The 71,845-nt window shown below is 37.3% G+C and overlaps 5 protein-coding genes across 6 annotated transcripts; 3 read left to right on the forward strand and 2 right to left on the reverse strand.

Moving 5' to 3' along the window:
- Positions 1-807: 807 nt before the first annotated feature.
- Positions 808-5,918, forward strand: LOC135671104 (peroxisomal adenine nucleotide carrier 1-like). The gene is made up of 5 exons (XM_065179042.1): positions 808-1,107; positions 2,722-2,953; positions 3,077-3,223; positions 5,058-5,224; positions 5,387-5,918. The coding sequence occupies exons 1-5, from the start codon at positions 959-961 to the stop codon at positions 5,664-5,666; spliced, it is 975 nt and encodes a 324-aa protein (XP_065035114.1). The 5' UTR covers positions 808-958; the 3' UTR covers positions 5,667-5,918.
- A 2,737-nt stretch (positions 5,919-8,655) lies between these two features.
- Positions 8,656-38,829, forward strand: LOC104000071 (potassium transporter 7). The gene is made up of 9 exons (XM_009422010.3): positions 8,656-8,849; positions 13,792-14,035; positions 14,103-14,345; positions 14,449-14,499; positions 27,925-28,185; positions 28,283-28,335; positions 36,650-36,764; positions 36,861-37,115; positions 37,449-38,829. Exons 1-9 carry the CDS (start codon positions 8,811-8,813, stop codon positions 38,534-38,536), a joined length of 2,349 nt encoding a protein of 782 aa, XP_009420285.2. The 5' UTR covers positions 8,656-8,810; the 3' UTR covers positions 38,537-38,829.
- A 2,012-nt stretch (positions 38,830-40,841) lies between these two features.
- Positions 40,842-45,477, forward strand: LOC104000072 (probable serine/threonine-protein kinase PBL7). The gene is made up of 5 exons (XM_009422011.3): positions 40,842-41,198; positions 41,730-41,920; positions 42,159-42,348; positions 43,753-44,144; positions 44,389-45,477. The coding sequence occupies exons 1-5, from the start codon at positions 41,039-41,041 to the stop codon at positions 44,977-44,979; spliced, it is 1,524 nt and encodes a 507-aa protein (XP_009420286.2). The 5' UTR covers positions 40,842-41,038; the 3' UTR covers positions 44,980-45,477.
- A 1,270-nt stretch (positions 45,478-46,747) lies between these two features.
- On the reverse strand, positions 46,748-57,838 carry LOC104000073 (sodium/hydrogen exchanger 1-like). The gene is made up of 14 exons (XM_009422012.3): positions 57,317-57,838; positions 57,086-57,204; positions 55,432-55,529; positions 54,320-54,379; positions 54,157-54,203; positions 53,877-54,071; positions 53,732-53,778; positions 53,586-53,652; positions 53,387-53,487; positions 53,156-53,257; positions 49,815-49,953; positions 49,678-49,740; positions 48,256-48,339; positions 46,748-47,619 (listed from the first exon to the last, which is right to left on the reverse strand). The coding sequence occupies exons 1-14, from the start codon at positions 57,494-57,496 to the stop codon at positions 47,290-47,292; spliced, it is 1,632 nt and encodes a 543-aa protein (XP_009420287.1). The 5' UTR covers positions 57,497-57,838; the 3' UTR covers positions 46,748-47,289.
- Positions 57,839-61,091: 3,253 nt separating this feature from the next.
- LOC135581896 (vesicle-associated protein 1-2-like) lies at positions 61,092-70,814 on the reverse strand. Of its 2 annotated transcripts, none has more exons than XM_065179348.1 (9): positions 70,687-70,814; positions 70,524-70,589; positions 69,428-69,498; positions 68,819-68,900; positions 64,297-64,412; positions 63,891-64,217; positions 63,515-63,577; positions 62,123-62,200; positions 61,092-61,505 (listed from the first exon to the last, which is right to left on the reverse strand). In XM_065179348.1, exons 2-9 carry the CDS (start codon positions 70,576-70,578, stop codon positions 61,395-61,397), a joined length of 903 nt encoding a protein of 300 aa, XP_065035420.1. In that variant the 5' UTR covers positions 70,579-70,589; positions 70,687-70,814; the 3' UTR covers positions 61,092-61,394. The 2 variants fall into 2 exon arrangements, with proteins under 2 accessions (XP_065035420.1, XP_065035419.1); XM_065179347.1 differs by having other exon boundaries at positions 70,524-70,582; positions 70,688-70,810.
- Positions 70,815-71,845: the final 1,031 nt, after the last annotated feature.

Here is a 71,845-nt window from a genome sequence, read left to right on the forward strand (position 1 = left end):
AAGGTTTTCTAACTCAATTCTTTCGATACTTAAGTTAATAAGAAAAGAAAGATAACTTGATGTGATCTGATTGAAAATCACTTTGCTATAGTATATGAGAGACGCGAATCATGTAGCTCAAGAAATCATGATGTGAGGCTGCCCTACTCGGACCCGAACCCGTTCTAAGATGGACCCGAATCCATCATTCCCTTCGTCAGCCACGTTGATGAAGATGTAGTCCGCACTTCCTTATCCGTCCGATTGATATCCCACATGACGTTATTACTACTTACTATTTTATTTAATTAATGGGATAATGATTTAAAATATTTTATTTATTATTAGATCATCCAATCAAATTTCTATTTTTCTCATCTATACATTCCCCTCTCGAAAATCGACCAAAATACAAAGCAAGTCACCCAAATCATTCTTTTTTTCCGAACAAATTAATTTCGTAATATATAAATTTTTATTCATAACACGATTAAATAATTGGTATGAAAACACAAAAGGAGGACAAAATGGGAGAGGTTTCGGGCACGTGACGTTTGTTTGGTAGGTTGACGTAGACTCATACGTATTATCATGGTGGACATAAGCTGGAGAATTCTTTCCGTCCTGACCGAATCACCCTATACTTTTAATTGGGTGACGTGGCTTAAAATATCAGTGATACACGTGACCACTCATCTCGGGAACGCGAGAGGCGGCGTCAGCCGCGAAGCCTTTTTTGGGTGATTCGGCATGGTTGGGTAGGGGTGTTTTAGGCTCCAGATCTGACGAGCCCCGTCGCGTGCTGGGGGTTTTATGGCCGTCGAGTGATCATGGGGCACAGCCGGCGGTCGACGACGCTCATTGCGGTGGAGCTACCCATCGCCTGCTCCTCTCGGGTTGGTTATTTCGTGCATCTGCTCATCGAGAGGGATAGCAGAAGAAAGAGGGCCGCTCGCGAGAGAGATCGGGAGAGGGGGAGATGGCGGATGGGTTGGACTGGGAGTCGCTCACGGAGGCGACGTCTGGGGCGGTGGGGGCACTGGTGAGCACCACCGTGCTCTACCCCCTCGACACCTGCAAGACCAAGTACCAGGCCGAAGTCCAATCCCACGGCCAGCGCAAGTACAGGTCAGTCCCTCCCTCCCTCTCACTCTCTCTCTCTCTCTCTCCCTATCCCTCTCACTCCCTCCCTCCCTTCGTCTTCTTGTTCTTTCGTTGTCTTTTCCTCGAAAATAAACAATATTTTTAGACAGACAAGGACGATCGCTTTTGGTCTTTAATAATCGATGTATAAATCTTGCGAATTGGTATGCTAATCGCTCGTTTTCTCCTCAAAAAAATAGACCATGACGATTTCTTTTTGGTTTTAAATAATTCTCATGCAAATCTCGCAAGCTGATCTGCTGATCATTCATTTGTTGTCTTTAGAACGATTTCTTTTCGGTTCATAATAATTCATTTAAATATTGCAACCTGATCCGCTTACTTGTTTTTTGTGATGTCACGATCTTAATCTGAAACCGTAGATGGATCGTGTAGTTGTGAGGATCGGCTCCCCTGATTGCTTTTTGGTTGTCGAAATCCTTTTTCTTTTGCTCGAGAAAAGGGTTATTGTTCCTTTCTAAATCCACAAACAATTAAGTAATACAAGTTCTTTCTAACCATTAAATTATTTCTTTTTTTTTTTTCATCTTCTTCTTCCATTTGTAATCGATCACGCGAGGGAGATGATGCTTAAGGTCTTATAGGCTATGATGCTGGTAGAAAGATTGTTGGGTGAATCTCTGGAAGTGATTTGTGTACTGCGTTGACTCACTTGCATCCTTCATCGCACTGAAACCCGTTAATGGAAACCATCACTCGTTTGAAATCTCATTTTCATTTTCATATCGAAACCCTTTTGCTCAGGTTGTTCTTTGCAGTCAAACATCCTTTGTTAAGAAATCGTGGGCCATTTTATCACTTTTTTCTCATCAAAATTAATCGGGGGTTAACGATTAGACAATTTCAATCTGGATAATCGGTTGGTATTGCCTTGTAACCATTCCCATTTTTCAAGGTTTTTTACTTTGAGGAATTGGGTTTGGTAGGATCACTTGGATCTGGTATTCCCGACTAGAACTTTTCTTTGGATAAACCAATTAATTCCGGTTGATCCAAACCCTTTGGGCGTTTCAAACTTTGGGACAAAATGATCAGGCTAACCTACCACGCCCCCGATTTGTCTTTGCTTTGATTCACATCATCTGATCCATCCCACAACCTTCAACCCACCCAACCTCCAAAAGAAAATTACTGCTGGAAAGTTTGGTCATTCATGATTTATTATAGAATAATGCAATGGGAGCATGGACAATTATGAGAACAAGGAGGGTGATTTGGTGCCCTGGCGCCCGGAGAATGCATATAAAGAACAGTAATGGCCTTCTCCTTGTATGACATTAACTGGACTTGTTAGCCCTTCCACTCTCTTTTCACTTTCTTTTTACCTTTAAATCAGTGACTCGATATGGTAGAGGCAGAAACTTAGTCCACCGACATTGAGTGAACGATGATCAACATAGTAAGTGACTGATTTATGTTTTCTTTATGACGCAACATCATCTTGCAAACTGCAGAGCACTTGTAAGTTTATTTTGAAAATCAAGGAATTTATTGATGGAGCTAACTTGTTTGCTACTGCATCAGATTACTAGTTTGTTATACAATTTATTAACTTAATTTCTTTTCTGGTTTGCTCAGAAACCTTTCCGATGTATTATGGGAGGCAATTTCTAAACGCCAGTTTCTTTCACTCTACCAAGGACTCGGCACCAAGAATTTGCAATCTTTCATCTCGCAATTTGTTTACTTCTATAGTTACAGCTATTTAAAACGATTGTATTTGCGAAAGAGTGGAGCTAGATCTGTTGGAACAAAAGCTAACTTGGTTGTTGCTGCTGCTGCTGGTGCTTGCACTGTTGTTGTAACTCAGGTAAGAGCTTTATCTGCTTTGAATTTAATGATGCCTTCATGGAGTCAAATTATTTCTTTCATGATCAAGTAGCTAAATGTTGCCTATTTCAATATTCACTGGTGTGATTTCTTATCTTTCCAGCCACTGGATACTGTGTCTTCCAAAATGCAAACTAGTGCATTTGGTAAATCCAAGGGATTATGGGAAACTCTATCAGAAGGATATTGGAGTGAAGCGTATGATGGTCTTGGCATCTCTCTCCTTTTGACAGCAAATCCTGCGATTCAGGTAACACATTTTCGTAGAGCTAAATTTGTGTATTAGTTGTTTTAAAATAGTGGTTTTTTATGCATAGTCAGTCAGCTGTTTTTATCACATCTCGGCTCTCATGCTTGTGTGTGATTCTTATGATCTAGACCTGTTTGGATGCATAACCTTAAGAAGTCCAATAAACAATGGCTTAATTATCGATTAGGTACAGGTTTTGAACTTATTTGCTGCTTTGTCTGATCTTTCCAACAGAGTGAGGATATTATATATGAAGTAAGAGATGCCACAATGGCCAATAAGGGATTCTGATAATGGCCCATAAAGTTGGTTTTACTCCCTACAGATATGAGACGGAATAAAACAAAAACTTTCTGGATGTCTAATAAGTTATAAGATCTTAGTGGGACTGAACACTTAAAAGAGTACAGCATCACTGGACAATTCTAGTCAAGTCACTGTGATCTGTTCTTGTGGATTTATTGCTTTTACCCAGATATCAATGAGCAAAAGACTTCAGATTGATATGTAAATAAATGATGAGAGTGGATTTTCTACCTATATCATATTTACAACAGCTTCGCATTGTGGGAATATCTTAAAACGAATCATGACAGACTGTGCCTGTGCATCTGATGTACCATGTTCACTCATGGCTAAATGCAAGCATAATAACTCAAGACAAATATGAACATGGTTTCTAATCTAGATTACTGGCAATGCAATTTGTGAATTTGTCAATGCAATGTTTGAAAGTCTATATACAACTAGTTCCATAATTGTAACTGATTTTAGGGCTTTGGACAAAGAAAATAAAATACTCGATTTGTTTAGTATTGGCTTTGCTAGATTCTTTTTGTTCTCTTTCCCATTTGGAATTTTGGATCTGAATCACTACTCACTGTATTGTTTCCTTTGACTAAAGCTGGAATACCTGGTAATTCATATGCATGAGAAACACACGTACAATAGTTTAAAAATGTTGTTTGATGATCGAATCACTCGTTAGCCTGTTTTGATAAATGTTATGTTCTTTTGACCTTACAGATCTGCCTTTGATCGTCAGAAGCTGGCAAATTAAGTTAACCATCATACTTTTCCAAGGAGTGATAGAAATTTATCCCAGGATATCCATTTTTTTATTATTTATATGCAGTCCACTTTGCATAACATATAGTTTTATAAGCTAACAGGGCTAACCCTTATGCTCCAGCACATTAACTTTTCACTGCTAAATTGTTGAAAGAATGTCTATCATGTTTTATTGGGTTAACCTAATGTTTGATAAAGAACTTCTTTCAACATATATTCAACTTTCTGCCTTGGCAAGAGTTTGAGAATGCCATTAAAATCACAGATTAGTATGACCATCTCATGTCACAGTGCATTGCAGAATGTTGATGTTTCTTTAACTTAGCTGATGTGGTTTTCCAAGTGTTGAACCTCAAGTTGCTTTTTTTTCTTAAGCATGTGTTAGGGTAGGTTCTTACATGTGGTGGTATTTGAATGACTAGCCATACTTCACATTTTGAAAATTGAACTTTTTGATTCTCATGAATTGCCTTTTATTCTGGTTAATGTTTAAATGATCTCGGACAACCTAACCTTCAAAGAAAGAAGTTAAACAGGGTCACATGGCAATTCATTTTGTTATCCTCTCTGACCTTTTGATGCTAGAAAGTGTAACTTTTGAAAATCCTTATAAAATATACACCTCTTCGACATGCAATGTGCATCCATTCGATGGTGTAATCGTTATGTTCTTACTCCTGAACAATTGCCAGAATTTATTTTATCAGGTGCCAATGAAAACTTGATTTTGATTTTGTTATTTTTGTCTTAACAAAACACACAGTATACAGTATTTGATCAGTTGAAACATAGACTTCTGAGGAGACAAAGTAGTAATGTATTGCCAGCGAACACTGAATCATCTCCAGCAGCTCTTTCTGCCTCCGCAGCCTTTGTACTCGGAGCCATCTCAAAGAGCCTGGCAACCATCTTGACCTACCCAGCTATTAGGTAGGTTGCAGAAAACATTAGCAAACTTACATCATCTGAGAAGCATCTGGTAATGATTTTTACTACTGAATGCTTCTTATGCATTTTCTTTTTATCATTCATTGGTTCTTTTGCATTTTGAAAGTTATGCATCAAAATGAGATCTAGTTGCACCCTGAACAGGTGTAAAGTCATGATTCAATCTGCTAATACAGAAGATGAGTCCAAGAGTGACACCCAACCGAAACACCCCAAGACGATGGTGGGTGCTTTATCTTCTGTATGGAGAAGAGAAGGGTTTCCTGGGTTCTTTAAAGGTTTGCAGGCTCAGATTCTGAAAACTGTTTTGAGCTCTGCCTTGCTGCTGATGATAAAGGAGAATATCTCAAAGTCTACATGGGTTGCAATGCTTGCTCTCCGGAGGTTTCTGTTGGTTTCACAGAAGAGAATCAAGAGCCACTAGATGCATATTTTTTCATAATAACATGGGTGATCAATATCGAACATAAACTTATTGGAGAAATCCAAATTGGTAGTGTGGCAGCAAAATTGATCTGACAATTCACTCGAGTTGTTATTATTATCATTTCTTCACCCAAATGGCACCTTTAATGGAGGTTCACATGCGAATAATCCTGAGGATGTCTGTTGGCTTGAATCATCCTGACTTTGCTGGCAACTTTTCAATAAATCAGGTGTGTGACATTGGATTCTATTTGCTTCTTTATTAGTTATTTGGCTCTTGAAATCTCATGTAATACTGTTTCGATTGCAAATATCCAATTGATGAGGGGATAGAACCAGGTATCAGCAGGTGTCTCTTTTAGGGCTTGCTCTCCCAATCTTTTATGGGTTTTCTGTCAGCAAATAGGGCAGCAGCAAGAGGTAATTTTGGAATCACATTAAGGTTAATAATACCCAAATCAGAATTAAATTATCTTCTAAGCACTTTGAATCTAAATCGGGTACTGTATCAACTTTCTTTTATCATTCATGTTCCATCATTGTGAGCAAATTAAATTTTGTTTAAATAGAATGGATAAAGCTGGACACTTAATTCAATGTGGGTTAAAGTTAATGCCTAAAATGCTTAATTTGTTATAATTATTCCTTAAGAAACAATATTACCATATTGTGAAAAGATCTTTGCAAAATAAAAAAAAAGTCATTACTCTCTCTAATAAAAAATAAAATCCTAACTGTCTTATATATATATTTTGATTAATCGATATGAATGTTGATTCAAAGCTAATTGAGATTTCTTTCACATTTGTTATAGTTCAATCTCGATTGATATCACATTCGTCTAACCCCGAAGGTTTAACTTCAAGTGCTTATGTATTGATCATATGATATTGAGGTGACTAGTGTTAGTCATGTGACACTAATATATCGTTCAGATGACATTGATATTGATACATTGGTCACTTGTGTTGATGTATTTGGCACACGATAATATAATACTCATGTGACATTGATATGTCCACGTTGCAATATCGTTCATATCATTATTTTTACATCATTGTCTATGTAAACTCATTAACTATCCATTATATGTCAAGCATTAAATTACATTAATATCCTCTCTTAAAATATCTAAAAATAAAAATGATCAAAAATTGGTGAAAATAATAAAGGGTGTTTGTTGGTACTTGAAATATTATTTTTTTTCTTCCAAATTTAATGATAACTCGAGTTTATTGTGGGAATATTAATGGTAGTGACATATATCGAAATTTAACCTCTAGAGAGATATATATATGTAAAATTTATATTTGGTGAGAGACATAAATGTAATATTAAAATTTAAAGTGGGGGCAAATAATAATTATTCAAAAGGCCTATATATTTAGGTTTCCCTCCTAACTTCTTATTCAACTTGCATCTTAAAAGAATTTCCTGTCCTCAACAATAATATTTTTTTTATTGCTTTGAACAGATGACTTGAGAGTATAAAATATCATACCATTGTGACAATAATTAGATCTCAATGAATAGGAGCTAAAAAAAATATTATCGTTATTATTTTGTAATGGGAGCATCTATGCTTGATGATGTTTCAGTGGGTTCCAAACATAATAATGCAGTAGTTAATTGATTTGACCACCCATGCAAATTATTATATAAACAATAAACTCATTATAATCTTAGTTATAGTCAATGACATAAAATAATATACTTGGAAGCATTTGCGTTTCTGAACATAAAATGATGATTGCCACTATTATCTAAGTATTAAAGTCTTGTTAAATTGGGCAAAAACTACAACTTGATTCAAGTAGAACTTGAGTGGGATTGGATAAGGATCATTATGCATGGAGATCTAAAATTCAAGTATAAATCTGATCTCTTTCAACATCTTAGGTAAATAAATAATTTCTTGGACACAAATGACTTCAACTCCCTTACAAAGAAAAAAATGAAATTATAGTTAAAATTATCAAAATGTTGGCTAATTAAGTTTGATCCTCTTTTACTGACATTGCATTGGTAAAATCAAACTTTAGACTTTAGCTCTTCTATGGTTAAACAAATAATAATGCTTATCATTCTCCCCCCATATATATATATATATATATATATATATATATATATATATATATATATTGGTGAGAAGATATCCTATTGGTCAAAAAATGTACTGTATTATTATTATTATTTAAGGATATATGGTGAAGAAGGAATTCTGTAATTATAACCACTACATAATTATGATTATTCCTTCTAAATAAAAAACAATAGGTTTTTTTTTATCTAAAAGAAATTAATAAATAAATTTCCTGAAGAGGGAGGAGAAACATCACATCACAAATCCAATTTCTTTTGTCCTCTCTCTCTCTCTCTTTGACGGTCAAAGAGAGAGGTACAGCCGTACAATCTTACTTTATTTTATTTAATATAGTATAATATAATGTGTATTTAATATGTATAATTAAAAATAATATTTTCATCTAACAATATGTTTATTTATTCTAGTTAATAAATTTTATAAGAAATAAAATTAATTATTCTCTTTATATATATAATATTATATTGTTCCATCTAACAATAAATAGCTAATTGAGATTAACTACAGTGATATATATATATATATATTAATATATTAATTAACTACAATAAATCAACTGAGTCAACGAGGATTGCTTTTATCCGAACCAACTCAACTCGCACACGCTTCCGACGCGGAGTGCGCCAACATCACAAAAAATGTAAAAATATGGACCGTCCATCTAAATCACGATGACATCAACGGTCCAGAAACAAATTGGCGATCTTAACATCTTATCTTCACCGTTATAACAGAGAACGAGCGCCCGCCACGCACTCGAAGAACGCTCGCGGGCGGTGACAGTTCGCTTATTTCGGTTGCGGTGACTAGATCCCTCTCTCTCTCTCTCTCTCTCTATCTCTAGACGAATCCGTCCCTCGTATAAATCATCCCCAGAAGTTTCGTGCTTTAGCAGCCCACTCATTCGATTCCCATATATCTCCCCCTCTCGCATTTGCTGCCGGAGCTAGCGGATTCGGAATGGCGGTGTCTCGGCGATCGAATCGGTCTCGGAGTTAGAGAAGCAGCGGCTGCGGTGGTGTCATCAATCCGTTACCAATGGATCGAGAGAGAGGGTCGACCTCCGACGACCGGCGGGTGGGTAACCGGATGATCGAGATTGGGTTTTGATGTCCATTTTTCTCTTTTTTCGTGTTTCGTTTCCTTCCTTCGTTCATTCCGTAAATTTGCTGTTATCGATGTTTGATAGCATAAAGTGTTTCTTTGTGAGGGTTGGCATGTTGTTTTGCTCGACGAGTAAATCGTGGCGAGATCGGCTATTTCGAACCCGAGCTTCGATTTGGGCTTCTTTTTCTCGTTTTTTGAAATTGTTGAGTAGTGGTGTCGAGAGTAACTTGTCTTCTCTAGGTGCAGTTGTTCTTTCTTTCACTTTCTTCTCTTTGATTCGGCTGGCAAGTAGTTAAGATTTGAGACGTATGGAGATTTAGGGTATTTCTTGGGATTTTGCCTTAGAAACGAAAGATAGTTCTAGGCAAGATTTGATCGATAATTTTAAGAGGACGATTTCGTAAAAGGTGATGCTTTCTGGCTGTTTTTCAGTATGAGATGTTTTGGGTTTGGGATCAAGTCAGGGTTTTCGTCCCAGATCAGAGAGAAACTTCTCAGGCTTTCATTACCCCTTGTTGAACTAAAAAAGGGCAAACTCAGTAGTTTCCTGTTAAAAATCTCGACTCTATAAACTTTTTGTAGATCATTGAATTCTCAGTTAATGTTTATGATATGTGTTCTTTAACTGGTATGCATATTTGTGAATGTTTTGTACCTCGTGCGTAAATTATTATAAACTTGCATATATTTCCAACTTCGAGTGGAATTTTAGTTGTTTTAACTTTTCATAATTATTAAGGATATCTTATGATTAGAAAACGTAGAAATACTTGGATTAGTTCGACTCCATTTTGCTTGTGATCCCAATAATTTCATATTTCTTTTGAAAGAAATGTTTTGGTACTCAATGAAAGAGCACAGGATCTTCCAGTTTCTTGTGCAGCAAAGCTAGTATCGATGGGTTTGGAATGGTGTATTGGAAAAGAAACCCAACATCATGTGATAATAATTTCTGATATCATTTTGACAAAAGATAAATCGAAGGGATTAGATCGTTGCATGTTGCAACGAGAGAATATTGGCTGTGCTCTTGTGTTTGTTGCTTGCGAAATGCAGGACTCTTTGGAAATGTTAGGTCGTCAGTTAATCAATGGATTAATTTTTATTATATAAGAAATAAGTAAAATTATTAATACATTATCATTTTAAAAATGATATGTACATGCGGTTTACCCCATATGCTGATTTTGATGGGTTAGCACTTGATGGTGTTTAGTTGCATAGACAATGCATAAAGACAGCTAGTGATGCTCCTCACTCATTATTAAGCTGAAGAATTTTCTTTTCCAATTTTCTCCAGGCCTCAAACTTCTTTTTCTTTAATCTTGTAGCGGCAACAACTGTTGCTGCTTTGATTGGAGTCGGCAAAGGCAGCAACCTATTGCTATTTGCTCCACCTTGGTCAGCTGCAGTGGCAATGACAACTACTGCTGCATTGGACGGCATTGGTTGTAGCCGTTGTTGCGACTATTGTGGACATTGGTTGTAGTGACTAGACACCCTTAATCATTGGGTAGATGTGTAACACCCTACTCTTAGTTCAACACATACCCTACATGCATGACTAAAGTAGGATGAGGCTTTTAGTTTAGTTACTGCTATTAATAGGATTGTAGCATAAAAGTAGGTAATCTTAAAAGTAAAACATGCTAGTTTATTGAATAAAATGACGGGGTTCCCCTTGTATACAATGTTAATTATAATCTCTAACCAAAATAAAAATACACACACTATATATCCAAAAGTTATACACATAAAAATGCTCACAAGTCATCATCTATATCTGTACTGACATAGGCTCGCACATGCTCACTTCCCAGCCTAAATAACTTGGTGGGCTACTATCTTTACCTGCAAAATAGGGTCTATAGTGAGTAATCACCTAGTAAGTATAAGCATTTATAGCTTTATTTAGGTGAGCATATATATGTTATGCATAAAATATTCTAAAATCATTGCCATAAGATATTTAACGATAATCACCTCATCCTATGACTTCTTTAACAATATAACCCTATAACATAGCATATGCATAATAAAGAGGTAAAACTCTACATCATAATAATTCAAAATGCTTATATGTATAGGTAGGAAACATAGCACATTCATGGATAACATATACGTACGCTCTCACACCGCACTGTCACGGACTTAGCTGGTTTTGCCTAAGTCATGCGGCACCCTTGTGTGTCCGTCCGCAAAGGTCAGCCTCCCCGAAGCCTTCCATGGTCTCTTAGGACCCACAAAAGAGAGAACGGGTTAGAGAAAACGCCTCATTCGGGATCCACAAGCAAACATTTTCGTAAACACTTCATAGATAATGCAAATTACAAACATACTTTACAAGCTCTGAACAATTCCACAACAAAGGTCAAAATGGTCCATTACAGACCGAAAATCTCTCACAAGTGTCCACATGACACAACCTTTATTTACAAGCCTAAAGCGGTCATCAACCTAACTAAAATGAGACTATTAAGCCTTCGGCCGTCCCTCTACATGCTGTGCAAAGCATGAACATACCAAAAGACACGGACATACATAAGCATTACATCAAACATCCTGTTTATAAGTTTGTCCGTGACAGCACGTCATTGTAATATATATATGGGCACTCCCACATCGTATACCATAGCATGTACGTATACTTCCACATCATAGGTCATGAAACATATGTGCACTTTCACACTGCACGTCATAGTATATATGTACATTGCACCTCGTAACATCTGTGCACTCCCATACTGTACGTCGTAGAAAACACATGCACTCTTACAACACACATCATCATATATGCATGTATACGATATATTTTCATTATAATTCATATATTTTTATGCTTATATAATATGTACATTAATATTGAGCTCATGCTTAGCTCATGACAAACATATCATTCGAAACATCCTTTTCAAAATGCATTATGAATATGATAATTTATACGACCACTATTTTACAGTGAATTAAACCTATACTTGATTTAACTCAAAAATAAAGATGCTAGTGAAAGACAATGTTCCTTAATAATTGTGTTAGGGAGCGGTACACCTATCAAATTGAGAGCATAGGGTTATGAGATGTCTTAATTAAGAACCCTATCTCTTGAATTGTTGATTTATAATAATTCATAGCAATAATTCATAGAAAAATTTTGATAAGATCCCTTATAAAATAGATTGCTCAATCTGAAAATTTATCTAAATTCCACCATCAATTTTTTAACAATTCATTCCATAATCAAATGAACTAGTCAGGATCAATCAAACTATTGCACAATTCTGCGAAGAAATTTTACTTCACTATTTTAGTTGACTAAATGATCTTGAATTATCATGAAATTTTATAAAAAACTAGGATACATATAAAACTAAATACATACCAAATTTTAATTTAAAACATAATCATTTGGAGGCTAAACTATTCTCCTAATTCAACTATCAACTCCTATTCTGTTATGTTTAAACTGGGTTGGGACTATATGAACTTATAAACCTCATATCTTGGTGCAAAGAGGTTTTATTTACTCAATTTCAAAACCCACAGAACCCTAAGGGAATCTTTTAAAACATATCAAAAGAGCATAGCCTAATTATAACCCTAAGGGGGTCAATTCAACTCGAATAGAATCCCTTATAAGAAAATAGAGGATTTTGAGTACTTCAGATTGGAACACTTTACTCTATGAACCAATCTCAGATTAAGCTCATACCAGAGGCTTTATAACCGTAAGAGATTCATGCAAAACTTATCCAAAAATTGAAGATTAATTTAAAGCCTAGGTTACTTAAAAATAGCTGAAACGATTAGTCTTTAATTTATAAAATTGACATCCTAGGAATAGCAATGGAAGAATTAGGTTTTTCTTACTTCAATCTTTCTTATAGCTAGGGTTTCCTGGCCTCCATGAAGACATGGTAAAAAGCTAAGAGAATGATTGAAGAAGGAGAGAAAAGGTTGTGGGTTATCAGGTGGGTGAGGAGAATAAGGCCAAAATAGTATAGAGGTGTTTAAGAGGTTACCTTAAGGTTTGGGGTTCAATCCCATTAGGTCTCATTTCAAGTTTTTTTTTCTTTTACTAATATAATTTTAATGTTGCAACAACTTCAATTGAGTCTAATTTGGTTTCATAAAGATGATATTTTAAGTCTAAGCTCATCATTCAATCTTATGTTTCTTAACAGTCTTCGTATTACACCTCTCTTTGATTTGCATCTTCATTTATTTTTTATTAATTCATCCATGCTTAAGTAGTTTATTATGCTCCACATATATGATGGTCAAACTTTCTTACTTTAATCATGGTCAAATTCATTCAAACCTTGAGATTCACTTAAGGTCGATTAAAATTCAATCTTACTTCTAGTCACTATATACATGCTTATTGTCATAACCTAACCTTATGTTCAAGTACGTTAGCACACTTTGGCTTATTGCGTAGCAGGACTGTGCCTGTTTGCTACAAAATTTGTTTACAATAAACATCGATGCTTATGTATGTTCAACCAACATTTGATAGCATATCGTGAATAACATTTTTGGAAAGCATGCTTCAACATTAAGAGTCGAAAACATGAGCATATCATTTATTATATTTATGAAGTATATACATCACAAATCATATCACTAAGGGTAATATATACATATTATTTGTGCTTCTATTGACATGTTAGTTGTAATTCAATATGTATAAGACTCGGACACTACAAGTTGCCTAGATAATCACTCAACACCTAGATGGTCAATAGCACCTTAGCGGCCTATTCAGCACCTATCATTTTATAAGAATTCATATTATGATAAAATTTTGGACATTGTGAGTGAATATATTCTAAGAATTATGTCGATATGTTCTTACTAAATTTGGGATATGTGAGATGTATCATAGTTTATAAGCCACTCATTGATCTTGCAGGTTAATTGGAAGAGTTATTACAAAAGCTTGTTTCTTTTGGCATATCAAAGTTTTGGTGTAGTGTATGGTGACTTGAGTACATCTCCTCTTTATGTTTACAAAAGTGCATTTTCTTGGAGGTTGTATCAATATCAAGATGAGCAGACAGTATTTGGTCTGTTTTCATTAATATTCTGGACATTTACTCTGATCCCATTGCTGAAGTATATTATCATTGTCTTGAGTGCTGATGATAATGGTGAAGGTATGACTTGAGAATATTTTGATTATATATTCTTTTCTTTCATTTATAATTTCTGAATTGCTTGCAGGGGGCACATTTGCTTTGTACTCTCTGCTATGCAGACATGCCAGATTTAGCTTGCTTCCAAATCAGCAAGCAGCCGATGAGGAGCTCTCAACTTACTATAGTAATGGGACCCGAACTGTGATTTCTTCTCCATTGAAAACGTTTCTTGAGAAGCATAAAAGGCTGAGAACTCTTTTGCTTCTTATTGTGCTGTTTGGTGCCAGCATGGTAATTGGTGATGGTGTCCTTACCCCAGCAATTTCAGGTACATTGTGTATCTGTTTCAATTGTTAGTTCATGATGAATTTTCTCTTTTACTTCTTCTATTGTAAGCAATGACATTTGATTTTCTGTGGATTACTCTGCAGTTTTGTCATCTATTTCTGGATTACAAGTTCGTGCCAAGAAATTGCATGATGGTATGTGTTGGTTGCTTATTGAGATTTCGACATAGCATTGATATGTTCTGCATTTGCAAGCTTTTTCCAGAAAACAGGTTTCTTTGCACTAGATTTGAATGTTTAGGTTCTGAGACCTTTTCTATCCATAGACTCATCAAATTTCATCCAAGTCATTGTTATGTGGAATATAGACTACAATATGTAGATCTAAAATGCTAAACTTCTGTGTGGCAGTGAAAACTATAACTTTAACTTAAGCTACATCTGGAAACCTGAAAATTTGATACTTAATAAAGCAATGTTGGTTACTTCTTCATATCATACATGAGACATACGAGGGCATAAGCATGGCAAAGAGATCTTCATAGTTGGTATGGATATTATTATTTTCAAGTTAGATTTTTTGGCGGAATTTAGGGAAAGTAACTATCAAATAACATGATAGTATGTGCTTACATATATTTATTGTTTTATTGGATTTCAAAGAAGTACTTGCATTGGCGACAAAGTTTCAAATAAGTACTTGCAGAAGGTATCTTGTAGGTATTGGATAATCGAAGAAAACATTGTTGGATGGTGGCTATCGAGTGTTGGAAGATTTACCATGCTTGTTTTTGAATTATTTATAGAAAGACCAAATGTTAATTAAATTGTAGGTTCAATCAGGGACCTAATCTTCCCCTGAATAAATTTTGTGGACCCACTCAAGCTGTTGTAGTGGAAACTAGATTTGGAATTTGAATCTCATTCCCTTTTCTAATAGCTTTGAGATTAAGATCTACCGTTCATCCTTTACTTTTATCTTCTGTATCCTTTCATCTTTGGACATTGCAATTTGCAAAATGGTAGTTGAGGCCTATTGTGATGGTCATAAGTAGCAAACAAAATAATTGCAATATATCCTCCATCTACTCTTATAAATAGTTTTTTTGTCCCTTCATCTCTCATATAAATAGTTTTTTTTGCTTCTCTCTTCTTTTTTTCCCTACTTTGAGGTTATCAAATCGTCTAGAATTGACCAAAATTGGTCAAAATCCAAATGGCTTTGATTGATTTTGACTGATTTAAGTTGACTTTTTATAATATGGCAGAGAAATAAGCAAATCCTTGGACAAAATCAATACACATTGGGTCAGTTGTATTATATATTTGACCAATACCATGAATTATGCTTGAAATCAGTGACAAATAAAGCTTTAGTTATTTTTTAAATTCTGAAATCACTCAATACAAAATGGTTTGTCCACAGTACCCCTTAATTTAGCAACTTGGACTAATCTTCCAAGATAATTAATCTAAACAGTGATAAGTATAATCAAATTATCATCATCCATTTAATACAATCCAATAAGTTTGAAATAGCTAAGCATCTAGATCATAAATTCAATTTTGTGAACTGTGTTGATCCCAGTACATTTCAGGTATGTACTGCTTTACCAACACTTGGTACACTTATATGTCCTGTGGTATAAAAAAGGTTTGAAAATTGTCAAAAGACAAAAATAAAACTAATTTAGGGTTCTTTTACACTATTCTTACAAAAATAAAACTAATTTAGGGTTCTTTTACACTATTCTTGATGAATATGAAAATTGTTGATGATAATAAAGTGATTTTAATCTAGAAAAGAATAAATACTAATCGAAATATATATCGGATAAGGAACACAATCAATATTTAAAAAATACATGCACATAAAAGGGAGTTATAACTAATATGTAGATATAATAAATTGGATATAAAACTATGTATCCATGATAGGTGGACCTGGTGTCCTTAATATGATGAATTTATTAATGAATAGGGTATATTAATAGGATCTATGCTTGAAACTTCTTGCATGGTATCTGTGAGTCCATGACAAGTGGATATGAGTCCTTGATTTAATGAAATTGTAAATCAATATGGTATATTAGTAGAATCCACATATAAAGCTACTCCCATGGTATTTGTGAGTTCACTACAGGTGGATCTGAGGTCCTCAATACAAGGTTTTTAATCTCGTACCGTACTGGTGTACTGAGCTTTGTTCGGTACGGTACGGTATGGGCGTACCGAGCGGTACGTGCCAGGGTGTACCGAGCGATACACCATGGTGTACCAAGCGACGTGCCCTTCTTTTAAGATGAAACGTGTGGAATTGACCTTCTCTTTGTCTAAATATCAAGGTTTGCAATACCGAATGATATCGCCCGTACCGGGCGGTACGTACCTATCCGTCAGTAGACCGATACACGGACCGCCCGCTATCGAGCGGTACCGTCGATTGAGGTGATATCGTTGACGATTGAGGTGTTATCATCGTTGATTGAGGCGTTATTGTCGACGGTGATCGAGGGAGAAGAAAGAAGAGGGAGAAGGGGAAGAAAGAAATAGGAAAAAAAAGGGAGAACCTAGAGATCGCTGCTCTCCTCCTTGTTTGTCGGCGACTTCTCATCCGCGCGTCGGAGAAGAGGCATCGGTGTCGCGGGGCGGAGGGAGGCGAAGATTTTTTTTTTTTAATCTGCGATGTTGCTGAGTTGCCCGAGAAGGGAGGCAACATTGTAATTTTTTTTTATATACTGCTTGATATATCGTATCGTACTAAATAAGTCTCGAAATTTCGGTATGGTACAAAATTTCAATCCTTGCTAAATATCGCATTTTGAGAGACGGAAAGGGGGTGATGGTGGAGCTCTTACCTCTGACAACGGGTGATGGTGGAGCAGCTGCGGGAGTAGGGGTTGGCCTGAGCGCCAGGGTAGCAGTTGTAGTAGGAGGCGCCGCTTCGGGAGTAGGAGACACTGTCACGCCTGAGGGCGTTGTAGTTGATGTAGTAGGAGCGAGCGAGGATGCGACGAGTCGCCTTTGTCCTTAGCTCAAAGTCATCCCCTGTGAGGCACTTTACAATGCTCTCGTGGCAGCTGGATCCAATGGGCCTAGGGCGAGCTCATCTCCCGCTCCCCCATCGCTGCCACCCTCAGCGATTGTGAGGAAGAAGACCAAGGTGATGGTGAGAGCATGAAGGGGACCCCTTCTTAAATATGCAGCACTCCAACCTGGGCCAGAACCCCTTCCTTCGTCGTTGACCGTGACCTCCTCGACCACAGCAGCCACGATCCCTCCGCCCGCTATCGCGTTCCGCTCGACGGAGCTCTTCTTTATGTCTTGTCACGTCCAACTCCCTTCTTTGTCCAACGAGTGGTGCAGCCTCATCTTCCTTGCCGTTGTGCTCCTCCTCCTATCCGCCAGCTGATACCGCCTGGTAGTGGGTAGTTCGCGTGCCGGTTAGCTGGTAGGCCGATACATATCGCCCGTACCGGGCAGTACGATATGATATTAAAAACCTTGCTTCAATATGATAAAACTAAAAATGGATAGGGTATTTTAGTAGGATCCATGCTTGAAACTACTTCCATAATATTTGTTATTGGTAAACACTGATGAAATGGTAGCAGTCATGGTCTCATCATCACGTATGATGAAATAATAGCAGTCATCATCATGAATGACCCATATGATAGGAAACCCCAGGATAAGTAGGATCACAAGTATGATTCTGTAAGATGGAGTGCAGCAGTGCTACAACCCTCATCATTATACTGTTGTTGCTTATAGTAAGATTTATTTGACTCAAAAGAAAATAATCAATTGTCGCTTTGTCGCAGTTGGTCATGAGATCCACTATAGTAGGAAGACTATGAATAAGATGAATTCCTAAACTAATTCTGTCTCATTTGGGGTATTTTAGGGGTATATTAATAAAGGATATCATAAAAAATACCCCTATATAGTAGGAAGACTATGCAAAAATACCCCTAAACTAATTAGGTTGATTCAGTAAGTAATAAAAGTAAATTGGTTCCGCATTAATGTCCTTCCTCTCCTTTGTTTATGCAGTATAAATCTATGTTTGTTTTGCACTCTGTGATGGGTAGGATCGATATTAGTTACATCAAAAGCTGACCTCCAACCAAATAAATTGTTAAAGCCTCGAAACCCAAACTATCTTATGCTGCCTATTATGCTTAACTGAGGAGTGGTCACCACTACCATTGCCCTTGCAGGGCTTATATCATCATTTGCTTCGTTGATGTTTCACTTGCCTTCTTGTGCATGTGCTATTGCTCCAATGTCATGGTCAACGTCATCATTGTTGTGACCCTTGTACTCATCATAGGCATGGGGCTCTATAGTACGCCTATCATATTCCTCCAGTTTTACCTTTTCTTGCAATAATATTGATTTTTCAGGTATTGAGTATTGCTCTGAAATTCTTTCTTATCTCTTGGGGCACCTTTGTGTATTTTTCTACATGGGAAATGTCTCAGCCAAATCATTCTTCAGATGAATTATTTTTCGTATCTGTTGACACAGTTGCAATAGATGGGTTGGCAATGAAGACATTATTCCATGCATAGATCTGTTTTAGCATACTGAATCCAAACTTTGCTATTTTTGGGCCATTTTCTCTCAAAAAAGTTGCCAATATATGGTCAGATCTGCCAATCATAAGATTTAATTTGTTGCATAATTAACCCTAAATTTGCGATGATCTAGTCTAGATCCGTTCACATCTAGCCAAGATCCATGCGGATCTAGGTTAGATTTGTGAAATTCTAGCTTAGTACCATGTGAATTGAAGATCTAGTGTAGATCTATACAGATCAAGCCTAAATCAATGTAGATCTAGGTTAGATCTTTGAAGATCAAGGCTAAATTTTCAAAGATCAAACTTGGATCTTCATAGATCAAGGCTAGATCCATAAGGATCAAGCCTTGATCCTCATGGTTCTAGATCTGATCTACAAGAATCAAGGATTACAATTGGATTTTGATTTGAAGAGAGTCACATCGGATCTTGGCTTGAATCTTCTTTCTCAGCAAATTGCCCTCCCTTAGATGCTCTTTAATGGTTTTGGAAGAGAGTTGAGGGAGTTATAAGAGAGATTTATGAGAGCAAGAGAGATGGTGTGTGAGTGGATGGTAAAGAAGGGTAAAGGAAGAGGAGAGGCTGCCTTTAAACCAGCCAAAGAAATCCATTGGAAACTTGAAATATGATAGTTATATAAGATGCTTAAATTGTAATGTTGTGGAAATTTGAAACATTGAAAGTTATGTTCACAAGAAGCCCTAAAATCACAATAAAATCCACTTCCATTATTGTTATAACGTGCCACACTAGAATAGTATAATTTAAGTATCACCATGTCGGGTACTGGACCCGTTTTAGTGATATGGTTGGACCAGTATATACTGGTCAATACCGTTGCATATCGGTATTTTTGAAAGGAAGAAAAAGGAGAAGAGGAAGGGTGGGTGGAGGAAGAGAAGGGAAGAAGGAGAGACATTGGAGGAAGGAGGAGGAAGAAGGAAGAAGAGGAGGAGAAGAGGTGGGTGTGTACCTAGGGAGATAGAAACTGATAGCAGTGGTGATGTTGAACGGCAATGGCAGTGGCAGCGGTGTCATGAGAAGATGGCAGCGGCAATAGAAACAGACGAGAAGAGGGCTTGCAAATGAGAAGATGGCAGCGGCAATAGCATCAGCACGAGAAGAGGGCTTGCAAATGAGAAGATGGCAGCAACATCGTGAAGCAGCTGTCACGGCCTTAGCTGGAATTGCCTAAGGCATGAGGCACCCTTGCGGCAAAGACGCGAACTTAGCTTGCGTTGCCTAAGTTGCGAGGCACCCTTGCGGTAAAGACGCGAACTTAGCTTACGTTGCCTAAGTCGCACTTCGCCCTTGCGATTTACGTCCGCAAAGATCAGCCCACTTGTAGCCTCTCGTAGGTCCCGAAGGACCTGTAAAAAGAGAAAGTTGATTAGTTCGAAGAACGAGTGATGGACAAGTCCCGACGTCTCGCGAAAAGGGGAAGCTTTACAAGCAATTCAGGCAGCACCTTGCATGCACAAGAGAAAAGAGGGAGAGGGGGAAAACAAGGACTTTAGAAGGTTGAACGAACAGTTGCAAGTCCACAAACAGCTGCTCATCGAGTGCCGGGCGCGACAACAAGTTTCCGTCAAGGTAACGTGCGAACTTGCGAAAGAATGTTCAACGCTCGACACTATACCGAAGTCCCATCCAGCCCTGTGCCACCTGGGTGATTCCAGAGTGCTGAGATGGCTAACGTTTTGCGTGCAGCAGCGGGCTGCAAAAATCAGCCCGTGGCACGCGAAAACGGAGCTGTTTTGGGGCTGTTTTGCTCGGTTCGGTTAGCGGTCACAGTGTAGCGTTGCAACTTGTTCGAACTTACAATTTTACAAGCAAAAGGACTTAAAACCAAGCCAAAACATGCTGCCAAGCAGTTGTACATGTAGATTAGAGCGACGAACGGTTCATTGAACGGAGTTGTTGCGGGTGCGCGACGACCGTTCGTGACATTCTTCCCCACTCAACCTATCGATGCCCTCGTCGACGCTTGTTGGTAGTTGTTGATAATTGTTTCTTCATGTCGCAGGGCATCTTTGGGCTCCCAATTGGCTTCAGTTCGGGGAAGCTTTCGCCACGTCACCAAGTACTCGGTCTGCTCAGCTCCATTGGGTATCTTTATCTTGCGATCCGCTAAAATAGTTTTAACTCGCTTCTAGTAGGAGACTCTGGTGAGGGGTAGTCGAGTTGGAACACTTCGGGAAGTATCTTACGGATCCGAGTGGTAGGCTTTTAGGTTGCTGGCATGAAGAACATTGTGAATTTTGAACCACGCTGGCAGCTGCAACTTGTAGGAGACGTTGCCCACCCTGCTGATAATTGGGAAGGGCCCTTTATACTTGCGCACCAATCCTTTGTGTACTTTGTTCCTAAAGAATTGGAGTGATGCTGGTTAGAGCTTTACCAGCACCAAATCGCCGACCTTGAACTCTTGCGGTCGCCTTCCCAAGTCTACTCCTTCATCCTTTTTGCCGTCTTCTCCAAGTAAACCTGCGCAACATCTGCATTTCGGTGCCACTCCTTTGCGAAGTGGTAGGCTGACAGACTACTCCCAGTATACCCGATTGCCATGGTGTGAGGAGTTGACGGTTGTTGTCCTGTAATGATCTCGAAGGGGCTCTTATTGGACGCAGAGCCCCATTGCAAGTTGTAGGAGAATTGGGCAATGTCCAAGAACTTCACCCAATCTCGTTGGTTGGCACTCACGTAGTGCCGAAGATATTGCTTTAGGAGAGAGTTTATCCTTTCGGTTTGGTCATCCGTCTGGGGGTAGAGGCTTGTGGAGAAGTATAACTTGGACCCCAACAATTTGAATAGCTCGGTCCAGAATCGTCCCAGGAACCGAGCGTCTCAATCACTGATGATATTGTGTGGGACTCCCTAATACTTCACCACATCCTTCATCATCAACTTGGCCGCCTCCTCTGCTGAACAGTGTAGGGGAGCAACAATGAAAGTTGCATACTTTGAAAATCGATCAACCACCACGAGTATCGATCTGAGTCTCCCTACTGCGGGCAAGCTTGATATGAAGTCCAAGGAAATGCTCTCCCACGGCCTTTCTGGTACGGGCAACGACTCCAATAGTCCCACCGGCTTCCGTTGCTCCACCTTGTCCTGCTGGCAAGTGAGGCACGTTCGAACATATTCCTCCACATCAGTCCCCATCTTCGGCCAATAAAAGGCCATCTCCACGAGAGCCAAGGTTCTGTGAATGCCGGGGTGTCCAGCCCAAAGGGAATCGTGACACTCTCTTAAGAGTTCATGTCTCAGATTGTCCACTCGAGGAACATAAACCCTAATATCTTTGGTGTAAACGTGTCCCTCTTGGACCCAAAACCGTCGTGCCTTGCCTTCTTTAATGAGCTGTATTAAGGCTTTTGCTTGGGGATCACCGTACAGTCCATTCCTGATCCTGGAAAGGATGTTGGAGTATAATTGACTTGCTTGGCCTCTGCCCTCTAATTGTACGACATTCACACGCTCCACTTTCCGACTCAATGCATCAGCCACGACATTCGCCTTTCCGTGCTTATACTCCATTGCCATATCAAACTCAGCCAGAAAGTCCTGCCATCGTGCTTGCTTTGGGGGGAGTTTCTTCTGAGTTTGGAAATAGCTTAAAGCGATGTTGTCTGTCCTTAGTACAAATCGCAATCCAAGAAGGTAGTGTCGCCAAACTCGTAGACAGTGGATCACCGCTGTCTCCTTCTCGTGCACCGGATACCGCCGTTCGGTCTCGTTGAGTTTGCGGCTCTCGTAGGCCATCGAATGACCCTCCTGCATGAGTTCTCCCCCAATAGCGAAGTCTGAAGCATCTGTATGGACTTCAAAGGGCTCCACATAGTCCGGCAATTTGAGCACCGGTTCTTCCAAAACGATAGCCTTCAGATCTTGGAATGCAATTTCACATTTATCAGACCACCTCCAAGACTGCTCCTTCTTCAACAACTCCGTCGGAGTTGCACGCTTCAAATACCCCGCTATGAAGCATCGATAGTAGTTGACGAAATCAAGGAAGGATCTCAACTCTGTCACCTTCTTTGGAGTTCGCCATTCTGCAACCGTTTGCACCTTCGATTTATCCATCCGAATGGAGCCATTACCGATTCGATGCCCCAAGAATAAAATCTCTGTTTGAGCAAAGTAGCATTTCTCCCTTTTCACGAATAAAGTGTTCTCCCTGAGAACCTTGAAAATTGTCCGAAGGTGCTTGACATGCTCCTCAAGCGTTTGACTGTAGACGACGATATCGTCCAAGTAGACGACCACGAACTTATCAAAATACTCTTTGAATAGATGGTTCATGAGAGTGCAGAACGTGGCCGGAGCGTTGGTTAAGCCAAAAGGCATCACCAAGAACTCAAACGCTCCATACCTGGTCACACAGGTTGTCTCCGCTTCGTCGCCTTCAGCAATGTGCACCTGCCAATACCCCGATCGAAGGTCGAGTTTTGAGAAATACTTGGCTTTGCCCAATTGGTCGAACAAGTCCGCGATGAGCGGGATGGGAGACTTGTTCTTCACCGTCACTTTGTTGAGGGCTCGGTAATCGATGCATAGTCGGAGGCTCCCATCTTGTTATTTTTGAAAGAGAACCAGAGCTTCGAATAGTGTTTTTGAACTACGGATGAGACCACCGCTTAGCAGTTCACCTAACTGCTTTCTGAGTTCTGCCAACTCTGGCGGGGGCATGCGGTAGGGTGGTCTCGCTGGAGGCTTCACTCCTGGCTTCAGCTCGATATTATGGTCCACGCCTCTGCGTGGTAGAAGAGTCTTTGGCAACTCGGGTGGCATAACGTCAGTGAACTCTTTCAGGATGTTCGCCACCACAGCAGGTTCATGAATGGCCTTCTCGTCGAGTGGCTCTAGCTTCATAGCAGCCACGAATGTTAGTTCACCTTTTCGTACCCCCTTCTTCAGTTGTAATGCCGATATTTGTTGGGGATCTTTGGTTCCTCTCCGAGAGACAGGAACCACACAGGGGTCGTCACCCCCTATCATGCATAGGGTGTTTAGGAACGACATTGGCACCAACTTTGCCGTGTTCATAAACTCCATTCCAAGGATCACTTGGAAGTCGTCCAATAGCATCGCCATCATTTTCGTGCTCCCGCTCCATGTTCCAATTTTGATGGGGACTCCCTTTGCCAACCCGGAGATTCGCTTAGCCTCCGAGTTCACCGCCTTCATTCGACTCGGGCTCTTCTCCAAGATCAGCCCAAGTCGCTTTGCTTCTCGATCGGCAATAAAGTTGTGGGTAGCACCCGTGTCCACCATTGCACGGGTCGTTTGGCCATTTAGCTTGATGTCTACGTACATCAGCTCACCACCTTCTGCTTTTTGTAGCTTTGTCTTCGTGTTCTCCCCCACTTGACCCCGCATAGCGTTCAACAAACACATTGCTCCCATCAGGGGTCCTTGCGACTCCTTGCCGTCGCTGCTGGATTCAGAACTACTCGAACTAAGAGCGACAACCTTGTCCTTGTCCGATTTGGGGGGATGGATGGAAGCTGTTAAAGCATTGAGTGCCTGTTTTTGTGGGCACTCCTTCACCATGTGCGGCCCTCCGCATATGAAGCATCTGCCAGGTTTCGAGGCCTTGCCTTTCGGGCTTGGCCCTTTGTGGGAACTCTTCTTCTTTTGTTCGCCCCCGAGCTCTTTCCCTCGAGAATATTTTGGAGGGCAATTGCTTGAAGATTGTTTCTTTCTTCCCGGGTCTTCAGAGGAAACGAAGTCAGTGAGCCTTTTTGCGGTAGCAATTGCCCCGATCAAATCGGAGACATTCCTTTGATGTAATTCTTGTTGCGCCCATGGCTTCAAACCATCAAGGAAGCTGAACGACTTATCCTTCTCGAACATGTTTTGGATGTCCAGCATTAGCACAGAAAATTGCTTTACGTAGTCTCGGATGGAAGCATTTTAGCGGAGTTGTCTCAATTTCCTTCTTGCGATGAACTCGGTGTTCTCCGGTAGGAACTGAGTTCTCAACTCCTGCTTCAAGTCCTCCCATGCGTCAACTCGACACTGACCTTGTTGGATCTCCTCCCAACGGGTTCGCCACCAAAGTTTTGCATCTTCGTTTAGATATATGGTCGCTATAGAAACTTTGGTTTCTTCAGAATCAGGCCTCGTAGCTCGAAAGTATTGTTCTATATTGAACAGGAAATTCTCGAGCTCTTTTGCATCTCTGGCCCCTCCATAACCATGAGGCTTGGGTGCCCTCAAGTTTTGTGGTGGCGCAATACGGGTGTTGCTTCCTCCCGCATTTAGTGCCCTTGTGAGCATGGTCACCCTCAAAGTGAGTTCCACCACAACTTCCTGTAGGTGTTGCACGGAGTCTTTGGTGTCATTTGACAATCGGTCGACTAGGGCCTCAACCTTGTGCTTCTTCTTGCGAGCTCTCTATCCTAACAAGCCTTCGTTGGCCATGGTAGAGTTCCTCCAAGCTCGCTTCGAGAACATCCAAGCGGGTTTCCGCCGTTGTGAGTCTCTCCTTATGACTCCTTTTCCCGATTGGCGTTCCAGATTGCACCTTCTCTGCTCGCGAAGAGTAGCCAACTTCTCGCTCATCATGTTCGCTGCCGCGCTCCTCCTGAGCGGCTCCAACAGCATGCGAGCGAATGTGCACTTGCAACCCACCTGCGGCTGCTTGAGGCAAGGGTCCGACTTGCCTCGTCTTGCTTGATTCGCCACAATGCTTTGCCATGGCGAAGTTGCGAAGTTCCTTTGCTACTCACTCGAAGTGCTTGCCCGCTCTGATGCCATAATGTCACGACCTTAACTGGAATTGCCTAAGTCGTGAGGCACCCTTGCGGCAAAGACGCGAACTTAGCTTGCGTTGCCTAAGTCGCGCTTCGCCCTTGCGATTTGCATCCACAAAGATCAGCCCACTTGCAACCTCTCGCAGGTCCCCAAGGACCTGTAAAAATAGAAAGTTGATTAGTTCGAAGAACGAGTGACGGACAAGTCCCGACGTCTCGCGAAAAGGGGAAGCTTTACAAGCAATTCGGCGAGCACCTTGCGTGCACAAGAGAAAAGAGGGAGAGGGGGAAAACAAGGACTTTAGAAGGTTGAACGAACAGCTACAAGTCCACAAATAGCTGCTCACCGAGTGCTGGGCGCGACAACAAGTTCCCATCAAGGTAACGTGCGAACTTGCGAAAGAGTGTTCAACGCCCGACACTATACCGAAACCCCATCCAACCCTGTGCCACCCGGGTGGTTCCAGGGTGCTGAGATGGCTGACGTTTCGCGTGCAGCAGCGGGCTGCGGAAATCAGCCCGTGGCATGCGAAAACGGAGCTGTTTTGGGGCTGTTTTGCTCGGTTCGGTGAGCGGTCGCACTGTAGCGTTGCAACTTGTTCGAACTTACATTTTTACAAGCAAAAGGACTTAAAGCCAAGCCAAAACATGCTGCCAAGCAACTGTACATGTAGATTAGAACAACGAATGATTCATTGAATGGAGTTATTGCGGGTGCTCGACGACCATTCGTGACACAGCGGTGATTACTACAGCATCGCGAGAGGAGGGCTTACGTTCCCCAATCCTAGTTGCTATTTTAGGTTTTCTTTTGCTTTTTTAATGCTGAATTTGGATGGGCCCATCGTATTTTAGTTTTTTTTTTAAATTTTTGACTGGATCACTCGAAACAAGGTGGTCCGCTTACCAGTCCAGGCTCGGACCGGTACATACCACCCATTTTATACCATTTTGGGTGGTATGATAGTCTTTGGTGTAATTGAAGTCTGATAAGTTTTAAACTTAAGGACATACGAATGTGCTAGGGACACGGCTTCGATAGTTGTACTTGAGTCCATTTAACATTCCATACCACTTCACATTTAGATATCTTCAATCCACTTTGCCCACTGCTACCTCCTATATTTTCCATTCTTATCTAAATTTACCAAAAATATTTCATGCTTATCATTTTAAAACTGTCGTAACATGACAAGTTGGCTATCACTAAGGATGTGGAAAGTACTTAAATAAAAATATTATGAAGTCCTGCAGAAGAGTATTGAGTAGATAGAACATTACTCTTTTTTTATATAAAAAGATAGTGCACACTTTGTTGTGAGTGCTATGTCCAAATAGCTTGTAGATGGCTTGATAAATCAGTTTGGTTTTTTATTTCTTGTTTTCTTCATTTGAAATTTGGTCCTATGATTAACAATGTTTTGTGCACTATAGAAAGATAATCACCTCTTTTACCTGTGTGCCTTACCTATCTATGTGATGATTGGAGAGGCAATAAGGTGCACATGTAGGATCTACTGGTGAGGTAATGTGGACCTCCTTGCTTCTTCTCATGGTAGCTGAGATAAATAAGGCTTCAGGCAGGTGAATTCAGAATTTTGACAATTTAAACTCACCTACTGTTTATGAAATTCTTTCTAATGAGGTGTTGCCCTCGACACATGGCAGAGCATCAATGTTGGCTCTTATACACAGTACACAACTTCGTATATGTATCGAGTATGAAGTGGTATCCAAAAAAAATTCTTTCCAAGAGAATACTGTTTCTTGAAAAGCAATTGTAATCTTTGGTGTCATTATCTAAAATGTATTAGAATATCTATCTTCACAATGGTAGTGTTGCCCTTGCTGGAGGTTAAGCACACATTTGACATACAGAGTTTGCATTGTGTCAGCACTTATGGCATAGCTTTTCTAGTTCAAGATTTTGATGCCACTCTTTACTGTAATTGTAATTGATATCCAGCCTAAGAATTTTGAGTAGTGGTTGGTGTGCGATCTTCATATCTTTGCTGAAGATGTCCAATGAAATTCTTTGTTACTGATCTGCATTATATTTTTGATCATGCTATTAATTTTGTTGTGTGAAACTTACTGCTCAAAAGTTTTACTTGTATGAACAATCTCCATTTCTAGTGTTGATTCTTATTAAATTGCTTGTTTAAGTTTCATTTCTATTTACTATCATGTCCTTATAAATGAGGATTCTGTATTTAGCATTTGTCTTTTTCTGAACTTTGATTTTCACAAGATTTTCTATGTGACATGCAGGTGAGGTGGTAATTGTTGCTTGCATTGTGCTCATTGGCCTTTTTGCTTTACAACACAGGGGTACACAAAGAGTAGCCTTCTTGTTTGCACCTATTGTTATTGTTTGGCTTTTGTGCATTGGTATAATTGGTTTCTACAATATCATTCACTGGAACCCCAAAATATATTATGCTCTGTCTCCACACTACATTGTTACGTTCTTCAAGCAGACAGGGAAAGATGGTTGGATTTCTTTAGGTGGTGTACTCCTTTGTATCACAGGTAAATGGCAGGGAGCAGATTCAATACTTTGGTCATTAATGATTACATATTTTTGTCCATGGCTGTGTTATTCATCCACATTTTCCTAAATATACAGGTACTGAAGCTATGTTTGCAGATCTTGGTCACTTCACTCAAGCATCCATTAGGGTATGATAAGCTCAATTTGTTTTTAAAGTTTTGATGGATATTGAGATATAATAATTAGATCAAGTCAAAAGTTTGTATGATAAATACCATCAATTAAAAAGCAATTGAAATAACTGAAATATGTTTCTCATTATCAGAATAGTTAAAGTGAAAGGTGAGTTTTGTAATATCAAGAAAACTTTACATCATAACGGTAGGTTTAACCATGACATTCAAACATGCACCAGAATGCTTGCTTGACTAACAGGCCAAGGGAACTTGGCGATGTTCACTTTAACCAAGTTTTTGCAATTAGCACCATGATATATATATTTTCTTTTACTGTTAATGTCAATTAACAGTGAACAATAACTATAATTATTTTTATATTGGGATAGTAAATTCCTATTACTTGTTCAGATTGTCTTGGGGGATGGCCATACTATTTTGTAGTGAGGATATCAACTGTCCTATGTTGTATTTCAAGTTATGTATCTGATGCTTTTTGGTGATACATCATGCTCTGAGACATATTGAGTGCATATGGTATTCTTGTCAGTCCGTTGGTCGACTCTACGCATGGAAACCTCAATGTGGCACACATTTGTTGGAATTTAAAATAAAACTAGAAAACCGTTTGATTTGATTTGCAATTATCATCAAACTTCTAACTGAACTTTTTCTGCTGATGTTACTCATGGATTTTAGTTACCCATAGAGTTGAATGTGTTTTTGCAATTATTTAAATTTTTGTATGATCGTTAAAATTTAACAGTTTTGTGTTGATTGAAGTTTGAATTATGCTTATTCATAGAGAACTTATAGGATTATAGACTTTTTTTATTTGTTTTTAACTTCTCTCCAATTCTTTAGTTTTTAGAACATGATAGTTTCCTTATTCTTGGCCACTTAATTTAGAAATATGATTTTTTGTATCAATAATGAAAATTCTATCGCTTGCTCATATTGGACATAGTATCTCTGGTTAGGCTTTTTGCAATGACTATTATATCTTTAAAATGAGGCATATTTATATTATAAAACTTATAGGTGATTACGTATTTTGAAATGGTTTATCTGCATCGATTTTGAAAAATATCTAATTCTTATATATTAGGATTTCATTTCATATTTTCTGGCTGGTAGTTGGGGTAGAACTCATGGAGATGTTGTAAAATGTGTGGGAACTCATGCATAATAATGTATGGGAGTCTTCTGTAAGCACATTATGATTTTGACATCTACAATGAATTTCTACCTCTCAGAATCCAATTCTCTAATTATGAGTCGATCCATATGACAATTTCCCTGTTGCCTAAACTATTGTCTATATATAGAATTGCCTTTATGAATCAAGGTATAAGCTAATCCATTGTATTCAACATTGCCAAGCGCTAGAAGCTCTAAGGGTGCTAAAACACCCAAGACACTTGGTGCTCGCTAATATAATATTAAAATTTTAAAAATATATCTAAGTAGTAATATGATCACTAATATAAAAATGACAGAATACATAAGTTTTAGTGGTGATATTTAAAATATCACCATTAAAACATCAAATTACATTCATTTAAAGTAGCAAGACACTAGCTATGACCAAATTCAATCCTTGTAACAATCCTAGGCTATATAACAAAAAAAAAAACTATTATTAACAATGATTAAAATTACAAAAGAAAAAAATAGAGAAGCATGGGGAAGAAATAGGGAGTGAAGCAAGGGAAGGGCTGTCATTTGGGGATAAGAGTAGGATGGTTTGGGGAAGGGGGCTATCAAGGAGGCAACGACAAACAAGGAGAAAGAGTAAGAGCGCTCTAGCGGGAGGAGGGTGTGCACCACCAGTATTGATCACCTTACCTGCTAGGGAGAGACAGGATCCCATAGGATTCCAAGGGTTGTGTGGACATTGGGGGTTGGGTAGGGTGTTCTTTTGCTTAGTTGAATAACCGGGCCCAGGCATGTTCCTTGCCGGGTGCTTAAGCGAGCTCCCGATTGCCCGAGCTAATAACTATTAAAATACCGGGGAAAAAGAAAATATTTAAATTTGGGACATCATTGTTATTTGGTTGTTTGTTTATTAGAAAAATAATTTGCTCAATGTAAGAAATTTTACTTGAGAAGTCGAGGCTTGAAAGACATGGACCTGTTGGAGTTTTCCAGTTTTAATTTGTAATCAGCTAACCTCAAGATTTCTGGAGAATCTGGATAGACTTGACTGGAACATTTTACACTTTGTTTAATAATCTGATGTCAAGACAGTTCAAAGATTTTAGCTTGTTAAAGCAATTATTTGTAAGCAACCTTCTAAACCTGTCTACTAAGAAGATTCTAATTTTTTTGTTGTATAGCACAAGCCAATGTTACCTATTTAAGGATTTAATAACCAGTTGGACCAATATGTATGGATTAATGTATACCAAGTTGATCAATATCTGTGTTGAAACATGTCTTAATATTCTTACATATGTATTTATTTTAATTATTTTATTCCATGATATCAGGTACAAGTGAGTATACTGCCCAGTATATCAGATACTATATTAGCCCTATAGATGACTGAAACCATTATCTGAAAGTCTTTGAGTCTTTGACCTTAGTCGTATCTTTGTCAGGACAAAGTCCATATGCTTGAAGTCTCTCAGTATTTGTTGATTTGGGCTATGTTAAAAACAACAATGTTGAGCATTGAATGCCAGTTTTAAGCCTAGATGCATGGATAAATTTTGGTTGAGATTGGCCTAACTTAGTTTTCAGTACTATGCTTGAAGAATGGGCAACAAACTATTGCAAAACATGCTATTTACATTGATTTTATTAATATATTATTTATTTTTATAATTAATAAACATCTAGTACTACATTATTTCACCCATTAATTTATAATAAAATCAGGAATTTTACCTCCAAAGATTGACAATGAAATAACTGCAACAGTAGGGAAGCCGTAGAGGCCCAATTGGCCTTTTAATTCAAAAAAACCTAATCCTACCTTTGGAATCGGACCATATGGCCAGTCCTATTTGCAGCTCTTTCTGCCTTTAAGATAATAGGCTTCTTATGACTCCAAAAGTTTTTGGAGTCGGTCAGCGCATTGTCACAGACAAAATTGTAAGTGAGGTGTTTGATGTAATACTCATATATGTCTGTCTTTCGGTTTCATTCATGCTTTGCACAACATGTAAAGGGCTGACAGTAGGCTTAGCAGCCTAATTTTGGTTGGTTTTGGTGGCCGTCTTAGGCTTGCAAACAAAGGTTATGTCATGTGGGCATTTGTGGGGATTTCGGTCTGTAGTAGACCATTTTGGATCCTTTGTTGTACGACCGTTCAGAGCTTATGAAGTTTATGTTTGTAATTTGCATTGGCTATGAAATGTTTGTTGAAATAGTTGCTTGTGGATCCCAAGTGAAACGTTTTCTCTAACCTGTTTTCTCTTTATAGGTCATAAAGGACCATAGGAGGTTTCAGGGAGGTTGACCTTTGCGGACGAACACGCAATTGTGCTGCACAACTTAGGCAAAACCAGTTAAGTTCGTGACATTTGGTATCAGAGCAGGACAAGTACACTTAGAAATACTTGACATGCATACGTGGGGACCTAGTTGGGCTGCGTTGAGGACAGTCAGCACGCTCGATCGTTTGGGCGAAATAGGCATAGAAATGTAGGGAAATGAGTCGCTAAGAGGAGCGAGTATCTGAGGTTGGCATTCAGAGGAATGACCAACCTTTCGCGCGAGAGGCACCACGAGGACAAGCAAGCTGGAAAGAATGCATAGTGCACAAAGGTTGGGATGGTTGAGTTCGAGCTACGGCTCGACGTTAGCAACTATACTTGACGATGCAAGGCAAGTGGGGCGCTTGGTAAAGGATGAGATCGTGTAAAGTTGAATGGGTTGCTCAGCGACCGAAAGAATTGTGCAAAGCTCACAGAGGTGAGGGGAATTGCTAACTTGAAGAATTCGGTACTCGTGCAAGGGCTTGTATGCGGACGATGGAATATTCGTGGCCATCCTAAGGCGATCGAAACTCGACGCCATGGAGCATTGAAACTTTCTCTTTAACATGAAATGGATACGTTCGTAGGAGGCTGAAATATGCAGCGAGTTCAACATGTTGTTAGGCCTTGAGAGGTACAGCGGGGGTTGTATTGGCGAGGAGTCGCAATCTAGCGAGTGCGTTTGTGGGAGCAGAACAATGCACAGTTTGTTCAGCAAGGCGGAGTAGTTCAAGGGGATGGTGGTCTCCGTAACTTCCAGAGGGAAGGATGCAAAGAGAAAAGTTGCTCCAATGGGATATATATCCAAGAGGGATAAGTCTTGATTCTCCAGAGGGAGAATCATATGTAACAGACCGCATATGTTGAGGAGTACCTCAAGACAACAATTTCATAAAGATCAACGGACTGAGCGAGCGGTGAGGAGTCATCGCATGATCTCGTATGAGGTAATGCATTGGTGGATGCATTGCGAGATCAAGTTGGGAGAGTGACCCAAGATAACACAAAATAAAGGCACACTTGGAGCCGATATGGAGATCAGACTTAACAGAGGGCTAACCTGTGGAATGGTGGGCGCGAGGGCTACCATTAACTCAATGCAATCGAGTAGCGGAACAACTTGTGTGTAACTTGGTGAAGTACGCAAGCCGCATAAAGGGAGTCAGCATAGAAGATAGAACATGGAGCGGAGGCACGAAGCTTTCCTTGGACAAAGGTCAAGGACATGAACTCTTGTAGAGACGAGCGGGATCATGTTATTCTATGGGTCACTCATTCTGATGGAGCAGACTTATCTTGCATAGTGCCAAAGACGAAGGGAGCTTCGAGGCACATACACCTTATCTCAGAGAAGCATTTGACGGAGGAACCAAGGTGACTCAACTTACGGAGGCGAAGTTGGGGTCATAATGCCTTGGCACAGGGCAACAGGACGCAGAGGCGGGTACTCTTAAAGAATACGCCATAGTGCTGCCATTCGAGTTGTCATGAAGAAAGCGGTACGCAGCGGAGATTGTGCTGGTGAGGGCAGAAGCCCAGGATCCATATAATGATGCATCAATTTCAACGAAGTCAGTGGACTTCGGGAGCTTTTAGGCGATGGACTATCATAGAGTTGTGCTTCGTCTGAGTGTGACTCAAGAGCGGGTGGACGAAGGTCGATTGCCAAAGGAGCAAACACAATAGAAGGTGGAAGAGGCCTTGCGATGTGCTGGCAGAGGCCACACATAAAGGCATCGCAATCCGAGTTCATTCCATAATGATCAGAATATAATGGAGATGTCACTAGGAGGCGACATGGTGTAGCGGACAATGGTGGAACAATTCGTGGCAATGCGATACACACGAAACCAGTCTCGCGAGGGATTAGATCTTACGGAGTTATGATCAAGAGCTATTGTGAGCTTCACTTTGGTGAACAACACGACAACAAGAAGAGCTATGGATTCAACGAGTGAATGCCATGGTACCGTAGAGGTGGGTCTTTCGTGTGTGCATCGAATTTTGTATCGGATGAAAGCCTTGGTCATCGGCATATGGGGGCTGTGTACCACCGAGGGGGAATTCTAAATGCAAGTACCAGTGAGTCCCATAGGAGGGACTTGATCATGCAAAGGTATGATTATAGCACCTGGAGAGTTGGACTACTCTAGAGCTCATATTCGCTTAAGGGAACCCGGCAAGTCGGAGGACAAGATCGAGTAAGCAAATGTTGCTACCAAGGAAGCTAAGGAGAACATAATCGTGCGAGTCTTGCAATATGATGGTGAAGACCATGCATGGGAGTTGCAGTTTGTCTTTCCATCGACCAAGGGGAACTGCTCGGAGAACACAGAGGTGTTGAAGCAGGTGGTCGAAAGGGGTAAGGAAGCGACGACGAGTCCAAAGAGACTTAGCTACCCAAAACCAAGCATCAGTTATAATGAAGGTGGACTCAGAGGAGTGCCACAGTGTCGCGAAAGTGGATCTACCGATCGCGAAGAAAGGGACGCAGATGCGAGACGACGTATAGTAGGGCCATGGGCATGGCAGCGCCATGGTATCGCAGAGGTGAGATTTCTGTGGAGTCATCGATCCCTCCCTCTTATGGAGGGAGAGCGCTTAGTCGTGAAAGGGGCCAAGGAGGTGAAGAATGCAGAGGCAAACTCCAAGTACCAAGATAAGGCTGAAGGGCAGAGGCAAGGGAACTTCGTTAGATCGGTGTCAACGAATTTCTTATCAAGATAGCCGAAAGTGAAGAACTTTATGTCGATGCAAGAGTGCTCGACCAAGGAACAAAATAGGCAGTACGCGGTGTTGTACCTTTGTCACTTAGAGGAGTAGGCGACAGAGATGATGGAGAAGACGGTATAATCCCAAAGGCAACCAAAACTATTAGAGACTTACTCCAAGTTGGGGTGAAAACTTCATGCATTCCAGAAGTTCGATGACATTGAAAAGGTGAATCACAGTAGCTAACTTAATATAAGGAGTGCAAACATTTCGAGTGCTTTGGAAGTGTGAGCAAAGAGCGGGCGAAGGCTAGTAACCAGCTCGATGTAGTATAACCCTTGAGGAGACGAGCGAAGTCAAATAACCTTTACCTTCTCAACTCTTAAGAGAATAGGCGAAACCGAGTATCCCAATTCTCTTATCTATCCAGCAGAGGAGCTCTGCATAGGTTCTAAGACCCTTCGAAGAAACCTAAATAACTTTTGGCATCAAATCCACTTTTGACATCAAATCCACGTACAAATTTTTTTTACAAGTGTACTTGCCATTGGAAACTTTTGATGAATCTGGCATTGGCTAACTTCAGGGAGGGAATGTTTTTCGTGGTATCTTACAACTGTCAGAAGCCCTTGGTAGAACTTCTTATATCTTATTTGTGTGGATGCAACAACCTCAACTTTGTAACAATACACAAGCATTTAGATGCATGATAGCAATTCAACTGCCCCTACTTTGTATTAAGAGGTGTGAGTTCGAACGTTTGTTACTAGCTGACATAAGCTAAGTGAACCATTTGGATTTTTGTGCTGAATAGTTCTTTGATTGCATGACCAGTCTTGACGAATTAAAGATGCCTTTTGCTGTTATTCATCTAGATAGTACAATAACACATGATAGTGATAGCAATGCTACTTGCCTCAAGTAAGGAAACTGACATGGGAAAGGTTTGTATAGTCTCCATAACATTCTTTGGTCCTTGTGTGGTGATGTATGAAGCAACATATATATTAACTCAGTAGAGAACACGGTCAATACCAATTAAAATGTCTCAGAAACATGGTCCCTGGTCTGTTTAGAAATCAATTTATCGGGAATTTCATCAGCTGATTTTTGTGTCAATTGAGAAATAAGGTACTATCCACAAAGCCGCAAATGTTGCTTCATGCTTTTGATGAGGCGAGATTTACTGAGTGACTTGCCTATTTGACATTAATTTAGACTTGCCCTTTGCTAGTCTGATTACCTTCATGAATAGACCAGCCATCTTGTTGATTAGATCTTTGCAAAATGTAGGTTCTTAAGGATGTAAAGTTTCATTTTTTTGTTGGCTAGAAAAAATAGATTGAACCTTTTAAAAAGAATAGTATTAGCTAAAGATGGAGATAGTGACTGGGGCTTTTGCACTAGATCAATAGAAAGTTTCTTTAAGATACCATACTGTTATAACTGCTTTAAACATCCAAGAAACAAAATGCTATTTATGTAGATGTCAGAAGCAGAAAAAAATGTCTTTGTTTGGTTTGAAAGTTCCTAGTGTGACGAGTGGTTGGTAAAACCTTTCGGAGGGCTGTTGCTATGTCCACTAACCTGCAATAAACATTTTTATTTCCGTGTGGGAAATGTCTAATCATGTTTTGATTGTCTCTAAGCTTCTCAAATTACATGTGAACTTAGCAACAGAACCTGTTTGGCCCTCTGTGCAGAGGGCATGTGGTTAGATGGCACTGTAGTCAAATGATGGTACATTGAACCTGAAGAAACATAAAGCATGCTGTTCCCACGTCTAATGTTGGGTGAGCGAAGCAACTAGGGTACCCTCGAAGGATGATGATCTTGAGTTCTGTTATTACAATTTATTCTTGCCATGTTAATTGTCCTGTACCGCACCATGTTTTGGCCAACTATGTAGCTTACGACTGCATATTACCAGTCCCAATCCAGCAATTTGCCAGCTTGTTTTTGCATATTTTGCTACAAACTTGCCTGACAGCTTTGACAGCTTCTTGTGCCTTATGTGCTTAAAAAATTGCAGATCAGCATTTGATGTTACTGGCTTTAAATTCTATATTCTAACCTATCAACTATTCATATTGTTACATGTTGAATCTTCTTCAAACTTCTATTTTCAGGTAGCATTTGTCGGTGTCATATACCCATGTTTAGTACTACAGTACATGGGGCAAGCTGCATTTATTTCTAAGAACTTCTCTTCCTTACCGACCAGCTTTTATGAATCTATACCAGGTAAGTTATAGTATGGTGCAGTAACATTCAGCGTTGATAGAGTTCAAGCTTGGCCAGTAATTTTGCCCTTTTTCTTTGTATTCTCTTTTGTTGCAGAACCTGTTTTTTGGCCTGTTTTTGTGGTGGCCACACTTGCCGCTGTAGTTGCTAGTCAAGCTGTGATCTCAGCAACATTCTCAATTGTCAAGCAATGTCATGCTTTGGGTTGTTTTCCTCGTGTCAAGGTTGTCCATACATCTAGGTGGATCTATGGTCAGATATACATACCTGAAATCAACTGGATCCTTATGCTCCTTTGTCTTGCTGTGACACTTGGTTTCCGTGACACTACTCTTATTGGAAATGCCTATGGTGAGTCAGCTTATAATACAATTCAGCATTAGTTCTAAAACAATAGTTTTTAAGCTTAAGCCATATTTTCTTAAAGTCCATTGGTTGTTTAGAGTTTGAGGATATCATGCGTTCACATCATCTGCATATATTCATTTTTATTACAGGTACTTCAACTTATTGACGAATGTTTCCACTAAAAAAGAGATGCCTAGCTATTATTTTGAACCAACAATATAATATCATGCTTATTTATTCAGTACCACCCTAAAATGTATCTGTCATTGTCTGTGGGTGTGACTAACATTAGTAGCAATCCTCTGGTAATAATGGTTATTTTCTTCATGATTTCAGGTATAGCATGTATGACAGTGATGTTTGTGACAACATGGATGATGGCTCTTATCATCGTCTTTGTATGGCAAAAGAGTACCATCTTTGCGTGTTTGTTTCTTCTGTTTTTTGGATTTATCGAGGCTGTCTATCTCTCCTCTTCAATCATTAAAGTTCCCCAGGGAGGGTGGGCACCTCTCGTGCTCTCCTTTATCTTCATGGTTATCATGTATGTCTGGCACTATGGCACCAGGAGGAAATATCTCTTTGACTTACAAAACAAGGTCTCAATGAAATGGATACTCACGCTTGGCCCCAGCCTTGGAATAGTTCGCGTGCCTGGAATTGGACTCATTTACACAGAGCTGGTTACTGGAGTACCAGCTATCTTCTCCCATTTCGTAACCAACCTCCCTGCTTTCCATCAAGTTCTCGTCTTTGTTTGCGTGAAGTCGGTTCCAGTCCCATATGTTCCCCCAGATGAACGATACCTTATTGGCCGTATTGGTCCTAGAGCTTATAGAATGTACAGGTGCATAGTTAGATACGGTTATAAAGATGTTCAGAAGGACGAAGACAATTTTGAGAACCTACTGGTATTGAGCATTGCCAAGTTCATTCATATGGAAGCTGAGGAAACATCCTCTGGGAGTTACGATGCATCTCCTGACGGAAGAATGGCTGTTATTCAAACTTCTGATACATGTGGCACGACACTGGTGATGAGGGATGCTGATCAGTATGCAGGTGACTCTGCCATGATCAGGAGTAGCAAATCAGAAACACTTCAAAGCTTGCAGTCATTGTACGAGCAAGAGTTGCCAAGTACAAGCCGCCGCCGCCGGGTCCGTTTTGAGTTGCCTGAAGTAGAGTATATTGATCCTCAGGTGAAGGAAGAGCTACTGGCATTGGTGGAAGCCAAGGAAGCAGGAGTTGCTTATATCATGGGACACTCGTATATAAAGGCAAGGAGGACATCATCTTTCTTGAAGAAGTTTGTCATCGATGTCGCCTACTCTTTCCTCCGAAAAAACTGCAGGGGCCCTTCGGTGGCTTTAAATATACCTCACATCAGCCTTATCGAAGTGGGTATGATCTACTATGTGTAGTTAGTGCCTATTGCCAAACAGGGTAAGCATGATTTTGATGGTAGCAGTGGCCATCAAACATGATAGGCACAACTAAGTTCAATGGCAAGAGGAAGGTTAAATTCTCGCTGCAACTTCAATAGGTTTAGATGTTGGTCTAATTGCATAATTTCAACAATGCTTGTACATATTTCTTATGTCACAAACTTACGCTACTATGAGCAGGGAACAGAAGTTGGTAGGGTCCATAATGTAGCTGCCATTTTATTGTGGCATATTTGTTTGTCTTGCAATGTCACCAGCAAATTGGATAACTCGTGTTCTCTTAACTGCACTCTGATGGTGAATTAGAGAACCGTGATGAATGATGGATATCGTAGAAAGCTTTCTTACTTCTTGTAAAAATTGTTAAGTACAAATAAGTCTCTGTTAGGAATTAGGATGCAGCAGTGTAATGACTTTAGGTGAAGTCGATCGGGATAATTTGCAGATCTGTTTTGCTCATGGTTTTATCTTCTTCCTTTTTGGTTCGGTTCTTGTTGTTTCTTCTCCATTCCTTCTTGGTGATTGTACAGAGGTTTTGAAGTAGAAGCATATAGGCTTCATGGGGTGATATTTATCAATCATTTTGTTAGGAAAGTAAGAACATATCTATCAATCATTTTCAGTCATACTAACTTTGAGATGTAGTAGGCATCTCCATTTGTTGTCAACCAATGACACATTGCTTAAGATTATGGAAAGAGTGGTTATAGTAAATGCATGTACTAATTTTGTGCTTGACTTGAACTGTAGCTGCTGCTACCTGTAGAGTGTATTCGGTGTATGTGTGTGGTTTAACTGCGTCAAACAGGGAGTTTACTCCTCACTAAATTGCATGCTAGTGGTCTGCTACTAATATCTTGCTCTCGTTATCATTCCATGTTTATGAGGTACATCCAAAATCTAATATAGCTGTTTATACTACATTGTGGTGCCGAAATCCTCCTCTTGTTAGATGTGAAAAATGGAGGGTTCTTACTATTTAATGTCTTAGATAGCCATTTGCTTAATGCCAATACTAGTCACAACCTCGGAGAATATTTTTGGTAATCTTATAAGAAGATCTATTCGATCTTTTTTTTTTTGACAGATGATTGGAATGATAAGAGCATATACGAAAATGATTGATATATTGTATCATTTTATTTTATTGTATATATGATGTGATATACTTGGAAAGGATGAATTAGGCCGCTTAAATATGATTTTATTTTTGAATAGAAATTTATTTTTTGGTTTATTTAATTTTTTTTTCCATGATCGGAACATGCAATAATCTTTGTTCTTCCAATATCAATTGGTGTAAAAGGCTGAGAGTTGTTTCAGTACGCTACTTAGCCATAAAAGTGGTATTAATAACATTAGGTTAAATAATTTAGATCGATATTTCATATTTTCATCAAAATAATGGATTATTTATCTCATCGGATCGAATAATAATAACATATGATTTGAATTTAAAAATATATTTTAATTTCCACGAGAAGAACTCTTTAAGCTTCAACTCGATGATCGAGTCTTCTTTTGTGGGAGTAGATACCAGTAAATATATTGTCCTTCCTACCTAATCCTCAAATATTATTGACTTTAAATATATATATATATATATATATATATATATATATATATTTAAAAGAGTCAACAATGAAAAATGAGATTTGATTATAAGATATTACGATTCAAAGTCTTTATCAATTAAGTTAATCGGCGGGTTTAATACCAATAAATTTATCGGATAAAATTTTGAACTCTTTATTTTGAATAATTTAAATTTTTAAGCCGTAAAAGCAATTTATTCCTCCGAGTTTGATACACAAATGCTTTGGTTACAAAATAAAATGAATTAAAAATAAGATGGATAAAACAAGTCTATTCGTATATAATTAATTCTCTCACAATTTATTTTCGGAAAATAAATTCCGCGTCGTCTTCCTTTTCCGAAAATAAATAAATAAAAACAAAAAACGAAACAAAAAGATCGAGTCAAACGCGGAATCATTATTCTATCGACAAAATTAATTATTCAATCAAAAATAAAAAAAAGGAAAAATTAGAGATTTAGTGACGCGCGGAATCGTTAATTTAATATCGAAAATAATCTTCGCCACCTTCCTCGGCTCACCCATCGAACTACCCATTCTTTTATTGGTTAGACCCGTGGGGCCCACTTGTGGTGGAGGGGTACCTCTGCTTGCGTTCGGTGGATTGTTACGTACGATTCTCTTCTTCTTACATCAATCACGCTCGCTGACCTCCGCCTTCTCCCTAATTTAATTCGAACTCGGTGTTGGTTCTCTATTTAGCCTTCCCCCGTCTTCCCTTGGTTTTGTTCCGTCTGTCGCCAGGGCTCTGATCGGGTCCACCGGTGAGATTTCGAGCCGTGCGCCGTTCGTCGCCTTCGATCGGAGAAGCGAGGGGGAGCTGTTGCCCGAGCTGTGATTCGTGGATTTATCGGGGAATCTTATCGGTGTTCTTCTAGTTATGATGAAATGTCTTCCGTGCCTTGCGTCGCCCGGCCAGGGCGATGCGGCGGACGAGGTTAAGGAGGAGGAGAAGAAGAAGAAGAAGAACAACGAGGGGGGAGATGGTGCCGTTCGCAAGGAGTCTTCTGCCGCCCCGACGTCTCGTCTCGGCAGTTTAGGTAAGAAAATTCGGATTATTGATGTTGTAGATTGTTCTTTTATGAGAATTCTGTGGATCCGATGCGCTTCCTCTGCCGCCCTTTTGGGGAATATTTGTTTTATTTGCTTCGATCCTTCTCCTCTTCGGATCTGTGGAACTTCCGTTCGTGTCTTGGATTCGGGACATTCGATGCAATGAGACCATATTTTGTGAAGCTATTTGTGACGTTCTTGTTAGATAATTCTTTTCGCGTCTCGTCGTATGCGCAGATCGCTCGCTCCCGTATCTTGTTCTGTCGAAGGTACTAGATTTTGTCATTGAATTATTAGGATCCATAAGGCGATTAGAAGCTCATGTCATTGAATTCATAAGAGTAAATTCATGGGCGTTGTTGGTCTCGAACGAACGATGCTCGACTTTTGATATTTAAGATTGTTACCCGTCTCTTGCTTTTTTAGCTTGCATAAATAAAGCTAATATCATAGACCAGCCATATTTTGGACGCATAATACCTGATTCGTTTATTATTGTGGATTGCTTGTGGTGCCAGACAAATCAAAATTGAGGGCTGATTCCAAAAAGGAAGCATCGGTTCCCAAAGAAGGAAATCCTGAGCATATTGCAGCACAGACATTCAGTTTTCGTGAACTTTCTGCTGTCACTAAGAATTTTAGGCGAGATTGTTTTTTGGGTGAAGGTGGTTTCGGTCGTGTATACAAGGGAAGGTTGGAAACTGGACAGGTTAGTTTCTTTTGTATATACTGCCTTACCCATGTTTTATCTGCCTGACAAAAATCTTGATCAATTTTAGATCAATTTTAGGCTAAATTGATCTACAATATTAAAGGTGCCTTGTATTATCAGCAAAAGTCTGTTTACGCATCTATTGTTATTGCAGAATAACAATTGACTTTTTTAAGTGTGATTGGGAACAATGGTTCCTGACAATTGACCATACAGCTGATATTCATCGTTGCAGGTTGTTGCCGTCAAGCAACTTGACAGAAATGGTCTTCAGGGGAACAGAGAGTTTCTGGTCGAAGTCCTCATGCTTAGCCTTTTACATCACCCCAATCTTGTCAATCTGATTGGTTATTGTGCTGATGGCGATCAACGACTGCTCGTCTATGAGTTCATGCCGTTGGGATCATTAGAAGACCATTTGCATTGTTAGTTTCCTTTGTCGCTTATCTTACATTATTTAGTTGTTTTTATCCTTCATTGCCCTTAATTCCGCAGTTGTAGTTCTAGAATTAAATGTATAAAGTAATAAATGTCTATTTATGAATGACAGGGATGATTTGTAAAGAAATAGTTGTTATTCCATCATCTAGCCTGAGCTAGAAGGATCTTGGTGCCTTAAATGAATGCTTAAAACTCTGAGGTGCTATGGGCCAATTGAAGTCAGACTTGTCAAGATTCAAGTTGTGATAGCCTTGGAAATTCCAAACCCTTATTGAACTAAAATATGCAAAAACATACCTGCCTTGTTTTGTTGTCCTTGATTAGGTTAAACTAGACTGTAATGTTTGAGATTTTAAATCTTCTGGGTAAAGCATGCCATTGATCTTTTTCTCCATATCCTATTTGCTTGTTTACCATTCTCCATGTCATTCACTGCTCCCCAAAGTTGGTCATATATTTCAATCAGAATGGTATACCCATGGTGACCAACCATCCCACTCACATAAGAGTGATTGATCTAGCATTCTGTAACAGCCAATGAATAGTTTTTGTGCTAAAGCATCAACCTGAAAAGAAAATTGTCTACCTGCCACATGAAGCTGCAGGTCAACATGCCACATGCAGCATCAAAGGCATTGCCAAGGGAAAATTCATTTATGTTTGTGAAAATTAGAATGAGTATAAGATGTGGACTCATGACATAAAAAAGGAAAATTCTTTGGGTTGCTTGAAGACACATAATCCTTCTTTTATGCAATCTAAATCATGTAAAGTCTGAATCAGTGTAAAGATATATATATATATATATATATATATATATATATATATATATATATATATATATATATATTTTTTTTTTTTTTTTATATCATGATTTTCATAGTTCTGAAGATACTGTGATTCTGAATGATAGAATTTTAATTGTTTTGGAACCTGAATTGTAGAAAGTTTTCTCCATAATAAACTTATGATGTTGTCGTTTCTTCCATATGTTAAATTGGTACCTTTTCTTTTTCTTCTATTGCATAGCAATTGATCCAATTGATCAAACTTCATTCAACTGATTCTTCGTACTTCCCATCATGGAGACAATGTGCATGTTAGGATGTGACTAGGCTGCCCAATTTTATAGTAAAAGAAATCATGCCCAGTTTGTAAAATACTTCATTGAAGTTTTAACATGCATGGACATCATTCTGGAAAAAAAAACTGCTTATGCATATGATTTTTGAGAATGGTTTTTATTTAGTTGAAACACATCAGCAGCTTGTTTACTTTCCCCTCCTCTTTTTCTTGCAACACAGGATTGCATTTTAACAATTTCGCAGGATCTGTGACAGACCCTGATAAATGAGCTTGATATTATTTTTTCTTTTGTTTTTTAATAGATATCCCAGCTAATAAGGAACCACTTGACTGGAATTCCCGGATGAAAATAGCTGCTGGTGCAGCTAAAGGCTTGGAATACCTCCATGACAAAGCAAACCCTCCAGTTATTTATCGTGACTTCAAATCATCGAATATACTTCTTGGTGAAGGATATCATCCAAAGTTGTCGGATTTTGGGCTTGCTAAACTTGGTCCTGTTGGTGACAATACCCATGTCTCAACAAGAGTGATGGGAACATACGGTTACTGTGCTCCTGAGTATGCTATGACAGGGCAATTAACAGTGAAATCTGATGTATATAGCTTTGGTGTTGTATTTCTCGAACTAATTACAGGCCGTAAAGCGATTGATAATGCTCGGCCTACCGGAGAACAAAATCTAGTTGCATGGGTATGTTGCTCTCTGTTTTTTAAACTACATCTAACCCAGTTGACTTAATAGTAGGATTCACCTGAAGGCATATTATTTAGTAGTGTTATGGTTCAAATTTTGATTATCGAATTTTAGATCCCAGTTATAGTCATTATGGTTTCAGGATATGATCAATAAGAATTTGATTATATGTTGACCATGCAAACTTTTTCAGATTGAGATATTGACTAAAATTACGACCACTTGTTGATGGTCTGTGCAGGCTCGTCCATTATTCAAAGATCGTCGGAAGTTCCCCAAAATGGCTGACCCATTACTACAAGGGCGTTATCCCATGAGGGGCTTATATCAGGCACTGGCAGTTGCGGCAATGTGTTTGCAGGAGCAAGCGGCTACTCGACCTCTCATAGGAGATGTTGTGACGGCACTTTCATATTTAGCTTCACAAAATCATGATCCAATTGCAGCTAGTATTCAGAGTACCAAGGTTGGTCCATCCATCCCAAGTTCTAGAAGTGGGTCTGGTGATCAACATGCTGTCCAGTCACCACATCAGAATTCTTCAGAACTAAAGCAAAGGGGTCCGCTCAAGGGAGCAAGTAAAGGTGCAAAAATTGGCAGAGATGGTTCTAGTGGTGGCTCGGGACGGAAGTGGAGCATGGAGGAGTCTGAGACTCGGGAGTCTCAGATGGATAGCCCGGTCCATGTGGAGAGAGCGCGAGACTCTCCAAAGAATATTGATCGTGATTTTGTTAGGGAGCGTGCCGTTGCAGAGGCTAAAGAATGGGGTGAAAATTGGAGAGAGAGACAACGGAGAAATGCACAAGGTAGCTCTGACAGGACACATGAGTAGAGGTCCTCTCAGATCCATTCCTCGGATGGTTTTTTGCATGCTTTACTTTCATGGAAAGGAAGAAATAGGTCAGAATTCAGCTGATCAGGACACATATTCTCTGTAAATAAAGTCAATGCCAGTAGCACATTATTATCCTCTTGTTTCCTTTTCCTGAAAGATCTTGTCTTTCGACAAAGGAGATGGCACATACAAAAGAAAAACCAAACAAAATACCTATCCGAAAGTGCAGAGCTGCATTTTAGAACGTATACATGCAATCTAGAAGAAGCAATTCCCACATTCAAGTTGCTACACATTTCTGCCTAGGCCTAAAACTGCAAGAAATTGTCATCATATTTTTGTCCATAAAATCTGAGGAGTTGATTTAGACATATCTGTGATGTTCCTATGTTTCATAGGACTATCTTTCTTAAATTTGTATTTGTGATATGCTTCTGAAAGCTGCCACAGTTATGTCTGTGAATTTATCAGTCATTGTTGGCTTCTTTTGTTCTATATGGTGGTTGTTATTTGTCTCCACTTCTGGTTGTGTTGTTGTTGCATAGCCAACTGTGTTGATCATGCATTGCAGAAGTAATTTGACAGAAGAACTAACTACTAGGCTTTAATGCTTTTTCGGTATAATCCGTCGGTCAATATATTGCAGCCCTCACCGTAATTAATTTCAGTGTTTTTTGTATGACCATGTAACTTAGTTCATCAAAAGTAAAGAACAAGGAAAGGATTTAGTGGTGTCAATTCCTCATCTGAATTATGTGAGATATATCACTACTATTTTGCTAGTTCATTCTATCTATCACTGCAGTTGGATCTTCAAGCGTTTGGATGTGTAGTGAACCATTTGTTAGAACATGTCCTCACTAATCTTTTGGAAACTCTACACATAAACCACCTAAGATGAGATCTGATGGCATCCTTAGGACCTACTGACAATGTTGTGAGATGCTTTTTCCAACCAATACAATTCACATTGTTGCTGATGTTTGATGTGACTTGTCACTCGATGAAACATTTTTAGATCATACGTCATTGAGGTCTAATTTTCCTTGTGATGCAACCAACAAATGATAGACTGATTGATGCTTGCAATCCAAACAATCAAAACTTTCGTGTAACCTAACCTATGATTTGGTCGCAAGTTCTTTTTTTAGCTGTAATTAACTTCAATTCTCCCAGAAGATGAAACATTTCTAAATCATAGGATATGCAATATATATGTATGTATATATATATATATATATATGTATGTATATATATATATATATATATATGTATGTATATATATATATATATATATATATATGTATGTATGTATATATATATATATATGTATATATATATATATGTATGTATATATATATATATATGTATGTATATGTATACATATATATATATATATATGTATATGTATACATATGTATATGTATATATATATATATATACATAATAAAATATAATCCCTGATTTTAATAATATATCTCTAACTCCAAGCAATCGACTTTGGAAATAATTGGAAGGGAGAGAGAGAGAGAGAGAGAGAGAGAGAGAGACCATGGTCACGTATGTGTAACTGTTCCAAGAAGAGCCAAGAAACTGTATGTACTTCACAGCAGCACACACACTTCATCACATATGATGTCAGACAATTGGTAACTCAAAGACAGTAGCAAACAGAGCACATTACACCTTTGTAAGAAGAACCCTATTAGAAGTCATAGAATGTTCCATAAAGAAGTGGAAGCTTCACAATCGACTGACTCAGCTCTGAACACAACAAAATAACATAGACATATTTTTTGCATAATTTTCATGTCCACATCTAATGTCAATTATAGAAAGACTACATATGGAACAGATGAACCTCGATTCCAGAGTTAAAAAAAAAAAAAGATAAAACGCCACCCAGATTACAGAAATATAAATACAGCACCGTAAACTAAAGAACCTATATGACACCGCACAACAATTACAGATGAGAAGAGAACAAAGAATTACATAACCCTCACACCGCACTGCAATCTGCCATGTAAATATGCAGAAACGTTAGTTTTACCTACCGATGATCGTGCCGTGATGGTAATTCATCCTAGTACAAGAGGAACCGTTGATTCACACAATTAGCCATCACGCTTGGTTGAAAAAGCTGGTAAATATACAGAAAGGCCTGATAATTACACAGATCTGGTGCTGCTTTGATAACTGTACCACTGAAAGCAATTTAATTCATAAATGTCATGAACCTACTTATTTTTGGTTTTTCCCCCTCCTATTTACTTTCTTTTCACTTGTTGTCATGTCCTTTTTTGCTTAAATACGGCCTTGGAGGCTCTGCTCGGTGGGTGAACCAGGAGAAAATGGAACAAAACCTCTCCCACCGAACACTGGACGCATGAATGCATCATCAAGCTTGCGCCAGTAGTAGTGAACCGTATGAGTTGGTTTGCTCAGGAGCATTCGGAGGCTGGATGGTCGAGTTAGAATTTCTCCTCCACCGTCGACTTCTGATCCCCGTCCATGTTCAAGAAGCGATGACAGGAGGGACTGGGGACTTGATGGTTCAGAGGACATGCTGCTGAGATGCTTTGCACTATGAGGCAATAAGAAGCTCACAAGTGGTTTTGTCACCAATCCAAATACCTGAGGCATAACAAGGTAACCATAACCAATGAGAAATTTCTCGACTAATAAAGCAAGGGAACTATATCTTCTGATGAGGCAATAATCTTATTTATCTAGCTAATGGTAACCAAGGTACACATGAACACATGATCGGTTGCAATCTTGAAACCAATTAGCATTAACTAGGGACATAAAAACAAGGTGATACATGCTTGATAAAAGAATATTTAAATAGCAAACACAACATTGTATTTTGTGTTGATATTTATATCCAAAGTGGAGAGTCATAGTTGCATGGATTCAGTTTCATTTTCTAGTATAGAAGATTTGCATTAAAAAGTAAAAAAAATATCAATTTAAAGTTTTCATGACAACCAAGCATTAGATACACCAGACACGGATACTTGAACAACAAGTTACACCATTATTACCAAAAAATAAAGCAAATTCCTACAAGGACATCGATGCTAGCCCGGTAGCAATACTTAAGCAAAAGAATGTACTAGGTCTTGATGGGTCATTCTGTTAACAGAGAAGTCCATAATAATAGTATATCGAGTGAGGATTATAACATTTGAGGCTAAAAGGGAATGCTCTTGCATGAAGCTAACACTACACCAGTTCAAATCAGCAGGTGCAGGCATATTTATTTACCACAGTGCTGAAGAGGACAATTGTGATAGTGCTGGTGATCATAATTGCATTTCCTCGTAGTTCAGTGTGGCCAGATCTTGTAAACTGCAATTTCAAAATGCAACTTGTTAAGATAAAAGAAATGCATAATCTTAGAATATAAATTAACTTGAATATCCAAAAAATAAAGTATAATAACTGAAAAAATGATACTCCAGCAACAGGATTATAACAAAAATTATTCATCCTTCAAATTGTTCATCCTCCAAATTAGGATAGTCAAAATGCCAGTAGGGGATACAAAGTTGGCAACACCAATTTCTGGATCTATTGATCCCAAACATGCTGGCATGCAATGAAATCAAGTTTATCTGCATTTATAATCTATTCTCAAAGAAATAACTACATGCAGGATAAAGCCATCAATTTTTTTATCACAAGATGTTGTGTTTTATAGAATAAGGGTTCTCTATATTGGTCTTGGTTACTGTGACTTTCCACTCATGATCTGTTTAAAGATGGAAAAGTAAAAGCTAAAACTTTTAATTATTTTGAATGATGGGAAAAAATGATGTATGTTAGTTAGCCTTTGGCAAGTATTCAGAGCAACCGTCATGGTTAGGAATGCTCTGAATATCATCAATGGATACCTTAAATTTTCTCATCTGAAACCTAATGTCTGTTAAATGCAAAGTGGAGATAAAAACGGAATTGTCCTACTGAGTGGTTTAAAGTCAGTGCTGATGGTGGCCTTCGAGCCTCAAATCATTCAGATGAGTTGATTGTCATTTGAAATACAGGTCAACTTATGAATGCAGGATTTCTGATTTTTCCTGAGGTTTCTTCCATCTAATGAGAGTATTTGTCATTCTTGAAGGAGCAAGGATGGCTCTCAAAATGCGGCACAAACAGCTGATCATTAAAAGTGGCTGCAAAGTGCTTGTAATTACTTTTGGAGGACAAAGAAGCAATCGATTGGAAAACCCAAAATGTGGTGCAATATACAAAGAACTGCTTTGAAATTCTGAAAACATTTCCGCCTCTTTTTGGATAGCTTTATGGAGGCAGACAGAATTGCTGAAAATAGCTGACTGTGAGAATTGTCATGAAAATTCTGAAAACATTGTTGTTTGTGATAGCCTTATGGAGGAAACTGTATGGCTGTTATGACAACAGGATATGGATTTTCTATTTTGTTAATCTCTCTTTTAGATTAATATTTGTAGTACTTGTTGGGCTGATGTTTGGGGCCAATTTCAAGCTAGCATGACTCCCTGTGGCCCTATTAAATACTAGGATAGCACCACTATATCAGCATAAATGCAAACATAGAACTGGTGGATGCGTCTATAGATTCAGAGGCCTTATTTAAAATTATGGTCTCAAATTCATCTTTGATACAAGACAATATAAAAAAAACTTAAAATGTGCATCGCATTTAACCTGATTGTAAGCAAGTGCTATTGACACTGCACCTCTCATGAGACCTGCCCACCATATTGTAACCTGTTAAACATTGCACAAATTTATTAGCATGATGGTTGAGAATAAATACGGTGAGAATGATGTTTTGCACTCACTTGTTGCTTGAAGATAATTCTTTCATGTGGAGAATTCTTTGTTAAGTTAGACAGGAATGAGAGTGGAAAAACAAAAGCAGCCCTACCAACCAAAACCAAGCCTAACAGAATGGAGCTAACACTAAGTGATTTTCCAGGGCTGCGAAGGAAAAAAAAAAAAGAGTATTAAAAATCAATTCAAAATAATATCAAAAGCCTTCTAATAAGTCATCAGTTCTGTCAGACACAAAAACAGACTGAGAAAAGACAATATGAAGTACATCCAAAACTGCAAATTTTGCTAATTTAGTACATATTTGGACCATCTAAGATGAGAGATCAGATTATTAATCGTGACAAATATTCCAACTTGCCCAGAATTTAAAACAAAGATTTAAAGGCATCATACATCCCAATGTGGTTGTAGTTATGTGTAAGATGCTCCAAAATTCATGCTGGGCCTAATTGAAGCACATGGAATGATGATAATACATGTCAAAGCACATTTGGACGTGCTAATATTCTTTCAAACTATATAATAAAAACACAGATTATCACGTAAGTGCACAGTGCATAGCCTCCAATTCAAATCTCGGCTGTCATCTATGCATCTTAAGTTTTAGTCCAAGCTTCTGTTTCTTGCAACTCACAGGGTGCATCATATAATGTACTAAGGAAGAGTTAGTTAGAAGATTTTTAAGCCTTGCTTAGAACTATATCATAGTACTGTAAGAATGTAAGTATCAGCATAGAATCAATGCACTCTCCTTTAAACATAGTTATCAGATTGAGATCAAACATCAATCTGGCCAAGCCTTGGACCACTGATTCACTGGATGGACAAGTAGGTCAAACGATCAGACCATAAATTCAATAAATATTTAAACAATAAAATTATACATAGTATAAAATAATTTTATGATAAAATATATTAAAAATTCATAATAAAACATAGTTGTAAAATACCGCTTTATTATAGAATGAATTTATGAAATTTAGTGATCAAAATATAGAAAACTAAACTCCAATGAATTGGCTGATATAGAAATAGGTCAGCAGACTCAGCACCACATGAGTAAGATTATAAATTGGCTAATAGGTATGCCAGCATATTGTTTGACGTACCACCCAAAATGGTACAAAACGGGTGGTATGGTACGTACTAACTGATACGTGGACAACCTACTTTGGAAATTTGGACGGTACTAAAAAAACAGGTTAGGGGTCAATACGGGTATGTATTGGCCGATATGATCAAAACTCATATTGAATCGATCGATATGGGTTGGTACCGATCGGAATTTGACTAATACAAACCCAAATTGGGTCAAGTTTGACCCCAATTGTCAAATTGACGATTGGAGCCTCCTTTGGGGCTTTAAATCCTCCTCCCTCCCCCCTCTTTCACTCATTCACTCACTCTCAGTCTCACTCTCTCTCATGCTCTCAGCTGTGATTAAAGTTTCTAATCGATGATTAGTAGTAATCAAGCTCTTGATTTGGATAAAAGAAGGATTGGAACTCAGGGTCTGATGGAATTTCTCCCAATTTAAAGGTACTTAGTTAATTTCTATGTTGTATATATCATTTCATATAATTAGAGGCATATTGACGCATATATATGAAGATTAAATGTGATTAAGATCATTCTATTATGTTTAGTTCCAATTAGGTCCATTATCTTACATTTGGCCCCGGATTAGGGGTATTTAGGGCTAATTACAGATTGTTATTAGTTGTTTGATTATGAATTTATTGGTTGATTAAGTGCTTTTCCTTGTATTTATTGTGATTAAAATCCAATTAGAGTTAATTAGAGTCTTTTGATTGGTTAGGCCCAATTAGGGGTGCATAGGTATAATTTAGGCCTAATCCCATCTTGTTATTAGTGGTTTGATTATGAATTAGGGTTCATTTTAAATTTAATGTGACTAAGTTCTATAATTTATGTCTCATATACACCACATTCTTATTTAAATACAATAAAATTACCATTAAATTAGGATTAAAAACTCTAAAAATGATTTTTATGATTTTTTGATCATTCTTTGGCTTTTTTTTCAAAAATCGGTACGTACTGATATATCGACATATGGTACATCGGCTATTGACCAATATGTATCGATCTGCTGATGGATTGATACCACCGATTGGCACAGTACGGCAGCCCATGCACCAACATATTGTGTCGGATCCATATTGATCCAACCAACGACTAGTTGGTATGCATACACAAATACTGACACAAAGGTTCAAGTTACACAAGCAAGATTAAAGTCAAATTCATGTTTCAGAAGGTAAGGTTAGTTCACTTAACATTATTGCAATGGTAAGTCCTACTACTCATCGCATTTTTTTTTCAACTTTTTACCCTTTATCTTGAGATTATACTAGGTTGTGTCTCAATCCCAACCTGAAAAGAATTGGGAATCAAGAGCACATTTAAATGATGACTCTAACACAAGATTTAAAAAAATCTTGGGACTGCCTCCAGATTTAGCACTAAGCATATCTGAGCCGACCTGCAACTGATTTTTACCACAATGATAGATAATCAAAACAACACATGATACTCCAAATTACATCATCCTTGTTTTCCCTGGTAAAACTGATCAATATGTTTGATATTCATAATGTATAGTTAAAAGACATTAAATATGTTGTTGGTTTATTTTAAACAGTTTACTTCCTTGTTTCGTCACACTTGTTCAAAACAAAAAGAGAAAATTAGACCTTAATCTATGTAAAATAATTGGGTGATTTTCATAATGCATAGTGTGCCATGCAGAACTTCATTTAACCAATTAGATTCATAAGGTTGTCATACGTTTAACTTTTTTATTTTGACTGTGAGGAACTGATCTAGAAATGAACCTAATCCAGAGGCACTAACAGGCCTTTGCTAGTATTTGACTTAACATAAAATAAGTAGTCTGGTACATTAGTATGCCCCTTTACCCCTAAATGTTTGGGTCCTGGTAACTGTGCTGCGTAAGCCTGAACCTTGGCAACACTATTAAATTATTTACTAAGCCTTTTATAAGAAAATCACTTGGAAACTTTAACTCTGTAGTGTCCCACGCTAGAACCTTTATCAGAGATGAGATAATGTTTTTGCAGAGTGAAAAATTAAAAAGTACATGTAGAGCAACAACTTTAAGCAAAGAAGAAAAAAAGCCATGGAAGTCGATTAACATATTGAGATAAATGATAGTCCCCCAGTTAAAATTTTGTGCTTAACATAACCAATCAATTATGGTTTCAAGAAAGATCATTCTTTAGCATTTTTAATTGAAAAACACCAGTGTCTCATAGGAGGGACCAGGATTATGTACTCAAAAGAAAAATGGAATATGTCATACCTGTTGCTAACAAACTTCCATTTTTCAATGTCCAACACATCCATTCCAACGTAAAGAAAAAGAAAAGTCTCTGCAATAAATGACAATGTTGCAAAAGCATGCCTGGACACAAAAAAGGAAAGTATGGGAGAGAGAAATGAGTAGAATATATTGGATCATCCATTGCTTCAGAATAAGTAATAATGAAAGCAGCAATTCAGCAGCTTAGATGCACTGAAGAGACCAACATACTTGGTAGTAACTCTTGAGCATTCTGTCACATTATGCCAGGTATAGTGTGACATGACTATACCACAGAAGAATACTGCGAGAATACCACTTAAATTTAACAACTGCAAAGAAAAACAATTCTCTAAGAACATGATCAGCTCGACGTCTACTAATATAGGTTCTAAAGAACTTGTTTCATGTAATTAGAGATGCATCTTACTGCAGTCAGCATATAGGAAAGGTATGCCATGAGTATCATAAGTGCAACTTCACGATTGGTGGAATGCCTGGGAAATGGAAGATAAAAGATATATCAACTCCTTAAACTCCAAAAAAATTGATTCAAGAAAATTTATATCAACAGACCTTCCAATGTACAACTTTTTGATAATGTATGCACTTAGCAATCCACCCTGCAATCAATAGAGTAAATATCCTCGGACAATAGAAAACCACAATATTTGTGAGTGTAGGTGCAGAACTAGTACCAAGTAGCACAAAAGGCACTTACAAATGCTCCAAGGAGGGTGCTACTGAGAAATAAATAACCGAAGTCTGCCACAATCTTCAATATGATAATGGCATCAACATGAGCATGATCAAAATTCTGAATTGCGTTGAAGAGTACAACCGATGTGGCATCATTGACAACACCTTCACCGAATACTAAGCTATACAAGAAGGGTGTTTCATCTTGATTAAGAACCTGCTTTGGAAGAAAGATTACGAGTACATAAGTTGCTGTTCTGATCAGGGAGAATAACAAATTAATGCAGAACTTCTTCAAAGACCTGCAAGGTACAGACAGAATCGGTTGCAGAAAATATCGCCCCTATTGCTGTTTGAATAAAAAATAGAAATAAATTAGGATAAAAATATTAGAGCATGACCAAATCATGCATTGCAAAACAACAGAGAGAAAACAAAGACAGGTGGTGTAATAAAATACTTTACCAAGAAAATCTCCAATGTCTAATGAACCAATATCCATGTTTCTGAGTAATGCAATTGCCCCTGTGTTCAGCATCAAAGACGGTCACAAGAACAAAGAGAGGATTAGATTAAAATTAAAAACACAAGTAAAAGCAACCTTTTTCAAAATCAACTGAACTCCTGTATAGGCATCAAAATCACAGTTGATAGCTGGATAATCTGAAGTCTCTTGGCTTCCAATAGTCCATGCATCAGAATAAAGTGAAACAGTTTCCAGATAGTCTGAGAGCTTGGAATGATTTTTTTTGTTTTTTTGTCAACATGTAAAATACTAGACCTCTGATGTTTGTAAACTAATCAAAGTAGTTAATGGTACAAATTCGCCAATCACACTCTTGATGATTCATCATTTTATTGCAAACAATTCACTACAATGCCATTGATGATAGACGGAAATGTTAAAATGTTGGTGTCTTGGAAGATGCACAACATGAAATTTCCAATGCAAATTCAACTATCAGATTTCATAATACAAATGCAAAATATTAACAATTATTTCAGGCTCTAAATAGTTCTTTCAGACTACTAGGAAAGAGTTATTGGCCTTAAGTTATTCCGAACTCTAAATGGTTCTTTCAGACTACTAGGAAAGTGTTATTTGCCATCAGTTATTCCGGATTCTAAATAGTTCTATTTGGCACATTTCCTGTCATTTAAAGTGTCTACTAGAAACTTGCCTATTTTTTGAATGTTTGGGATGGCTTTTTAAATAGGTCCTGAAGAAATTTGGTTAATCCTCAGACCACTTCTGGCACATTTGCATTCCTTATGAGTTCCATTACTCAATATATCTGACCTGTTTTTATTAAATTCAGCCCCAGAAATGTATATGTAATCCAAATTCAACTCTTTGAAAGCATTTCTCATGTTCTTGTTAAATAAGCCCATTCACATTCTGCCAACATGACAAAAGAATTTTTTGGAAAAAAAGGAGTTATGCCCAAAACACATAAAGATTAGCTTATGTTCATAAATACAACTTTATGAAGCAAGAATAAAACTGAAAATAAATTATCTCTGGAACTTTGAGAACTGCAGTAGGAGATAATGTGCACCAATGAGTAAGAAATTACCAAAGAAAATTATGAAAAAGGATATTAATGTCCCAACTGCACCAAACAGCATGATTGTCATGAAGTTGCGAAAAAATTGTTTCTTTTTTACTTGAAACCTGGCAGTCAAGAAGAAAAAATAGTCGTTCAAGTGTCAAAAATAATCATTCTTAGTCAACATAGGAGGAGATTGTTCTAGTAGCAACGAAACTTAGTAACGAGATATCACAGGGAAAGTATTAACAAAATGATACATGACAAAAGATTTTCATAATGAAAGTTAAGTAACAGTTACATCATATGATTGAGATCTGAACCAAAACAAACCTCTTCTATCATGACAGTTGAATGTTAATTTTCTTTCTCTTTTAATAAATTTGAAAATATAACACATTTATGAAACTGAAAAAGAAACACAAAGTTTGTCTACCTCCTGGTCGGTGGTATGATACTAAGCAGCTAATGCTAGCCATTATGCTCACTTGCACACACTGCAACATTTACAGGATCACTGGTGTCCTCGCAACCTAGAAATTACAACTCAAGCATGACCGCAGATGTTCCATAATGTTGAGAAAGGAAAAATTCCATGTTTATCTGCTTTTAATGTTACTTGTTGCAATAATTCCATGTTTATCATTTTTTACTTACAACATTTTACTAAAAATTTAAAATTCTTTCAACATCCAACAAGCTCATTAAGTGTGCATTGATGCATTCACAGCACACATGCATACACAAAGCCCATAGATATGCATGCATACCTTTTAGATGACACAAAGCATGAAGCACATAGATGAACACATAAGGTCTCATGTGTCTAGACTAAGTTTTTGAAGATGCCTTATGAATCTCTGCATAAACTATGCCAATAACAGAGAATGTTTTCCTTAAATAAGTCATCATTAAGAACCATGTAATATATTTAAAAACTCAAGAAAGCAGGCTCATAATTGTTCAACTGTATATATTAAATTAAATTCAGAAAATTCTGTGAACCTTTTAAAAGTTAACCAGAACTTTACATCCATTTCATAAACTTGGAAAAATGAAGTCCCATAAGCTCTTTCGAACTTTACAGAGGAACAGATCAGGAACAAATGGCACCAATTCTAACCTTTTCACTTTTATAAATCTAATTTATCCGTTCAGTAGTGTGAGAAAACAGCAACATTCGACAACAGTAGCTAAGACACCACGAAGAAAATGATCTAAAATTCCTTTCAGAAATGAATTTTATGTCTATTTTATTTAAGATTTTTAACAGATACAATAAATTAACGATATTGTTTCATTTGCTAACAATATGCTTCCTTTCCAAATGCATATTTGATTTCAATTTTTTACCAAAAACGGACGTAAGATGTGCGTTATGATATGACATGTCCCACAAATTAATATGAAAGAAACAAACCAACTAAGTTGCCCCATGTGCATCTGTCTGATTCATAATTCTATGCCGATGCAAGAGACTAAAGTTTTATAATCGTAGACGACAGCTGAAATTTCTAGAATTACAAGAAACAAGATAAAATCTTTAGCGTGGTAGGCCCAAATATAAAGAAGCAAGAAAAAACCGAGAAACCACTAAAAATATACAGAAAAATGAAGCACATAGCTATGAAGCTCAAAAACGAAAAACATCCAATAAAAAACCTTATCTTTCTTTACTTACCCGGCATTGAATATAATGGGCGGAAGAAGGTAGATGAAGAAGAGGTCTTCGCTGAAGATGAAGATGTGCGAGCTCTTCCCTTTCGTCGTCAGCAGTATGAGGACTCCGGTGCACACCCCCTGCGCCATCAGAAGACCCAACAAAAAATGGAATTAACCAAATAGCTCGAGCCGAAAGCTAAAGAAAAGTTCAATCTTTACGAATGGTAAATCCGGGTAAAGGGGAACTCACGATGACGAGGGCGGTAATGGACTCATTCATCCAGCGCCTCTCCTCGAGAAGGTGCCCGATCACGATGCACCCGCAGATAAGCGCCACGAAGAGGTTAATGGAGACCACCGAGGCGTGATCGGAAGTCGCCAACGCTTTTCCCAGGGGCACGAGCTGCTGCGCCATCCAGCCAAACGCCATGGCCGATGGCCGATGGCCTTCCGCCTCTTCCCTCCTGCGGACCGGGAACCAAGACGACTAGAACCAAGCAATTCCCCGAGGAGCAGGTGGTTCACGTCTCCAAGGAGTCCACGGAAGAGACATTTCGGCCCGCAATTTCTCGACAACCCGAGACAAATTCAAGCAAAAAAAAAAGAAAGATTTTTTCACGAAAATGCGAGAAAGGATCTGAAAGAAGACGGCTTCCCGAACGAAAACTTCGCGGCGAACCAACGAGATCGCTGGTTTCCGATCGAACAGCTCGAGGGTTGACGATCAGTCTGGAGATTAGGGCGAGCTCGGAGTTCGAGAGGACCGTTTCGCCTTCGGCCGCTTCCTTCGTGTTGCCGCACAAACGAACACATTTAAGCTCGAATGTACGAGGAAACTGAGTGATACGCGGCGGACGCTGATTCGATGAACGTCGTGTTTGCTGTTGTTGAATCGTGTACGGAAGTATCTTGAGATCCGATGCTCTCCGTCAAATGGAGTCCAATTGAGAGAGACTTTGTTGATATGTTCTTTAGAACATAATTTTATTTAAATGTGTCTTTAGAAGAATAAATCTCAATAGATTTGATGGGGTTTTGATAGTGGAAATATTAATAATAAACTTTATATTATAAGTCTCAATATTAATAATAAATCTCAAAATTAAACTTTATATAAACATAAATCTTAATAGATTGGATTAGCATAATACTACTACTACTACTACTATAATAATAATAATTATTATTATTATTATTATTATTATAAATTTTAATTATTTGAGATCGATTTTATGAGATTTGACATAGTTATACATCGATTGTGAGTGTTCTAATGTAATTTTTTTACTTTTTCTCGTTCGATCTTGGGATCGATAACAATGGTGTTCAACATCATACATGGAATTTGATTCAAATCGAAAGAAAAATAATTATTCGAAGATTCAGTGAGATCAATGTGACTGTTGTTTTCCATCAACTTTGAACACTATTTAAACATGATAAATAGTTTAATTAGCAAGCATTTTTATGGGTTCACAAAACATTTATATATTTTTTTCCATATATATATATATATATATATATATATATATATATATATATATATATATATATATATATATATATATATATATATATATATATATATATATATATATATATATATATATATATATATTTGTATGGCATATATATTTAATGGATGATGAAAAAGGAGTTCTTTTATAGGCATTTCCAACATATAACATTTGGTACTACTACTTCTATAATAATAATAATAATAATAATAATAATAATAATAATAATTATTATTATTATTATTATTATTATTATTATTATAAATTTTAATTATTTGAGATCGACTTTATGAGATTTGACATAGTTATACGTCGATTGTGAGTGTTCTAATGTAATTTTTTTACTTTTTCTCGTTCGATCTTGGGATCGATAACAATGGTGTTCAACATCATACATGGAATTTGATTCAAATCGAAAGAAAAATAACTATTTGAAGATTCAGTGAGATCAATGTGACTGTTGTTTTCCATCAACTTTGAGCACTACTGACTCATAAGGTAGTATCCATGATAAATAGTTTAATTATCAAGCATTTTTATGGGTTCACAAAACATTTATATATATATATTTAATGGATGATGAAAAAGGAGTTCTTTTATAGGCATTTCCAACATATAACATTTACTAGTAGATTTCTTCACCATGGCAACAGTGAATGCTGAAGTACCATTTTGGATTTGGACTTGGATGTTGTGTTGTAATGATGAATCAGAGGACAAGAAGAAAACACACAAAATAAAAGAAACAAAAAAGAAAAGACAATTAGCAATTGTCAACGAGTCAGAGGACAACATGAAAGCCACCCTGAGTTCTCACTCTAAGCCAAAGGAAATGGATCCATGGTGCTACACATTGTTGTTGTACTATGGATAATGTCGCACACAAAAAATCAATGACAAGGAAAGACTCACGTAATCAATTGATTTGTTTGTAGTGGTTGTCATCCTCATCTTGTCGTCATTTTTGTTCTTAGAACTCTTCATTATCGCACCGTGGAAAATGGTTTGACACTGTTAGATGTATTATCATCAGACATTCAAATTACTAGTGTGCCCAAAGCATTAGATGAGAGTGAATTGATGATGTCATTATGTTATAATGTTAAGAGTGTTTAAGTCATACTTGCCAACGAACTCAATCTCTTAATTTCAATCCTCTATAAATATGGGATAATGTAATGTATTAAGTGATATAAAAAAGATTAATTAGAAGAGAGGAGAGGTTAACATAGTCCCAAGCCCAAGAGAAGATGTATAGTTTAAGAGATAGAGACTAAGTGATTACTTTCTTTATCGTCATATTTTTTAAAATTATATTAGGATTTCTATATTTATAAAAATAAAATATTTAATTTCGTTTCTCTTTACGCCATCAACTCTACTGACTAATATATTATATGCCTTATTACATACCAAAAATAGTACTAAAACATGGTTAAAAAGATAATTTTATAATATTATTCTCACCATCCAAAGAAAAAAAAACCAGAAAAGATAAAGAGAAAATGTGAAGCAATTGAATAGTATTATCTAACTTCGTTTCCCAACAAAATCTCTCCGTGTATTCGAAGGTTTTGTTGGAAAGTAAAACACTCGGTATAAAGAAATCTTTCTCTCGTGATCCTACCTCCTCATTCGTCGATTGCTACAGAACTACTAGTTTCTAGAGTTTCTAGATCATTACTTTTACATAAGTTACAGAATGAGAAATTAATATCAATGAGAATAGTATTGTGAAATTATCTTTTTAATCCTATTTTAGTGTATATGTGCCGACATATGCATTATTTCCATCAACAAAATCGATGACATAAGAAGAAATAAATTTAAATATTTCATCTTCGTAAGTATAAGGATCCTAAAAGTAATTAGCTCTAGACTAGACATACGTCAATAGAGTACTAATTGATAATACTGGTGAGAGACCATTCATTTCATGATGTATACAAGCAGTACTTGCACATGGATATGTTCTTCACCTCTCATATCAGTACTTGGACTAAATTCAGTAAGTAGCATGGCATATTTTCTCTATAGCTGACAGAAAAAAATAAATGTATTCTGCACTACTGATTTTTGCACAAGATAAACTTGCAAGCATAAGGTAAGTCATTTAAGAAAATCCAGCAAAGTCTTGTAAAATAGGAAAAACCTGGAAGTTTAGGATAAAGAAGAATGTCAACAATGAGCAATCTGAGTGATGTTCTAAGCTAATTTGTTTCAATCAGGTAATCTCTGTATCATGGCTCACTGAACTCCACTTGATGACATGCAGAACAGTAACTTGCAATGTTGTAATAATAAGCTACAGTGGTTTTATTCATTTTCATAAAATAAAGGATAATGGTTAACTCCACAATGCATATACCTTGAATTGGACTGGGTTTTCTGAACAACAGATCAGCCGAATTATATGTGAGCTCTGCGGATAATGAAATCTTCTGTCACAGTTCAACCAGGTTCGGAGGGTCTCAGATTGTAGTTGCCAAGGGTACAAAATTCAGCATATGTTTGCAAGAGTGTCTCGAGATAAACCCTAATCCCACATACAAAGTGTCTTTACACACACAATTATTAACACTGTAAGAGGCATAAAATGCATAGCAGGCTAGTATGAATGGTAAGACAACCTATACACGGTATAAAATTCGCCATTTTACATGCATCAAGTCATACTCTTGGACATGGGTAAGAACTATCAGAAGACTTGTATATGAAATATGTGAATTTTTCACAATGGAGACAGCTGTGACAACTTCTATGAATTATGGTCCGATGCTACCGATGCAGGATCAAGCTTTGAGATGAGCTTCAGGAGTGCCAAAGATATCCAAGTGTCATGCCGACAAATGATATGAAGACCACAAACAAAAATGGGAAACCAGCCTGAACTCTAGCAGAACTCTTCAGTCTCAGCAAAGCCTGAACAAAGAAAATGGCACTGTTAAAGAGTAGACTAAAGACTGGTAACAATCAATTATAACACAAAGCATGATGAAATTAGATGACCACTCATTGTTGCTGATCAACAGCTACTAGACAAACTACCAAATTCTCGAGGGGTTCTCCAAGAAAACAAATGACATTGTGCGTTTTACACATATAGCTTATGAAGAAGCCAATTTCAAACAAATGACATTATGTTCATGCCTCCCGTCATCATTCGTTTAATATGAAGATTTACTGCAGCTGAAAAAGCATGGTCTACCAGAATAATTTTAGTAAATAGAAGAGAAGCAGATCAATAATGCATAGGTGATCCACCCAAATGCAAACATTGGAAAAGACCTACAGAAGAGAGGTTCTCTGTTGCAACCAGTTATTGGCTCTTAATAAGAGTGGTTGAGATAGGAGCCAATACAGATGTACATTTATAAAGATCATATAGTGTATGAGAAGTTTTGCAGCAGAAAAAAAAAGTTGGCTTGCCCGCAAATATCTAAGCAAATGATGCACGATATTGAAGTTCCATCTCCCTCTATATAAAATGTTTGTAATAGCATAGTAGTAAAGTCATTTACAGAAAAGATTACACTCACAATTTCTTGCTGCAATTTCTCTCCCTCTTGCAAGGTTGCATTATTCTCTTTCTTCAGACTCATAATTGTCTTCTCAGCCTGCAAATGGTCCATACCTTAGTATACACAATTTATGGTCAGAACGCATTTCCTAGAATATGAAATTTAACCTCAGTTCTATTAGTTTCTAATGCTAATAGAGAAAAGAATATTGACTGTAAAAGTTGGGCCTATACAAAAGGCATGCTTTAAATTCATGAATGAGCACGATAAATACACTAACCACAATGAATTTCTGCACATAATTTATGGCTCTACAAAATGAACACATCTTCTGCAAATAATTTGACTACTTATTAAAAATCCAGATCCTGCATTGGTGGAAAACTCGGGTTCTCTGGAATAACCAAAAATTGGGGACAGTATTTTATCAGAACATAATGATATTTCCACTGTGTAGGATCACTTACTGAGTGTTCACAACTGCCAGAGTAACAAACATTGAAAGCCAAAAATTTGCCATTTTATGTGGAAGCAAGCTTGTTAAATCATGTCATGAGACAATGATGTAGGATATTGTTTTACTCATTTCTCATTTGAATAAATTTTATTAATTTAGGGCACTTTGTAAAAATCATAAGCTGCCACATGGTGACATTTCCAATATTCTACTTTATTTTCCTAGATTACTGGAGAGAAAAAAAAAAAAAAGATAGAAAATGAACAAAAAGATGGAAGAAATCAAAACTTGGTTTAATTAAAGATTACAAGTTGTAATGGAAGATTCCATCTCTATAAGGAGTTGTCATCATACTACAAATATAAAAGTCTATAAATTGGATATATTATCCAAAAGAAAGATCATTTGCTTAAACAAATCAGGAAAATTTTCTTCCCAGAAGAAGGAGAGAGTAGATGATCAATTAGCTTTCATAATATTATAATCCTTTCTTAGCTCTGAATTCTATTTTATTTTTCCTATAATTGGGGTCAATAAAAAGAGGGCAAAAATTAAAACTGAAAATCAATCCTTTTCCCACAATATGTGCTAGCGGTATGATGTCACATATCAATTCTTGATGGTGTAATTATATTGTCCAACATGTAAGACATGACTAGGTGTGCGTACCCTAGGAGCTATTTCTTGAGTTGGAAGTAAGTCGAGTAGTTATTTGTTTTTAAACTATCTTTTCCTTTCTCTCTCTTTGCTTTCCTCTATCCTCAGATAAAAAAGAATACACATTCTTTGCTTGTCACAAAATTGCCCTACATCACAAGTGAACGTTATCATAGGGCATAAAGAATATATCCTAATACCAAAGGATAGCTACTTGATGAGATGAAAAATATTACAAATAACATTAGAGTTGTGGCATCAAATAAATGCAAACAGCTATATTGAAATTAACTAACCTCATTTAGTTTCACTTCAAGATTGTTGAGCTTGAACTTTAAGTCATCAATGTCTTTAGCAACCTACATAAGCATAAGCAAGGTTAACCAGCTGAATTAGATAAAGCAACATGGGGATATCATGCATAGAAATATCATCTGAACATTGAAAATGTAGATAGTATCAAGGCTGATCTTAACAAATAGAAAAACATTATGCTGTCACTGTGTTTCTTTCACGACAACCACACATGTTTACAAACTTATGACACATAGGAGATCCAAATTCTAACAACTTGATGTGAATGAACACGAATGTGTTCTTATTGGCCAAAGTAAACTTCTATGGAAAAAACCAGAAACAAAAACATAGATTAGACTAGGAAGGAGATATTACTGGAGAAGAGATAATGTCAGGCACTTCATTCAATGCTTGATTACTTGAAATACAAGCCTTTTCCAACAAAGGATTTTCATGAATGGCCTCATGTTTTGGAGCCCCATTGTGCAAAACAGAAGTCTTTCTCAAAATAGGAACTTCATTAGCCAATTCGTGCTGCAGAGCACCATCATCAAAGATGCAAGTCTCAGCTGAATCAGGATTTTCTAAAGCTGGCTCCTGTCTCACCCCATTGATTGGTTCTACCACTGGAGAATGTGGAGGGCTTGCAAGTACAATTCTCAATTTGTTCTCTTGGATATATCTACCATTTTCTTTAGAGAACTGTTGAACCAAAAAGGAGAATATCAAAACATACATAACATACTACATATTCAAAGGAAAAACTATAATGTATACTTACAAAACTTGGCATAATATCCTCATCTGTAGTACCATAAGGAACAACAGTGCTCTGAACCAGAAACTTATCTTTTAATTGCATATCTGGTGGAACTTCCTTTAGTGCTTGCATGGTAACTAAAATGGAATTGCATAATCATGTAAATAAACAAAAGAATATAGGCCCACCGATATGCAATACAGAAGCTAACATAAAATTAACATGATTCGTTACACAATTCATTTATTTCACTTCAGTGTTAACTACTACGGCCTAAAATTCTCCTCCATCAACGTACAATAATCGTAAATCATCAAACAACTAGCCCATCATATGTTATTACACTGATTCATTGTATAAATGGAAGTAACTCATGGTGCAAACTAAAAATAATATCAATTATTTAGAGTTATTAGGCAAAATAACATAAAATCTGTCCGATACATGAGACGTTTCAACTACTGCAAGAACTTGTGTAACAGATTTTCCATAAAAGAAAATAAGTTGTTTTTAATTGAGGCATTTTAAAAACATCCTATGGGCATATTCATATCATTCTTTTATTGTTAACTATAATTTTAAGGCAAAATAAGAAAATATATAACCAGAAACAAAAAAAAGTCCTTATGATGTACTCTGAAAAAAACATCCACTAGGCATTATTTAAGTGGTTTGCTGTCACAGTTACGGCACGAGAAGTCTCTGTGTATGACACTAGGAATGTTCTCTGAGTTTTTTATGCATGTAATTCCACCCTTGCAGGGAGCTCTACTTCCAATTCTCTCACTTCTTCTCAAAATTCATACACTCAAAAACTATTCCCGAAAAAACAATCTGACTCTATAGTTTTATATTTCTGTCAAATTTGTTAGACAAAATTTAACAATGCTTGTTAAATGTAGACATTCAAGTTGGAATTTATCTTCATAATGCTTCAACAGTTAAAGCTCCTACTTCCTTGAAATTGTAGTCACAAACCTTAGCATGCCAAGTGTTTTGTTATAGTAGAATCAATCTCAAATTTTATCTTTAAATAGGACTATTGAGCAAGGTCTGCCGTGCCGAAGCGTACCGCCCATACCGGGCGGTATGTACCGGTCCGACAGGTTACCGGTACATGGACCGCCCAGTACTGCTACAGTGCTACAGTACTATACTGTAGCACTACTACAGTATGAAAATAAAAAATTATTCGGTACACCAGGGCATACCACTCGGTACGCCCTGATGTACCGCCCGATACACCGGTACCGTACCATACCGAGCCCGGGTCGAAACGCCGGTATGATACGGTACAGCGAACCTTGCTATTGAGAACCAAGCCTATGATGAAACCAATTTTATTTAGTAATTGAACCCAATTTTAAGCTCAATATGAGTTTCTTGAGGAATCAAATTAGAATAACATCCCATTAAGTCGATAGAAGAGTCCTAGATAATTGCACCAAGAAGTTGAAAGCCCATTGTACAAGCATGAAATTGGCATAAATTAAATTATCCATTACTTCATAAATTGGATCATCAAAACGTCAGATTCTTATGCTGTTCATAGGAATCAGAATATAAAAAAAGTTGGCCATAAGTATCATATCAAAATATCAGTCAGTTGATACATTAACATATACTGAGGGAGGAAAGAGTGATTATTCATTATAACCTTCGAATGGAGAAAAATCTTGAATTTAATAACAAGGAAATCATCCAACTGGTAGTTGACTCTTATTTCTTAACAAAAAAATATGTTACTTAGGGTTACCATCCATATCCTTGATGCAAAAGGGCATTAATTGTTCTCTTTGTCTTCATAAATCAAAAGGTTGACTATCTATGTAGGAAATTTTTTATAGAATTCTTATCATATTAAATGTTGATTCTTAAACTAAAAAAAAAAGTAAAAAGGAAGCTTAGGTTTATATTGATGGCCACATATCCATATTTCTTATCCCCACTACATTTCTCTTCTCCATTCCGTTTAATGTCTTCACAAGGCAGAGTACCTAACATAGCATCCTCCTGATGGAAATCAACAATTTGTAAATCTACGCTAGGCGTGGAAAGATAAAGGGCCAACTCAAATCCCTTTGGATTGTTGATATATTTGTATTCAGATTCAACCAACATGCTTTCAAATAGTATAGTTATCTTTTTCTGTTTCTTTGGAATAATTTTAGTACTTTAGAGGTGATTTCTGTAAAAAAAAATATGTTGGCAATATTGACTAAGTTTTTGCTTTAGTTCCCTAGATTGATTAAGGATAACAAAAGAAGGAAGTCGAATGAAGAAAAAGATGAAAAAATAAACTGAGTTTAATTAAGATTACAAAGCTTGATTGGAAATTCCATTTTATAAAAAATTTCATCATTATACAAAGATAGAAATATATGAATCAGATATATTATAAAAAACAAATATTATTTGGTAAGATAAATCTAAAAGATTTTCTTCTTTTAGATTTATCTTAACAAATAATATTTAAATATTTAAAGGTAAAACTGCGTACATTGACCCTCCCGAGACCTTATATCAACGGAAGCCTCATGCACTGGGTACATCCTTTAAATCTAGAAGATTTTCTTCCCTAAAGAAGAAAAAGATACACAGTTTATTTGTCTTGATTATCGTGCAAGTGGTGCGGAACCACAACCTTCTCACAAAGTTAAGAGGACTTAAGAGTACAATAAGTCGACCATTTCCTATCATCCTCTTCTCTCATCCCCAGTTATCCTACCAACATAATTCCATCAGTATGTATCTCTAAATCCCCAAAATCCCTGCCACAATTATTTTTGACCATACAAGATCCATCAAACCACAAATTGCTGCAAACCTAATGTTTTTTGCGATACCTGGAATTCAGAATTAGTGAATTAACTTTACAATAAAAAAATGTCTCTCTCTCTCCTCAAGCCTAGTGTGCATTTGAATTTGCACCACTTGTATTTTCATTATTATGAATTGAGTGTTCTATAAATTGAGCATGTTTTATCAAATTTGCCCTCTTTGATTCAACTTTTGGCCACCTTTTTCCTCTTTCATCTATTCTTAATTTTTTTTTATTAACATACTTCAATAATTCAATTTATTACGCAAGTCCTAAACATGAATTACAGAATTGTGTTGGGAACTGAGCACAGATTATTTTTTCCCAAGAAAAAGCTTAAAACTTGATAACGATAGCAACAAAATACACCCGTTTGCATCAAAGCAAACCAAAAGATCTAGCTCAAGAGGCCAATTTTCCTTCCACCAAGCACAGATCTTGCTATGCACTCAGACATGTCAAATCTAGGCTGCACCAGTAAAACAAAAACATCAAAGCTAGCTTTTCTTATTTCATGTGTTCCATCTAACCAGTTTCACTTTTATCGAGCAATACTAAAATCTTTTGCCGTCATTGAGAGATATGTAAAAAGTCATACGTGTAGTTAAGTTCTCAAGTTAAAAACATTAGTCATATTCTCTTCACTAAGGATATAAGGATATATGGTTAAGTTAAACAAGAAATTTCATTAAATAAAAAAATCTAGATATCTGGATCAATTATTCAACAAAATGGAGAGATAGATAAAAATATTATATCAAGAAATTTTGTACGATCACTAAACATTTCTCATATTAAAACAAAAATTATATATGATTAGGGATACTTTATGAATTTGGGTATTGGGCAGTTAAAAAACAACATATGCAAAAAGTATATGTTAAGATGAGAATGCTGAGGTACATATGTAAAGCTATTAGGAATGATAGTAAAAGAAATGTTCTATTCATGAATAATTAGATGTATTTTCAATAGAAGATAAGATAACATTACAAAGAATCATTTAAGATAATATGGACATGTGCTAAGAATACCTACAGATATGGTAGTTAAAAGATATGAAACTTTTAAAATTAGTTGTAAAAGAAGAGGTAGAGAGACTTAAAATGACTTTATTAGAAACTATAAATAAAGATTTACATACTCTTGAATTTAACCAAGAATATGATTTCTTATAGAGGTCAATAGTGGCAAAAGATCCATGTAGCCGACCCCAGACAATTGGGACTTTATGGCTAAAGCTTTGTTGTTGCATTGTATTGACAATAAGCATCAAACCATTGGCCAACTAGCTCAAAGGTGCAGCACGTAAGACAATCCTGATTCCTACATGCATAATACCTGAAAAGTATAAAACAACACCTTTGAGCCACATGCCACCACGCTCTATATCAATCCCTAAATTTCCTTGATTTTGATTAGCTAGGAATGTAGCCCACTTGTTGATGAAAACTGATGTCAAACTTTTCATGAATATTGTCCACTTAAAGTTGATAGAGGATTGATGACTAATGAAAGTTCTCCAAGCTGACCCTGTCTTGACGGGAAAAAGGTTTGACTGATAATGATGATTAGTGATTACAATATCCAATCGAATCCACCCTTTTCCTAAGGTATCTTTTTTCTTTTGCAAATGTATCGTAATTGCTTACTAGCAAATTTAAAGCACAAAAACAAAAAAGTGCATAGTTACACTGTTCAAACAAAAGTGAGATAGCAGACCTGTAAAGTCACATGTTGATCTAGGTAGAATGATGCCTGTATTTGGTCGCACACAGTATCTCTTAGGAGATGTAGTTTTAACCTAACCAATATAGATACAGTTGAATCAGTTACTATGATGAACCATTTATAAATAAAATGGAAATGCCGTAATGGAGAGACAATGTTCATAATTATAAGTAGCTCCAAACAAAAACTCATTAGACCATTTCTAACATATGTTTTTCATGTCGGTATCCAAAGATAACTACAAAATGACTAAGAACATTAACCTCAAGTATGGGATTCTTAGCAAAGTTAGTAACGATAGCAGATATAGGTACCCAAAGCTAATAGAAAACGCAACAAGTGGGAACTGAGAACAGGCTAATTAGTAATACTTTGGTGTGAGAAAACATGCAAGGATGTAAACGTAAAGTTCTCTTTTGAGAATAACTGACAAAGCAATCAGTCTAACACAGATATTTAATTAACGGAATATTAGAGAAGCTATGTGAAGTATGAAACTTCCATGAGACCATTTGAGAGGTCCAGAACACAGCTTTTGGTCATCCCATCTCTAAAGATTACATCTAAATAGGAGGTACACAGTTGGGGAGAAGCACTGACCTTGTAAGCAACATAATCTGTGGACTTGTTGACAAGTTGAACAGTACATGAGATCTGCTTCTTCAACTCAACTAGAATGGACAAAGAAGGTGCATTATGCTAGTATCAACATAAAAGATCAAACAGATTTGTTAACTTTAGATTTTAGAATAACTTTGACATTAACATTAAAAAAATAGGAATCTGAAGCTTTATACAACACATGCACTCAAATATCCTGGATATAAAATGTATATATGAACTGAAGCCACAGTAATTACAAAAACGACTAAGAAGGAATGATAGTAGGAATTGATATAAAATGTGCATATGAATTGAAGCCACCGTGATTACAGAAAGAACAAAGCAAGAATGATAGTAGGAATTGATATAAAACATATCAAAGCCAGCGAACGAATATAAAAAAAAGTCAATAAAACAATAAAAAAAGGACAAAACAAAAAAGAGAGTAAGATAGATAACTATTCTTGCTAAAATTTGAAATCGGTAGCATCTATGACTGTCATGAAATTGAATCCTAGTATGATACAAGTGTCAGTGCACACCACAATCTTATATTTGATGTATAACATATCACCACCGTACGAAGGTAGAAATGATCTGTATCTTAAACAAATGAACACCAAGAAACCCAAAAATAGCACACAAAATGAGAAAATAATAATAAAAAAAGAAATCCTGTATCTTAAATCCATGAACACCAAGAAACCCATGCAATTACAAAAATAGCACACAAAATGAGAAAAAATAATAATAAAGAAATCCCGGTAACGTGCTTATTTGCGTCACAGCATGATTCCCTTAACTTGTCCTGCCGATCCATCAACTTTCCGCAATCCAATTAACAACTTCTCATGCTGAAAAGAAAACTGAAAGCTGAATGGGGGAAAAGGTCGTCTTTTGACAAGCAACACTACTAGCATTATCAGCAAATTCGCCGGACTAGATGGTCATCCACACAATCCACTTTGACAACTCATCAATCTCATAGCACAATTTAAACATATAAAAATGATCCTACGAAACGAAATCGATACGTTTAGACCTATCCCCCGATCAAGAACATCAAGCAGCAACTGTTTGCGTCGAGGCTTACATGCGAACTTAAGTTCCTGAGGTTGGATTTCCACAAGCACTTGACCCAACCCCATCGCGCTTTCGTCCGACGACGACGATCCAGAAATAGGAAAAAAGAATTAGTTCAAAGATCGAGAGATCGAGATGGAAAAGAGAAAAACAAGTGTCGGGAAGAAAACCTACCGGTGATCGCCGGTTGGACTTTTGGGTCGCGTCGAAAGACGGCGAATTCGCCTCTCAGATCCCTTCAAAAGTATACGGATAGCATTCAAGTCGATAGCAAAAGATGGAGTAAAAGATAAAAGAGTTGATGAACGGTTGACGGACAACTTTTGGTGTGACCTCTTTAAGACGGCAGAGAGAGAGAGAGAGGGCGGATCTGCTGTGTCGTCGATTTCTTGCAATAGGAGAACGTGTCAAAGGTGGCTCGTTTGAATCCACTAGTGGTGGGACCTTGTTGATGACGTGTTGAATTACGGTTCGACAAATTCTTGCGCTGCTGTTTGTGGTCAGGCAGTTGGATTTGACGTTAAAGGCTTTTTGCTTCTCCAAACGCGCAAAATCTCGCGACCTTTTAACCTGAGGAGATTTTTCGAAAAAGGCCTTATTTAGACCTTTTTTTACCGTATATGACCCTTTTCAGGTTTTTCTAATAATCTTTTCTTTCTTTCTCCATCTAATTTTGATTATATTGTTGATTTGACAGTAAATTATTTATTTATTTATTCTATAAACCGATCTACAGGATGAATCAATCTCTCGAATTAGATCGATTTCCATTGATTACAATATTTTTATTGTATCCTAGAATTTTTTTATTATTTTTTTGAGGTTGATTCCTATACATAAATATTTTCTAATATTTTTCATAAGGATATATAAAATATTATTCTAATATGTTTTCAGCTCATTTTCCTCTTTTACAATGTTTTGATTGTGATATTTTTAAAAATATGTCAAAAACATTATAACCATATTGAAATGATATATTTTCAAAAACACTGTAACCCTATTATAAAACATTATAACATGAGAAAAATAAACTCAAAGATATATTAAGAAAGTACTTCTGAGCCTTGCTTGGATCTTAAATAGACATGGTTTCTTATTTAAGAAAATAAACATTCAAATAATTTGACTTCTCTATGAGTTACAATATTTTTCGACATGGTTACGATGTTTTTTATATATTTTAAAAAATACTGTAATTTTATTACAAAACACTATAATAGAGAAAAATAAATTAGAAAAATATTTATAAATCTTGCTTATATATCCTTATGAAAAAAAATATATTTATGATTCTTATATGATATATAGTATTTTTATACTGAGTTCAAA

Source organism: Musa acuminata, unplaced genomic scaffold (genome assembly GCF_036884655.1).
Source record: "Musa acuminata AAA Group cultivar baxijiao unplaced genomic scaffold, Cavendish_Baxijiao_AAA HiC_scaffold_1138, whole genome shotgun sequence".
NCBI lineage: Eukaryota > Viridiplantae > Streptophyta > Magnoliopsida > Zingiberales > Musaceae > Musa > Musa acuminata.

What these genes read in the sequence shown, in the direction of transcription:
- LOC104000072 (XM_009422011.3), top strand. Translation starts at nt 41,039, where the DNA reads ATGATGAAATGTCTTCCGTGCCTTGCGTCGCCCGGCCAGGGCGATGCG. An exon ending in GAAGGTTGGAAACTGGACAG is followed by an intron (nt 41,921 to 42,158) that starts GTTAGTTTCTTT and finishes TCATCGTTGCAG; the next exon opens with GTTGTTGCCGTCAAGCAACT. An exon ending in ATTAGAAGACCATTTGCATT is followed by an intron (nt 42,349 to 43,752) that starts GTTAGTTTCCTT and finishes GTTTTTTAATAG; the next exon opens with ATATCCCAGCTAATAAGGAA.
- LOC135671104 (XM_065179042.1), top strand. Translation starts at nt 959, where the DNA reads ATGGCGGATGGGTTGGACTGGGAGTCGCTCACGGAGGCGACGTCTGGG. An exon ending in CACGGCCAGCGCAAGTACAG is followed by an intron (nt 1,108 to 2,721) that starts GTCAGTCCCTCC and finishes TGGTTTGCTCAG; the next exon opens with AAACCTTTCCGATGTATTAT. An exon ending in CAGCAAATCCTGCGATTCAG is followed by an intron (nt 3,224 to 5,057) that starts GTAACACATTTT and finishes CAAAACACACAG; the next exon opens with TATACAGTATTTGATCAGTT.
- LOC104000073 (XM_009422012.3), bottom strand. Translation starts at nt 57,496, where the DNA reads ATGGCGTTTGGCTGGATGGCGCAGCAGCTCGTGCCCCTGGGAAAAGCG. An exon ending in AGACATTGGAGATTTTCTTG is followed by an intron (nt 54,204 to 54,319) that starts GTAAAGTATTTT and finishes TTATTCAAACAG; the next exon opens with CAATAGGGGCGATATTTTCT. An exon ending in GAATTATCTTCAAGCAACAA is followed by an intron (nt 49,741 to 49,814) that starts GTGAGTGCAAAA and finishes AATGTTTAACAG; the next exon opens with GTTACAATATGGTGGGCAGG.
- LOC135581896 (XM_065179348.1), bottom strand. Translation starts at nt 70,578, where the DNA reads ATGGGGTTGGGTCAAGTGCTTGTGGAAATCCAACCTCAGGAACTTAAG. An exon ending in AGGATATTATGCCAAGTTTT is followed by an intron (nt 64,218 to 64,296) that starts GTAAGTATACAT and finishes TTGGTTCAACAG; the next exon opens with TTCTCTAAAGAAAATGGTAG. An exon ending in TTGAAGTGAAACTAAATGAG is followed by an intron (nt 62,201 to 63,514) that starts GTTAGTTAATTT and finishes GACCATTTGCAG; the next exon opens with GCTGAGAAGACAATTATGAG.
- LOC104000071 (XM_009422010.3), top strand. Translation starts at nt 8,811, where the DNA reads ATGGATCGAGAGAGAGGGTCGACCTCCGACGACCGGCGG. An exon ending in TGCTGATGATAATGGTGAAG is followed by an intron (nt 14,036 to 14,102) that starts GTATGACTTGAG and finishes AATTGCTTGCAG; the next exon opens with GGGGCACATTTGCTTTGTAC. An exon ending in CCTTACCCCAGCAATTTCAG is followed by an intron (nt 14,346 to 14,448) that starts GTACATTGTGTA and finishes ATTACTCTGCAG; the next exon opens with TTTTGTCATCTATTTCTGGA.